General features: G+C 44.2%; 3 protein-coding genes and 1 pseudogene across 6 annotated transcripts in view; 3 read left to right on the top strand and 1 right to left on the bottom strand.

Moving 5' to 3' along the window:
• LOC109763728 (ABC transporter G family member 41-like) overlaps positions 1-3,428 on the top strand; it is a 9,412-nt gene extending 5,984 nt beyond the window's left edge. The window contains exons 14-22 of the mRNA XM_045231576.2: positions 81-151; positions 271-591; positions 750-1,040; positions 1,412-1,495; positions 1,783-1,916; positions 2,214-2,447; positions 2,531-2,702; positions 2,800-3,054; positions 3,159-3,428. Of these exons, the coding sequence (XP_045087511.1) occupies positions 81-151; positions 271-591; positions 750-1,040; positions 1,412-1,495; positions 1,783-1,916; positions 2,214-2,447; positions 2,531-2,702; positions 2,800-3,054; positions 3,159-3,428 (1,832 nt within the window). The remainder of the gene's footprint in view (positions 1-80; positions 152-270; positions 592-749; positions 1,041-1,411; positions 1,496-1,782; positions 1,917-2,213; positions 2,448-2,530; positions 2,703-2,799; positions 3,055-3,158) is intronic.
• Positions 3,429-27,678: 24,250 nt separating this feature from the next.
• Positions 27,679-33,884, top strand: LOC109763729 (putative disease resistance protein RGA4; annotated as a pseudogene).
• A 1,298-nt stretch (positions 33,885-35,182) lies between these two features.
• Positions 35,183-36,490, top strand: LOC109763732 (probable E3 ubiquitin-protein ligase ATL44). Its single transcript, XM_040394880.3, has 3 exons — positions 35,183-35,455; positions 35,529-35,576; positions 35,676-36,490. The coding sequence occupies exon 3, from the start codon at positions 35,717-35,719 to the stop codon at positions 36,218-36,220; it is 504 nt and encodes a 167-aa protein (XP_040250814.1). The 5' UTR covers positions 35,183-35,455; positions 35,529-35,576; positions 35,676-35,716; the 3' UTR covers positions 36,221-36,490.
• Positions 36,491-37,996: 1,506 nt separating this feature from the next.
• LOC109763733 (glyceraldehyde-3-phosphate dehydrogenase GAPCP2, chloroplastic) lies at positions 37,997-47,008 on the bottom strand. 4 transcript variants are annotated; one of them, XM_073505314.1, is made up of 17 exons: positions 46,645-46,991; positions 46,227-46,482; positions 46,074-46,139; positions 43,301-43,652; positions 42,863-42,924; positions 42,322-42,380; positions 42,188-42,226; positions 41,903-42,003; positions 40,919-41,031; positions 40,200-40,299; positions 39,955-40,101; positions 39,786-39,846; positions 39,580-39,677; positions 39,355-39,497; positions 38,677-38,760; positions 38,507-38,596; positions 37,997-38,418 (listed from the first exon to the last, which is right to left on the bottom strand). In XM_073505314.1, the coding sequence occupies exons 4-17, from the start codon at positions 43,376-43,378 to the stop codon at positions 38,373-38,375; spliced, it is 1,221 nt and encodes a 406-aa protein (XP_073361415.1). In that variant the 5' UTR covers positions 43,379-43,652; positions 46,074-46,139; positions 46,227-46,482; positions 46,645-46,991; the 3' UTR covers positions 37,997-38,372. The 4 variants fall into 4 exon arrangements, with proteins under 4 accessions (XP_073361415.1, XP_073361416.1, XP_073361417.1 ...); XM_073505315.1 differs by having other exon boundaries at positions 46,074-46,133; XM_073505316.1 differs by having other exon boundaries at positions 46,227-46,380.
• Positions 47,009-72,089: the final 25,081 nt, after the last annotated feature.

The raw sequence follows: 72,089 nt of genomic DNA, 5'->3' as shown, positions 1-72,089 counted from the left end.
AAACGATGCAACTAAGCACAACTCATATTGTTGATGGAATATAATCAAGATTTGACTTATCAATATTAAATCTTGTGTAGGGAGGATGGTACTGCCTTTCACACCCCTTACAATATCTTTCCAGGATGTCAACTACTACGTAGACACCCCCGCGGTAATTCTCATGTAGCTCAAACATCTATGAACACATGACCAGAGAGCTTAATTAGAGCCATAGCAAGGGCTGATAAGTAATAACTAAGTATTTCCTCATTGCAGGAAATGAGGGAGCATGGTTACATGGAAGGAAAACTGCAACTACTCCATAATATCACAGGAGCATTTCAGCCAGGCGTTCTCTCGGCACTCATGGGGGTTACTGGAGCGGGGAAAACAACACTCCTTGATGTTCTTGCTGGAAGGAAAACAGGCGGTGTTATTGAAGGGGACATAAGAATAGGGGGTTATCCTAAAATTCAGCAAACTTTTGCTAGGATATCAGGCTATTGTGAACAGACTGATGTTCATTCCCCACAAATCACAGTGGGCGAATCAGTTGCATATTCAGCCTGGTTGCGCCTTCCACCAGAAACTGATTCAAAAGCAAGAGATGTGAGCTATATTTGTTTCTGCAACAAAACATAAGCTACAATATGCAAATATATATGGAAAGAAAGTAGTATACAGGGTTTGCATACTAGTATCCTAGCCACCAGAAACAGTTGAGATATGAAACTCTGAGCTCATCCGTATTCCTTTTTCCCTTGCAGGAATTTGTCAATGAAGTTCTTGAAACAATTGAGCTGGATGAAATTAGAGATTCTTTGGTTGGAATACCAGGGGTAAATGGATTGTCGACAGAGCAACGGAAACGGCTCACTATAGCAGTCGAGCTTGTGTCTAACCCTTCAATCATATTCATGGATGAGCCAACATCAGGATTGGATGCAAGGGCAGCTGCTATTGTCATGCGTGCAGTCAAGAACGTTGCAGACACAGGCCGAACAGTCGTGTGCACCATTCACCAACCAAGTATCGATATATTTGAGGCATTTGATGAGGTAATTACTTTACATATAGCCTCCTGGCCTTCTCCAAGATTCTCTCTCTAGGCACCAATATATAGTCTATTAAGTAATAATTTTTAAGGTGTAAAAATCTAATATGGATTTATAAGTTTATATATTGGATAAGTATGTCAAAAATCAGTTTTGATTCGATCAAACATGAATTAACGAAGTGTTGCTACCTCAACCTGAAATTATGAAGCCAGATCATAAAATTAACCATCAGACATGAAACAAATTGCATGTATAATTGTCGTCCAATTCAACTAAACTATAAACCTTATTGATCATAAATTCCTCAACCAAAATAATTCATTTAGAACTAAAGTACCATATTTACTAATTATCTTGTAATATAAATGTAGTTGATGCTCATGAGAAGAGGTGGAGAGTTGATCTATGCTGGGCCAGTTGGACACCATTCTTGTGAGGTCATCCAATATTTCCAGGTAATTAAGTTTAACTCAATGTTGCACAAAAATACTAAATAAATGCATGTATGCTCTGTAATTGTGTATCATCCAGGTGTATGTGATATAGGTCAGTTAAAACCTAGGATTGACAGTAAACAAACCTAAAAATATTTTGTTCCCATCCTTTACTGTATTTTCAGAAGTTATGTTTTTGGACAGAAAATTCAAGAGTTATGCATTATTATGAAACCACCAGTCCACCTCCTGACTTTTAATCCCGGTTGCTGTGCTATACAAACTGGCTATTTTTTATATTCTTCTAGGCAATACCTGCGATACCCAGGATCAAGGACAACTACAACCCATCAACATGGATGCTAGAAGTTACTTCTACATCTATGGAAGCTCAAGTAGGAGCAGATTTTGTACAAATGTACAGTGCATCCTCAATGTGCAAGTAAGTTTCAACGAACTGTCTCAGTTAGCAATAGTGCTTAACATCTGGATTATAATCATTACACAATAGATTATGCAAATAAAAATTGCGCCTCCAGCCTTCCGCAATATCTAAGATACATACAAAAACAGTTTTGATCAGAACAGGACATAGGCATGGTAATCACTATGCAAATTTGGTGATCAGAACAGAACATAGGCATGGTGCCTTTCATGCTTAACAGTGCTCTCGTTCAGTCCTTAAAGTAATCTTAGTAGAATATTTGTGTTAACCACTATGCAAATTTGCTGATCCAAGGGACAAGGACATGCTGGTAAAGCGCTTGAGTGTACCAGTTCCAGGCACGAGTGACCTCCATTTCAGGACACAGTTTCCGCAGAAGTTTTGGGAGCAATTCAAAGCTTGTCTCTGGAAGCAGTGTTTGTCGTATTGGAGAACCCCTTCCTACAACCTGGTGCGATTGGCGTCCATGTTAGGTTTCTGCATTTTCTTCGGTGTGTTGTTCTGGCAGCGAGGCAACATCAATCACATGTATGTAAGCCATCTCTTAATTATGCATGTATATATGGTGGCAGCATATGATTGAAGCTGCTGCGTGTTTTGTTTGAGGGTAGAAACGACCAGCAGGGCCTCTCAACCATATTGGGGTGCATGTATGGAATCACTCTGTTCACCGGCACCAACATTTGTCAGGCAGTGATGCCGTTTGTCTCCATCGAGCGCTCCGTCGTGTACAGGGAGAGGTTTGCAGGGATGTACTCTCCTTGGGCCTATTCTTTTGCGCAGGTCCTATCCTATTAATCACATCAAGATTTTTCAGATAGATTATGCTACTGCTTACATATGTGCAGACATTGACTTACTATGTCCTTTTTGGATTTAGGTTGCCATGGAGATACCTTATGTGCTGGCGCAGGTAGTGATGTTCATGCTGATAGCATATCCGATGATAGGGTACGCATGGACAGCGGCAAAGTTCTTCTGGTTCATGTACACCATGTCGTGCACGCTGCTCTACTTCGTCTACCTGGGAATGATGATCGTGTCGCTCACCCCTAACATCCAAGTTGCATTCGTACTTACGTCTGTGTGCCATGGCCTGCAAAACCTCATCTCCGGCTTCCTCGTGCCCTCGCCGGTAAGTGAAGCCATCTCAATATGCGCACACACACACATACACACATGATTACCATTAGAGATAAAAAGTATGGTGCTTAAAGAGGATTCATGAACATATGGCAGCAAATACCAAGATGGTGGGTATGGCTCTACTACATCTCCCCAATGTCGTGGTCGCTCAATGTCTTCTTGACCACACAGTTCGGGGATTATAACGACAGCATGATAGTCGTGTTTGGAGAGACCAAATCCATCGCAACGTTCGTGAAGGACTACTACGGTTTTCGACGCGACCTGCTGCCGCTGGCAGCCGTGGTTCTGGCGGCGTTCCCCGTCGTTTTTGCTGTCCTCTTCGGTTACAGCATCTCAAAGCTCAATTTCCAACGGAGATAAACACACATGTATTCGAAGTAGGAAAACAGTAGCTGCAACATCCCCCCCCCCCCCCCCCCCCCCCCCCAAAAAAAACAATTTTTTTGAAATGTTAACCAATTAAATAGAATTGCTTGATTTTCTTTGACCTTGTTCCTTTTGAGAGCCTATTTGGATTTTCCAATAGAGGGAATACCATGAGTTTCTTTTCCAAATATTATTATCTGTGTCTTCGAAAAAATTATGCTAATTATTTAAACCCTAAAAAGTATTTTTAGGAAATTATTAATTATACAACCCATAACAGAATTTCCAAAATACAATGATTTTACAAATTTTATTTTGGTTTGGAAATAATTTCCATAGGCTTTAAATAAGTATTTATTTTACTGTATTTTTTGGAACTTTTCGAAATTGATTTGGACTAGTTTTAAGCCACATCAATCAATTCCTGGATTTATTCTAAATAAAAAACCGTATCCTGATCTTTTTTTTTTGAGTTGAAAACCGTATCCTAATCAAACCGATAGAAGCTGGCGTGATAACTTCAAAGACGCCCAAGCGCCCAGCCAGGCTTTCGGCCCATGACCAGTCTGATGGTTTACCTTGGCATCCAACATGAGAGCTTTTCTGTCTTTCTTTTGGCCGGGAAACATGAGAGCTTTTCAACAATAAACTTTTTCATATTTTTGTTCAATATAAACCTTATCATGCATATTCTTTGACGAGATCGACGTTGATAACCTTTTTATTTTCCGAGGAAACTTCCAATCCATTAATCAATTGTTATGACGATATAAAGTGTTGGGGAACGTAGTAATTCAAAAAATTTCCTATGATCACGCAAGATCTATTTAGGAGATGCATAGCAACGAGACGGGAGAGTGTGTCCACGTACCCTCGTAGACCGAAAGCGGAAACGTTTGTTAACACGGTCGATGTAGTCGAACGTCTTCACGATCCAACCGATCCAAGTACCAAACGTACGGCACCTCCGTGTTCAGCACACGTTCAGCTCGATGACGTCCCTCGAGCTCTTGATCCAGTAGAGGGTCGAGTGATAGTTCCGTCAGCATGACGGCGTGGCAACGGTGTTGGTGATGTGATCCGCGCAGGGCTTCGCCTAAGTACTACGACGCTATAACCGGAGGAGTAAACTGTGGAGGGGGGCACCGCACACGGCTAAGAGAACTATTGGTGTGTCTTTGGGGTGCCCCCTGCCCACGTATAGAAAGGAGGGGGGAGGCCGGCGACCAGGAGGGGCGCGCCATGGGGGGAGTCCTACTTGGACTCCTAGTCCAAGTAGGATTCAGCCCCTCCTTTTCCTTTCTTCCACCGGAGGGAACAGGAAGGAGAGGGAGAGGGAAAGGGAAGGGGGGCGCCGCCCCCTCCTCCTTGTCCTATTTGGACTCCCAAGGAGGGGGGCGCGCGGCCACCTCCCGTGGGCTTCCCTCTCTCTCCCTAGGCCCATGTTGGCCCAACACTTCCCCGGGGGTTTCCGGTAACCCCTCGGTACTCCGGTAAAATACCTGAATCACTCGGAACCATTCCGATGTCCGAATATAACCTTCCAATATATGAATATTTACCTCTCGACCATTTTGAGACTCCTCGTCATGTCCGTGATCTCATCCGGGACTCCGAACAAACTTCGGTCACCAAAACACATAACTCATAATGCAAATCGTCATCGAACGTTAAGCGTGCGGACCCTATGGGTTCGAGAACTATGTAGACATGACCGAGACACATCTCAGGTCAATAACCAATAGCGGAACCTAGATGCTCATATTGGCTCCTAGACATTCTACGAAGATCTTTATCGGTCAAACCGCATAACAACATACGTCATTCTCTTTGTCATCGGTATGTTACTTGCCTGAGATTCGATCGTCGGTATCATCATATCTAATTCAATCTCGTTACCGGTAAGTCTCTTTACTTGTTCCGTAATGGATCATCCCGCAACTAACTCATTAGTCACATTGCTTGCAAGGCTTATAGTGATGTGCATTACCGAGAGGGCCCAGAGATACCTCTCCGATACACAGAGTGACAAATCCTAATCTTGATCTATGCCAACCCAACAAACACCTTCGGAGACACCTGTAGAGCATCTTTATAATCACCTAGTTACGTTGTGACGTTTGATAGCACACAAAGTGTTCCTCTGGTATTCGGGAGTTGCATAATCTCATAGTCAGAGGAATATGTATAAGTCATGAAGAAAGCAATAGCAAAAAAACTAAACGATCATTATGCTAAGCTAATAGATGGGTCTTGTCCATCACATCATTCTCCTAATGATGTGATCCCGTTCATCAAATGACAACACATGTCTATGGTCAGGAAACTTAACCATCTTTGATTAACGAGCTAGTCAAGTAGAGGCATACTAGGGACACTCTGTTTTGTCTATGTATTCACACATGTACTAAGTTTCTGGTTAATACAATTCTAGCATGAATACTAAACATTTATCATGATATAAGGAAATATAAATAGCAACTTTATTATTGCCTCTAGGGCATATTTCCTTCAGTCTCCCACTTGCACTAGAGTCAATAATCTAGTTCACATCGTCATGTGATTTAACACCAATAGTTCACATCTTTATGTGATTAGTTCATACCTCCATGTGACTAACACCCAAAGGGTTTACTAGAGTCAATAATCTAGTTCGCATCGCTATGTGATTAACACCCAAAGAGTACTAAGGTGCGATCATGTTTTGCTTGTGAGAAAAGTTTAGTCAACGGGTCTGCCACATTCAGAGCCGTATGCATTTTGCAAATTTTCTATGTCTACAATCCTTTGCACGGAGCTACTCTAGCTAATTGCTCCCACTTTCAATATGTATCCAGATTGAGACTTAGAGTCATTCGGATCAGTGTCAAAACTTGCATCGACATAACCCTTTACGACAAACTTTTTGTCACCTCCATAACCGAGAAACATGTCTTTATTCCGCTAAGGATAATTTTGACAGATGTCCAGTGATCCACTCCTGGATCACTATTGTACCCTCTTGCCAAACTCATGGTGAGGTACGCAATAGGTCTGGTACACAGCATAGCATACTTTATAGAACCTATGACTGAGGCAGAGGGAATGACTTTTCATTCTCTTTCTATTTTTCTGCCGTGGTCGGGTTTTGAGTCTTTACTCAACTTCACACCTTGCAACACAGGCAAGAACTCTTTCTTTGACTGTTCCATTTTGAACTACTTCAAAACACTTGTCAAGGTATGTACTCATTGAGAAAACTTATCAAGCGTCTTGATCTATATTTGTAGATCTTGATGCTCAATATGTAAGCAGCTTCACCGAGGTCTTTCTTTGAAAAACTCTTTTCAAACACTCCTTTATGCTTTCCAGAAAATTCTACATCATTTTCGATCAACAATATGTCATACATATACTTATTAGAAAGGCTGTAGTGCCCCCACTCACTTTCTTGTAAATACAGGCTTCACCGCAAGTCTGTATAAAACTATATGCTTTGATCAACTCATCAAAGCGTATATTCCAACTCCGAGATGCTTGCACCAGTCCATAGATGGATCGCTAGAGCTTGCGCACTTTGTTAGCACCTTTAGGATTGATAAAACCTTCTTGTTGCATCATATACAACCCTTCTTTAAGAAATGCATGAAGGAATGTAGTTTTGACATCCATTTGCCAGATTTTATAAAATGTGGCAATTGCTAACATGATTCGGACAGACTTAAGCATCGCTACGAGTGAGAAAATCTCATCGTAGTCAACACCTTGAATTTGTCGAAAACTTTTTGCGACAATTCGAGCTTTGTAGATAGTAACACTACTATCAGCATCCGTCTTCCTCTTGAAGATCCATTTATTCTCAGTGGCTTGCCGATCATTGGGCAAGTCAACCAAAGTTCACACTTTGTTCTTCATACATGGATCCCATCTCAGATTTCATGGCCTCAAGCCATTTTGCGGAATCTGGGCTCATCATCGCTTCCTCATAGTTCGCACGTTCGTCATGGTTAAGTAACATGACCTCCAGAACAGGATTACCGTACCACTCTGGTGCGGAATGTACTCTGGTTGACCTACGAGGTTCGGTAGTAACTTGATCTGAAGTTTCATGATCATCGTCATTAACTTCCTCACTAATTGGTGTAGGCATCACTGGAACTGATTTCTGTGATGAGCTACTCTCCAACTCGGGAGTAGGTACAACTACCTCATCAAGTTCTACTTTCCTCCCACTCACTTCTTTCGAGAGAAACTCCTTCTCTAGAAAGGATCACTCTTAGCAATAAATATGTTGCCTTCGGATCTGTGATAGAAGGTGTACCCAACAGTTTCTTTTTGGTTATCCTATGAAGACATAATTCTCTGATTTAGGTTCGAGCTTATCGGTTTGAAACTTTTTCACATAAGCATCGCAACCCCAAACTTTTAAGAAACGACAGCTTAGGTTTTCTAGCCAAACCATAGTTCATACGGTGTCGTCTCAACGGATTTAGATGGTGCCCTATTTAACGTGAATGCAGTTGTCTCTAATGCATAACCCCAAAATGATAGTGCTAAATCGGTAAGAGACATCATAGATCGTACCATATCTAAAAAAGTACGGTTATGACGTTCGGACACACCATTACGTTGTGGTGTTCCAGGTGGCGTGAGTTGTGAAACTATTCCACATTGTTTTAAATGAAGCCAAACTCGTAACTCAAATATTCGCCTCTGCGATCAGATCGTAGAAACTTTATTTTCTTGTTACGATGATTTTCTACTTCACTCTGAAATTCTTTGAACTTTTCAAAAGTTTCAGACTTATGTTTCATGAAGTAGATATACCCATATCTGCTCAAATCATCTGTGAAGGTCGAAAAATAACGATACTGCTACCTCTTGAGCACTGCGTTGGTTTTACCTTGAAGAGGAAAGGGTGATGCAGCGAAGTAGCGTAAGTATTTCCCTCAGTTTTTGAGAACCAAGGTATCAATCCAGTAGGAGGCCACGCACGAGTCCCTCGCACCTACACAAACAAATAAATCCTCGCAACCAACGCGATAAGGGGTTGTCAATCCCTACACGGTCACTTACGAGAGTGAGGTCTGATAGATATGATAAGATAATATTTTTGGTATTTTTATGATAAAGATGCAAAGTAAAGAAAGTAAAATAAAAACGGCACCAGAAATAGCTTGTTGTCGGGAGATTAATATGATGAAAAATAGACCCGGGGGCCATTTCACTAGTGGCTTCTCTCAAGAGCATAAGTATTACGGTGGGTGAACAAATTACTGTTGAGCAATTGACAGAATTGAGCATAGTTATGAGAATATCTAGGTATGATCATGTATATAGGCATCACGTCCGAGACAAGTAGACCGACTCCTGCCTGCATCTACTACTATTACTCCACACATCGACCGCTATCCAGCATGCATCTAGAGTATTAAGTTCATAAGAACAGAGTAACGCTTTAAGCAAGATGACATGATGTAGAGGGATAAACTCATGCGATATGATATAAACCCCATCTTGTTATCCTCGATGGCAACAATACAATACGTGCCTTGCTGCCCCTACTGTCACTGGGAAAGGACACCGCAAGATTGAACCCAAAGCTAAGCACTTCTCCCATTGCAAGAAAGATCAATCTAGTAGGCCAAACCAAACTGATAATTCGAAGAGACTTGCAAAGATAACCAATCATACATAAAAGAATTCAGAGAAGATTCAAATATTGTTCATAGATAAACTTGATCATAAACCCACAATTCATCGATCTCAACAAACACACCGCAAAAGAAGATTACATCGGATAGATCTCCACGAGAGAGGGGGAGAACATTGTATTGAGATCCAAAAAGAGAGAAGAAGCAATCTAGCTAATAACTATGGACCCGAAGGTCTGAGGTAAACTACTCACACATCATCGGAGAGGCTATGGTATTGATGTAGAAGCCCTCCGTGATCGATGCCCCCTCCGGCGGAGCTCCGGAATAGGCCCCAAGATGGGATCTCACGGGTACAGAAGGTTGCGGCGGTGGAATTAGGTTTTTGGCTCCGTATCTGGTAGTTTGGGGGTACGTAGGTATATATAGGAGGAAGGAGTACGTCGGTGGAGCAACAGGGGCCCCACGAGGGTGGAGGGTGTGCCCAGGGGGTAGGCGCCCCCCCCCCTACCTCGTGCCCTCCTGGTTGATGTCTTGACGTAGGGTCCAAGTCCTCTGGATCACGTTCATTCCGGAAATCACGTTCCCGAAGGTTTCATTCCGTTTGGACTCCGTTTGATATTCTTTTTCTACAAAACTCTGAAATAGGCAAAAAACAGCAATTCTGGGCTGGGCCTCCTGTTAATAGGTTAGTCCCAAAAGTAATATAAAAGTGTATAATAAAGGCCAATAATGTCCAAAACAGAATATAATATAGCATGGAACAATCAAAAATTATCGATACGTTGGAGACGTATCAAGCATCCCCAAGCTTAATTCCTGCTCGTCCTCGAGTAGGTAAATGATAAAAACAGAATTTTTGATGTGGAATGCTACTTGGCATAATTTCAATGTAATTCTTCTTAATTGTGGTATGAATATTCAGATCCGAAAGATTCAAGATAAAAGTTCAATATTGACATAAAAATAATAATACTTCAAGCATACTAACTAAGCAATTATGTCTTCTCAAAATAACATGGCCAAAGAAAGTTCATCCCTACAAAATCATATAGTTTAGTCATGCTCCATTTTCGTCACACAAGAATGTTGTCATCATGCACAACCCCGATGACAAGCCAAGCAATTGTTTCATACTTTAGTAATCTCAAACTTTTTCAACTTTCACTCAATACATGAGCGTGAGCCATGGATATAGCACTATGGGTGGAATAGAATATAATGATGGGGGTTATGTGGAGAAGACAAAAAAGGAGAAAGTCTCACATCAACGAGGCTAATCAATGAGCTATGGAGATGCCCATCGATTGATGTTAATGCAAGGAGTAGGGATTGCCATGCAACGGATGCACTAGAGCTATAAATATATGAAAGCTCAACAAAAGAAACTAAGTGGGTGTGCATCCAACTTGCTTGCTCACGAAGACCTAGGGCACTTGAGGAGGCCCATTGTTGGAATATACAAGCCAAGTTCTATAATGAAAAATTCCCACTAGTATATGAAAGTGACAAAACAAGAGACTCTCTATCATGAAGATCATGGTGCTACTTTGAAGCACAAGTGTGGAAAAAGGATAGTAGCATTTTCCCTTCTCTCTTTTTCTCTCATTTTTTTGGGCCTTCTTCCTTTTTTTCTATGGCCTTTCTCTTTTTTTTTATTCCTCACTTGGGACAATGCTCTAGAAAATGATGATCATCACACTTCTGATTATTTACAACTCAATGATTACAACTCGATACTAGAACAAAGTATGACTCTATATGAATGCCTCCGGCGGTGTACCGGGATATGCAATGAACCAAGAGTGACATGTATGAAAGAATTATGAACGGTGGCTTTGCCACAAATATTATGTCAACTATATGATCATGCAAAGCAACATGACAATGATGAACGTGTCATGATAAATAGAACGGTGGAAAGTTGCATGGCAATATATCTTGGAATGGCTATGGAAATGCCATAATAGGTAGGTATGGTGGCTGTTTTGAGAAAGATATAAGGAGGTTTATGTGTGAAAGAGCGTATCATATCACGGGGTTTGGATGCACCGGCGAAGTTTGCACCAACTCTCAATGTGAGAAAGGGCAATGCACGGTACCGACGAGGCTAGCAATGATGGAAAGGTGAGAGTGCGTATAATCCATGGACTCAACATTAGTCATAAAGAACTCACATACTTATTGCAAAAATCTACAAGTCATCAAAAACCAAGCACTACGTGCATGCTCCTAGGGGGATAGATTGGTAGGAAAAGACCATCGCTCGTCCCCGACCACCACTCATAAGGAAGACACTCAAAGAACACCTCATGTTTCAAATTTGTTACATAACGTTTACCATACGTGCATGCTACGGGACTTGCAAGCTTCAACACAAGTATTTCTCAAATTCACAACTACTCAACTAGCACAAATTTGATATCACTACCTCCATGTCTCAAAACAATCATCAAGCATCAAACTTCTCTTAGTATTCAACACACTCATAAGAAAGTTTTTACTAGTCTTGAATACCTAGCATATTAGGATTATTTAAGAAAATTACCATGCTGTTTAAGGCTCTCAAAATAATCTAAGTGAAGCATGAGAGATCAATAGTTTCTATAAAACAAATCCACCACCGTGCTCTAAAAGATATAAGTGAAGTACTAGAGCAAAAACTATATAACTCAGAAGATATAAGTGAAGCACATAGAGTATTCTAACAATTTCTGAATCATGTGTGTCTCTCTCAAAAGGTGTGTACAGCAAAGATGATTGTGGTAAACTAAAAAAATAAAGACTCAAAGCATACAAGACGCTCCAAGCAAAACACATATCATGTGGTGAATAAAAATATAGCTCCAAGTAAAGTTACCGATGGAAGTAGACGAAAGAGGGGATGCCTTCCGGGGCATCCCCAAGCTTTGGCTTTTAGGTGTCCTTAGATTATCCTGGGGGTGCCATGGTCATCCCCAATCTTAGGCTCTTTCCACTCCTTGTTCCATAATCCATCAATCTTTCACCCAAAACTTGAAAACTTCACAACACAAAACTCAGCAGAAAATTTCGTGAGCTCCGTTAGCGAAAGAAAACAAAAGACCACTTCAAGGTACTGTCATGAACTCATTCTTTATTTATATTGGTGTTAAACCTACTGTATTCCAACTTCTATATGGTTTATAAACTATTTTACTAGCCAGAGATTCATCAAAATAAGCAAACAACACACGAAAAACAGAATCTGTCAAAAACAGAATAGTCTGTAGTAATCTGTAACTAACGCAAACTTCTGGAACTCCACAAATTCAGAAAAAATAGGAAGACCTAGACAATTTGTTTATTGATCAGCAGCAATTGGAATCAATATTTTATCACGTTCTGGTGATTTTTAACAATTGTTTTCGTGAACAGAAAGTTTCTGGAATTTACAACAAGATCAAATAACTATCATCCAAGAAGATCCTATAGGTTTAACTTGGCACAAACACTAATTAAAACATAAAAAGAAATCTAACCAGAGGCTAGAACAAATATTTATTCCTAAACATAAGCAAATAGCAAAAACTAAAAATAAAATCGGGTTGCCTCCCAACAAGCGCTATCGTTTAACGCCCCTAGCTAGGCATAATTGCAAGGATAGATCTAGGTATTGCCATCTTTGGTAGGCAATCCATAAGTGGCTCTCATAATAGATTCATAAGGTAATTTCATTTTCTTTCTAGGGAAGTGTTCCATGCCTTTCTTTAATGGAAATTGGAATCTAATATTCCCTTCCTTCATATCAATAATTGCACCAATCGTTCTAAGGAAAGGTCTACCAAGAATAATAGGACATGAAGGATTGCAATCTATGTCAAGAACAATAAAGTCTACGGGCACATAGTTCCTATTTGCAACAATAAGAACATCATTAATTCTTCCCATAGGTTTCTTAATAGTGGAATCCGCAAGGTGCAAGTTTAAAGAGCAATCATCAAATTCATGGAAACCTACCAAATCGCACAAAGTTTTTGGAATCGTGGAAACACTAGCACCCAAATCACACAAAGCATAGCATTCATGATCTTTAATTTTAATTTTAATAGTAGGTTCCCATTCATCATAAAGTTTTCTAGGGATAGAAACTTCCAACTCAAGTTTTTCTTCATAAGATTGCATCAAAGCATCAACGATATGTTTCGTAAAGGATTTATTTTGACTATAAGCATGAGGAGAATTTAGCACGGATTGCAACAAGGAAATACAATCTATCAAAGAGCAATTATCATAATTAAATTCCTTGAAATCCAAAATAGTGGGTTCATTAATATCTAATGTTTTGATCTCTTCAATCCCACTTTTATCAATTTTAGCATCAAGATCTAAAAACTCCGAATTACTGGAACGTCTTCTAGGTAAAGGTGGATCATATTCAGTCTCATCATTATTAAGATTTATATTGCAAAACAAAGATTTAATAGGGGACACATCAATAACTTTTAGATCTTCATCTTTATTTTCATAGAAATTTGAAGAACACGCTTTCACAAAGAAATCCTTCTTAGCACACATCCTAGCGGTTCTTTCTTTGCACTCATCAATGGAAATTCTCATGGCTTTGAGAGACTCATTGATATCATGCTTAGGAGGAATAGATCTAATTTTTAAAGAATCAACATCAAGAGAAATTCTATCAACGTTCCTAGCCAATTCATCAACTTTAAGCAATTTTTCTTCGAGCAAAGCATTGAAATTCTTTTGTGAATTCATAAATTCCTTAACACTAGTCTCAAATTCAGAAGGCATCTTCTTAAAGTTTCCATAAGAATTGTTGTAGGAATTACCATAATTATTAGAGGAATTACTAGGATAAGGCCTAGGATTGAAGTTTCCTCTATATGCGTTGTTACCAAAATTATTCCTACCAACAAAATTCACATCCATAGGTTCATTATTATTCTCAATCAAAGTAGACAAAGGCATATCATTAGGATCAGAAGAAACACTCTTAGTAGCAAATAATTTCATAAGTTCAGCCATCTTCCCACTCAAAACATTAATTTCTTCTATCGCATGCACTTTTTTATTAGTAGATCTTTTAGTGTGCCATTGAGAATAATTAACCATAATATTATCTAGGAGTTTAGTAACTTCTCCTAAAGTGATTTCCATAAAAGTGCCTCCCGCGGCCGAATCTAAAAGATTTCTAGAAGCAAAATTCAATCTGGCATAAATTTTTTGTATAATCATCCACAAATTCAAACCATGCGTAGGGCAATTCGTATCATTAATTTCATCCTCTCCCAAGATTGTGCAACATGTTCATGATCAAGTTGCTTTAAATTCATAATATCGTTTCTAAGAGAGATGATCTTAGCGGGAGGAAAATACTTAGAGATAAAAGCATCTTTGCACTTATTCCAAGAATCAATACTATTTTTAGGCAAAGACGAAAACCAAGCTTTAGCACGATCTCTAAGTGAAAAGGGAAATAGCTTCAATTTAACAATATCATTGTCCACATCTTTCTTCTTTTGCATATCACACAAATCAACGAAGCTATTTAGATGGGTAGCGGCATCTTCACTAGGAAGGCCGGCGAATTGATATTTCATGACAAGATTTAACAAAGCAGTATTGATTTCACAAGATTCAGTATTGGTAAGAGGAGTAATCGGAGTGCTAAGGAAATCATTTTTGTTGGTATTGGTAAAGTCACACAATTTGGTATTATCTTGAGCCATCGTGACAAGCAAGCAATCCAACACACGAGCAAACAAGAAGCGAACAAAAAGAGGTGAACGGAAAAGAGAGGGCGAATAAAACGGCAAGGGTGAAGTGGGGGAGAGGAAAACGAGAGGCAAATGGCAAATAATGTAATGCGGGAGATAAGGGTTTGGGATGGGTACTTGGTATGTTGACTTTTGCGTAGACTCCCCGGCAACGGCGCCAGAAATCCTTCTTGCTACCTCTTGAGCACTGCGTTGGTTTTTCCTTGAAGAGGAAAGGATGATGCAGCAAAAGTAGCGTAAGTATTTCCCTCAGTTTTTGAGAACCAAGGTATCAATCCAGTAGGAGGCCACGCACGAGTCCCTCGCACCTACACAAACAAATAAATCCTCGCAACCAACGCGATAAGGGGTTGTCAATCCCTACACGGTCACTTACGAGAGTGAGATCTGATAGATATGATAAGATAATATTTTTGGTATTTTTATGATAAAGATGCAAAGTAAAGAAAGTAAAATAAAAACGGCACCAGAAATAGCTTGTTGTCGGGAGATTAATATGATGGAAAATAGACCCGGGGGCCATTTCACTAGTGGCTTCTCTCAAGAGCATAAGTATTACGGTGGGTGAACAAATTACTGTTGAGCAATTGACAGAATTGAGCATAGTTATGAGAATATCTAGGTATGATCATGTATATAGGCATCACGTCCGAGACAAGTAGACCGACTCCTGCCTGCATCTACTACTATTACTCCACACATCGACCGCTATCCAGCATGCATCTAGAGTATTAAGTTCATAAGAACAGAGTAACGCTTTAAGCAAGATGACATGATGTAGAGGGATAAACTCATGCAATATTATATAAACCCCATCTTGTTATCCTCGATGGCAACAATACAATACGTGCCTTGCTGCCCCTACTGTCACTGGGAAAGGACACCGCAAGATTGAACCCAAAGCTAAGCACTTCTCCCATTGCAAGAAAGATCAATCTAGTAGGCCAAACCAAACTGATAATTCGAAGAGACTTGCAAAGATAACCAATCATACATAAAAGAATTCAGAGAAGATTCAAATATTGTTCATAGATAAACTTGATCATAAACCCACAATTCATCGATCTCAACAAACACACCGCAAAAGAAGATTACATCGAATAGATCTCCACGAGAGAGGGGGAGAACATTGTATTGAGATCCAAAAGAGAGAAGAAGCCATCTAGCTAATAACTATGGACCCAAAGGTCTGAGGTAAATTACTCACACATCATCAGAGAGGCTATGGTGTTGATGTAGAAGCCCTCCGTGATCGATGCCCCCTCCGGCGGAGCTCCGGAACAGGACCCAAGATGGGATCTCACGGGTACAGAAGGTTGCGGCGGTGGAATTAGGTTTTTGGCTCCGTATCTGGTAGTTTGGGGGTACGTAGGTATATATAGGAGGAAGGAGTACATCGGTAGAGCAACAGGGGGCCCACGAGGGTGGAGGGCGCGCCCAGGGGGGTAGGCGCGCCCCCTACCTTGTGCCCTCCTGGTTGATGTCTTGACGTAGGGTCCAAGTCCTCTGGATCACGTTCGTTCCGAAAATCACGTTCTCGAAGGTTTCATTCCGTTTGGACTTCGTTTGATATTCTTTTTCTGCAAAACTCTGAAATAGGCAAAAAAAGCAATTCTGGGCTGGGCCTCCGGTTAATAGGTTAGTCCCAAAAATAATATAAAGTGTATAATAAAGGCCAATAATGTCCAAAACAGAATATAATATAGCATGGAGCAATCAAAAATTATAGATACGTTGGAGACGTATCAGATACCCGCCACGAGCCTCAACACTCATCGGACCGCATACATCGGTATGTATTATTTCCAATAAGTCAGTGGCTCGCTCCATTGTTCCGGAGAACGGAGTCTTAGTCATCTTGCCCATGAGGCATGGTTTGCAAGCATCAAGTGATTCCAAAAGTCCATCCGTATGGAGTTTTTTCATGCGCTTTACACCAATATGACCTAAACGGCAGTGCCACTAGTATGTTGCACTATCATTATCAACTTTGCTTCTTTTGGCATCAATATTATGAATATGTGTATCACTACGATCGAGATTCAATAAACCATTCACCTTGGGTGTATGACCACAGAAGGTTTTATTCATGTAAACAGAATAACAATTATTCTTTGACTTAAATGAATAACTGTATTGCAATAAACATGATCCAATCATATTATGCTCAACGAAAACACCAAATAACATTTATTTTAGGTTCAACACTAATCCTGAAGGTAAAGGGAGTGTGCGATGGTGATCTTATCAACCTTGGAATCACTTCCAACACACATCGATCGTCACCTCGCCCTCAACTAGTATCTGTTCATTTTGCAACTCCTCTTTCGAGTTACAAGTCTTTGCAACTTGAACCGGTATCAAATACCGAGGGGCTACTATGAACACTAGTAAAGTACACATCAATAACATGTATATCAAATATACCATTGTTCACTTTGTCATCCTTCTTATCCGCCAAGTATTTGGGGCAGTTCCGCTTCCAGTGACCATTTCCTTTGCAGTAGAATCACTCAGTATCAGGCTTGGGTCTAGCTTTGGGCTTCTTCATGTGAGTGACAACTTGCTTGCCATTTTATAAGTTCCCTTTCTTTCCCTTGCCCTTTTTCTTGAAACTAGTGGTCTTGTTAACCATCAACACTTGATGCTATTTCTTGATTTCTACCTTCGCTGATTTCAGCATCGCGAAGAGCTTGGGAATCGTTTTCATCATCCCTTGCATATTATAGTTCATCACAAAGTTCTAGTAACTTGGTGATAGTGACTAGAGAACTCTGTCAATCACTATCTTATCTGGAAGATTAACTCCCACTTGATTCAAGCGATTGTAGTACCCAGACATTCTGAGCACATGCTCACTGGTTGAGCTATTCTCCTCCATCTTGTAGGAAAAGTACTTGTCTGAGGTCTCATACCTCTTAACACGGGCATGAGTCTGAAATACCAATTTCAACTCTTGGAACATCTCATATGCTCCATGGCGTTCAAAACATTTTTGAAGTCCTGGTTCTAAGCCGTAAAGCATGGTGCACTAAACTATCAAGTAGTCATCATACCGAGCTTGTCAAATGTTCATAACGTCTGCATCTGCTCCTGCAATAGGTCTGTCACCTAGCAGTGCATCAAGGACATAATTCTTCTGTGCATTAATGAGGATAATCCTCAGATCACGGACCCAGTCCGCATCATTGCTACTATCATCTTTCAACTTAGTTTTCTCTAGGAACATATCAAAAATAAAACAAGGGAGCTATACGCGAGCTATTGATCTACAACATAGATATGCAAATACTATCAGGACTAAGTTCATGATAAATTTAAGTTCAATTAATCATATTACTTAAGAACTCCCACTTAGATAGACATCCCTCTAGTCATCTAAATGATCGCGTGATCCATATCAACTAAACCATGTCCGATCATCACGTGAGATGGAGTAGTTTTCAATGGTGAACATCTTTATGTTCATCATATCTACTATATGATTCACGTTCGACCTTTCGGTCTCAGTGTTCCGAGGCCATATCTGCATATGCTAGGCTCGTCAAGTTTAACCCGAGTATTCTGCACGTGCAAAACTGGCTTGTACCCGTTGTATGTGAACGTAGAGCTTATCACACCCAGTCATCACATGGTGTCTCGGCACGACGAACTGTAGCAACGGTGCATACTCAGGAAGAACACTTATACTTTGAAATTTAGTGAGGGATCATCTTATAATGCTACCGCCGTACTAAGCAAAATAAGATGCATAAAAGATAAACATCACATGCAATCAAAATATGTGACATGATATGGCCATCATCATCTTGTGCCTTTGATCTCCATCTCCAAAGCACCGTCATGATCTCTATCGTCACCGGCTTGACACCTTGATCTCCATCGTAGCATCGTTGTCGTCTCGCCAACTATTGCTTCTACGACTATCGCTCCCGCTTAGTGATAAAGTAAAGCAATTACATGGCGATTGCATTTCATACAATAAAGCGACAACCATAAGGCTCCTGCCAGTTGCCGATAACTTTTACAAAACATGATCATCTCATACAACAATTTATATCTCATCACGTCTTCACCATATCACATCACAACATGCCTTGCAAAAACAAGTTAGACGTCCTCTAATTTGTTGTTGCAAGTTTTATGTGGCTGCTACGGGCTTCTACCAAGAACCGTTCTTACCTACGCATCAAAACCACAACGATTTTTTTGTCAAGTGTGCTGTTTTAACCTTCAACAAGGACCGGCCGTAGTCAAACTCGATTCAACTAAAGTTGGAGAAACAGACACCCACCAGCCACCTGTGTGCGAAGCACGTCGGTAGAACTAGTCTCATGAATGCGGTCATGTAATGTCGGTCCGGGCCGCTTCATCCAACAATACCGCCGAATCATAGTAAGACGTTGATGGTAAGCAGTATGACTATTATCGCCCACAATCTTTGTGTTCTACTCATGCATATCATCTACGCATAGACCTGGCTCTAATACCACTGTTGGAAAACGTAGTAATTCAAAAAAATTCCTACGATCACGCAAGATCTATCTAGGAGATGCATAGCAACGAGACGGGAGAGTGTGTCCACATACCATCGTAGACCGAAATCGTAAGTGTTTGTTAACGCGGCTGATGTAGTCGAACGTCTTCACGATCCAACCGATCCAAGTACCGAACGTACGGCACCTCCGTGTTCAGCACACGTTCAGCTCGATGACGTCCCTCGAGCTCTTGATCCAGTAGAGGGTCGAGGGAGAGTTCCGTCAGCACAACGGCGTGGCGACGGTGTTGGTATGTGATCCGCGCAGGGCTTCGCCTAAGCACTATGACGCTATGACCGGAGGAGTAAACTGTGGAGGGGGGCACCGCACACGGCTAAGAGAACTATTGGTGTGTCTTTGGGGTGCCCCCTGCCCACGTATATAAAGGAGGGGGGAGAGAGGCCGGCGGCCAGGAGGGGCATGCCATGGGGGGAGTCCTACTTGGACTCCTAGTCCAAGTAGGATTTGCCCCCCACCTTTCCTTTCTTCCACCGGAGGGAATAGGAAGGAGAGGGAGAGGGAAAGGGAGGGGGCTCCGCCCCCTCCTCCTTGTCCTATTCGGACTCCCAAGGAGGGGGGCGTGCGGCCACCTCCCGTGGGCTTCCCTCTCTCTCCCTTAGGCCCATGTTGGCCCAACACTTCCCCGGGGGTTTCCGGTAACACCTCGGTACTCCGGTAAAATACCCGAATCACTTGGAACCATTCCGATGTCCGAATATAACCTTCCAATATATGAATCTTTACCTCTCGACCACTTCAAGACTCCTCTTCATGTCCGTGATCTCATCCGGGACTCCGAACAAACTTCGGTCACCAAAACATATAACTCATAATGCAAATCGTCATCGAACGTTAAGCGTGTGGACCCTACGGGTTCGAGCACTATGTAGACATGACCGAGACAAATCTCAGGTCAATAACCAACAGCGGAACCTGGATGCTCATATTGGCTCCTAGACATTCTACGAAGATCTTTATCGGTCAAACCGCATAACAACATACGTCATTCTCTTTGTCATCGGTATGTTACTTGCCTGAGATTCGATCGTCGGTATCATCATATCTAATTCAATCTCGTTACCGGTAAGTCTCTTTACTCGTTCCGTAATGGATCATCCCGCAACTAACTCATTAGTCACATTGCTTGCAAGGCTTATAGTGATGTGCATTACCGAGAGGGCCCAGAGATACCTCTCCGATACACAGAGTGACAAATCCTAATTTTGATCTATGCCAACCCAACAAACACCTTCGGAGACACCTGTAGAGCATCTTTATAATCACCTAGTTACGTTGTGACGTTTGATAGCACACAAAGTGTTCCTCTGGTATTCGGGAGTTGCATAATCTCATAGTCAGAGGAATATGTATAAGTCATGAAGAAAGCAATAGCAAAAAAACTAAACGATCATTATGCTAAGCTAACAGATGGGTCTTGTCCTAATGATGTGATCCCGTTCATCAAATGACAACACATGTCTATGGTCAGGAAACTTAACCATCTTTGATTAACGAGCTAGTCAAGTAGAGGCATACTAGGGACACTCTGTTTTGTCTATGTATTCACACATGTACTAAGTTTCTGGTTAATACAATTCTAGCATGAATAATAAACATTTATCATGATATAAGGAAATATAAATAGCAACTTTATTATTGCCTCTAGGGCATATTTCCTTCATAAAGAACGCCAGAAGTAACGAAATCATCCAGATCCGTAGACCACCTAGGTGACTACAAGCACTAGAACGATACGAAGGCGCGCCATCGCCCCTCGCTCACCGGAGTAGGGCAAACCTTGTTGTAGTAGATAGTCGGGAAGTCTTCGCCAGCTGATTCTTCTTCCTTCTTAATTGTCAATTATCCATTCTATGCAAGTTAAGATGTCTGATATCCATTCTATAGAAGTTAAGAAGTCTTCGCCAGCGTGATCCTTCTTCCTTCTTAATTGTCAATTATCCTCTCTTCTTTCTCCATTCCTAATCTTCATTGTATTTCTCTTTTCCTTTGATTCATGCTTGGATCAAGCACATCTCACGACAAGCAAGCGTCGTTTGATAGGATTAACGAGCAATCATTCTCCTACATATTAAATTTCTCAATGTGAATTTACTCACAAGACTTTATTTTCATTATTAACATTTGTTTAGAATCTCCATATCAATACACTTGGATGGCACATAGCACAATCTGAATGAGAAGAAGTCTCCCACTATTTGGCAGTATTGCAACCCTCCAGTTTTGGCTAACAACTCGCTAGCTGATCCCTGAGCCCCCTGGAAGCCAATGGCTTGCAAGTGCATAAGGGCAGCCCAAGGTATTTACATGGAAACAAACCAATCGAGCAGCCAAGCAGATTATTAACCATCACCATCTTACATTCCGAGCATCTAATAGGCATAGTTGTGCTTTTAGTCAAGTTCACCCGCAGGCCACTCCAAAGACCTCTAGCATACGCAAGCAGGCTCTTAGCTCCATCTCCTTTGGCTTCAGGAAGATATCACGTCATCCCCAAGCATAGAGAGTCTTTGGCTCACACTCGTTCGTGCTAGAGGAGAGAGAATTCAACATGATGATGCAAGCTGAAACATGTGCTGGACTTGTTCCATGATCAATATGAACAACATGGGTAACAGAGGGTCTCCTTGGCGGAGGCTCCGTCTCCAGGCGCGCCATTGACCATAACCCTTGCGAAAAAACTTGCCAGTAATCCACATATCCACGAGATCCACCTTGGGCCAAATCCCAATTTCCTCACTACTTCAATTAAGAACGAACCATGAACTGAATTGAATGCTTTTGAGATGTCCATGAGCATAACCGCTGGTCCTTGAGCGCATGCAATCGGTGCACCGTGCATTGAACGAGCATACAATTCTCATGTAGAGGACGTCCTCGCACAGAATGTTTTTTTTGGGTTGAAATGACACTCTGTTATGCTCTGATTGTTTATTTTTTGTTTCGGCCCAAGAATAAAACTCAATTCTTCAGATTAAATTCTTGGCACATAGATGGGCCGGCTTATGGGCCGTGGGCAGTTAAAAAAAACATTTCTCATGGGTTGTATGTCCCGAGATCCATCCCCTCCAGGATCAATATAAACAACACGAGTAACAGAGGGTCTCCTTGACGGAGGCCCCATCAACTATAGATCGGTGCTTCAGGCACGCCATTGACCATAACCCTTGTGAAAGAACTTGCCAGTAATCCACATATCCACGAGATCCACCTTGGGTCAAATCCCAATTTCCTCACTACTTCAATTAAGAACGAACCATGAACTGAATTGAATGCTTTTGAGATGTCCATGAGCATAACCGCTGGTCCTTGAGCGCATGCAATCGGTGCACCGTGCATTGAACGAGCATACAATTCTCATGTAGAGGACGTCCTCGCACAGAATGTTTTTTTTTGGGTTGAAATGACACTCTGTTATGCTCTGATTGTTTATTTTTTGTTTCGGCCCAAGAATAAAACTCAATTCTTCAGATTAAATTCTTGGCACATAGATGGGCCGGCTTATGGGCCGTGGGCAGTTAAAAAAAACATTTCTCATGGGTTGTATGTCCCGAGATCCATCCCCTCCCTGATCAATATAAACAACACGGGTAACAGAGGGTCTCCTTGACGGAGGCCCCGTCAACTAAAGATCGGTGCTTCAGGCACGCCATTGACCATAACCCTTGTGAAAGAACTTGCCAGTAATCCACATATCCACGAGATCCACCTTGAGCTAAATCTCAATTTCCTCATCACTTCAATTAAGAACGGCCTCTGAACTGAATTGAATGCTTTTGAGATATCCATGAGCATAACCGTGGGGTCCTTGAGCGCATGCAATCGGCGCATGCATTGTTTGCAAAAAAATTCGTTGCTAGCTTACCAAGCCGGCCACCTGGGATCCGGGCATGGATTGAACGAGGCAACGAGCATAATTTCCATGAGCATAACCGTGGTCCGTGGGGTTGAAATGACACTCTGCTCTTTTTTTTTGAGAATCGACACTCTGCTCTGCTCTGATTGTTTTCCTTTTTTCTTCCAAAATCACTAATTAATGAGTACTCGTTGTAAAGAACACTCCACCTTCCCAGGTCGTGACAAGTGACACACATGCAGCGCGCCACTTGTCGCAACCTAGGAGTTTTCAAAACGTTTTATCTCTTAAACCGTACATCCAAATCTCGAACCGTTTTCACCGTGTTGGATTTCTCGCGTCGAGATCTTCAAAACTAGATCCCATGTTGATAGGTTTTGACGAACTTTTTTTTCACGAAAAATACCGGACGAAAAAACCGAACCGGGAGCACGGGTTTTTTTCCTTTACAAAAGAGGCACGCCCGTGCCTCTCACGAAATCACAACCGTGCCTCTCGTGGAAGCAAAACCGTGACTCTCGTGAAAGAAAAAAACAGAAAACGCGTTTTTTTTCCGTTTTCGAGAGGCACGGCCGTGACTCTCGCGAAAGCACAACCGTGCCTCTCGCGAAAGCAAAACCGTGACTCTCGTGAAAGAAAAAAAACAGACAACGCGTATTTTTTTCCCTTTTCGAGAGCCACGGCCGTGACTCTCGCGAAAGCACAACCGTACCTCTCGCGGAAGCAAAACCGTGACTCTTGCGAAAGAAAAAAAAACAGAAAACGCGTTTTGTTTCTCCCTTTCGGAGAGGCACGGCCGTGACTCTCGCGAAAGCACAACCGTGCCTCTCGCGGAAGCAAAACCGTGACTCTCGCGAAAGAAAAAAAATATTAAACGTGTTTTTTTCCGTTTCCGAAAGGCACGGCCGTGACTCTCGCTAAAGCACAACCGTGCCTCTCGCGGAAGAAAAATCGTGACTCTCACGAAAGAAAAAACACACGTTTTTTCGTGCAAAATTTTTTTTTTCAACTTTTTTTATCTAAAAGCTAAGGAAGACCGGGGGAAACCAAAACGTCAAAAAAAAAGAAAAAACATTTAAAAAGCCAAAAACGCGTGCGGTATAATAAAAAATATAAATCTGAAGGGAGCATCCAGAGCGCGACACGTGGCGAATGGCTGAGAGCGCGACAAGTGGCGCTGATAGTTGCGAGCCTCCCGAAGGACGAAATCACTAATTAAGGAGTACTCGTTGCAAAGAACACTCCACCTTCGCAGGTCGTGACAAGTGGCGCACATGCAGCGTGCCAATTGTCGCGACCTGGAAGTTTTCCCTTTTTTCATAGATCCGTTTATTCAAAACGTTTTATCTCTTAAACCGTGCGTCCAAATCTCGAACCATTTTCATCGTTGGATTCCTCGTGTTGAGATCTTCAAAAATAGATCCCATGTTGATAGGTTTTGACAAACTTTTTTCACGAAAAAACCAGATGAAAAAAACCAGACGAAAAAACGAACCGGGAGCACGAGTTTTTTCCCTTTTCCCTCGCGAAATCACAACCGTGCCTCTCATGGAAGCAAAACCGTGACTTTCGTGGAAGAAAAAAAAAACAGAAAACGCGTTTTTTCCCGTTTCCGAGAGGCACGACCGTGACTCTCGCGAAAGCACACCCGTGTCTCTCGCAGAAGCAAAACCGTGACTCTCACGAAAGAAAAAAAAAACAAAAAACGCGTATTTTTTCCCTTTCCGAGAGGCACGGCCGTGACTCTCGCGAAAGCATAACCGTGCCTCTCGCGGAAGCAAAACCGTGACTCATGCGAAAGAAAAAAATAGAAAACGCATTTTGTTTTTCCCTTTCTGAGAGGCACGGCCGTAACTCTCGCGAAAGCACAACCGTGCCTCTCGCGGAAGCAAAACTGTGACTCTCGCGAAAGAAAAACAGAAAATGCGTTTTTTCGTTTCCGAAAGGCACGGCCGTGACTTTCGCTAAAGCACAAACGTGCCTCTCACGGAAGAAAAACCGTGACTCTCGCGAAAGAAAAAAAAAGAAACTTGTTTTTTGCGCAAAAAAAATTCAATTTTTTTTTATCGAAAAGCTAAAGAAGACCGGGGGAAAACCAAAACGTCGGAAAAAAACAAAAAAAGTTTAAAAAGCCAAAAACGCGTGCGAAAAAAAAACCAAAATCCGGAGGGAGCGTCCAGAGCGTGACACGTGGCGAATGGTTGAGAGCGCGCCAAATGACGCTGATCGTTGCGAGACTCCCAAAGAAGCGCTCCTTGACTTGTTGCTCTCCACGAAGGAACGCTCGTTAACTAGTTGCTTTCTTTTTCTTTGGCCCAAGAATAAAACTCAAATGAGCTTATCGGCCGTTTGCGGTTGAAAAAAGAAGCGTCTCTCGTGGGCTTTCTGTCCCCGGATCTATCCCCTTTCAGCTCCCCTAAAAAAAATTGCTCGGAAAAAAAAACCTACCTAAAAAAAAACTCTTCTTTCAGCTTCCTCGCCGACGGCCAAATCCAAATCCAAAGCTCCACCACTTCCTCGCCGTCTCCGGCGAGTTCCGGCGACCCAGCCTCCGCTCGCCACCATATTATGGCAGCAGGATTTCCCCGCCCCCGTCCCCATCCTCCGCAGCCAAGGAGCGCGCGTGGAATGGCGGCGGCGGCGGCGGCCAAGTACGCACGGTCAGTAGCCGTTTTCCCCTTACATCACTGTTTGTTAGATTCTTTACCTTTTTTCGCCATACCTTTCCTTAGGAGCAGTCAATATTTTGTGTTGATTTTGATAGCATCGATCAACACAGACCATAGCATGAATCTAATCTGAAGAAATTTTCTTGGGCCGAAGAAAAACTAGTAGACCTATAGTTAGCAAATCTCAATTAAGAAAGGCACATTGCATTCTCACCAGTACTATAGCTGCCTGCCTAACTAATCACTTTATTAGTTAAACCCATGCCATCCTCTCGGATAGATGCCGCGGTTTGGCACTAGTTACCTAGCTAGTAGCTACTAATGCACCCAACAACTACTTAAGCAGCCCACACAGAATAATAATAGATAGTTACTTAAGCAATCTGGGTTTCCACGGAGTGCTGTGTCGGATTATGTTTTATCTTCACGGACGATGAACCAGATCCACAGTTACCACTGCGTTAGTCCCACGTCAGTAGTTTAAATGCTATTCCACCGCTTTATTAAGCTCGGCCTCGGCTATCACTAAGTGGAATAACAAGGGACATGTACGGTAATGCGGTAGAGCTATATCATAGTTCTATAGGGTTGCAAGCGTATTAGATGAGTCACCTTTTGTACTTAACAGAGGAGTAACATATGTATTGCAAGCTGAGAACAGGGATTACAGAGTTTCAACTATAAATCATACTGTATATTTTTACTAATAACTACAAAAGGTTATTGCTGAACTGACCAATGATCATTATGATATTTCTTGCACAGTTTACACCTGAGATGTGCGTGGATTGTCCAGGGAATAATGAACCATCTCCTGGCTCGGAGGGGCTTCAGATACGTCCAACATCATTTGAGATCCATTATCACAGTTTGGAGAATGTTTGATGCCTAGGGAGCAGCATATAGAGGGTGCCATCGCTGTTCCTTTTGTTTCTCATCGCATCCCTGCTGTCGCAAAGTTGAAGAGGTATGACCATTTCGTCATTGACGATTAGTTAGCCTTAAACCCCACTGGTCTCAGTTTTTTTTGGGTCTGCCGGCGCACCTAGATCCACCCCACTGCTACTGATATCTTTCACCTAGATTAGCTTCTTCAAACCGCCAGATCGATCTACTTTTCTTTGGCACACTGCCTCAATCTGGTCCCTTGAAGCTACAAGCCCTATAAGAAAGATGCTCCTTGAGTTTTATTATTGAAAGATAGTTGGAATACGAGAACAGAGTAAACTGTTTGGCTAGCTAGCGTACAATTTCGCGCAGATCTAGAGAAAGTTTGCATGTGCTTGCTAACAAAATGTCCATAAACATAACATAGGGGTCATGATACAGCTAATAACTGCCAATGTGAATATGAGCAATGTTTTTACGACGTGCCATAACATGTTCGTAACCATGACGAGGTTCATGAGATGGCTAAATTGTAGATATGTATAACCATAAAGAACCGGAAACTGCCAAGAGAAATTTTTGTGGAGAGATAAGCCCAACTGCCAATGAAGAACCACAAACTGCATTTTTAAATACATAAACTGTTCACAAATTGAAGTATTTTGTTCTGTTTATTGTTCGGCTTCACTATCTGTGGAGTATTTTCTCTCTATGAAAGGAAGAAAGGAAAGGCTAGGGCCTCCTTAAATTTGCTCTGGCTTAGAGACAAAACTCTGTTCTTTTTGTTTGCATGCTACAGACCTTAATGTGTACCTTACCATGTCGACAGCTAGCTGGGTTAGAGGAGGAAGTTCTCCTATGTGCTTTTCTTTTCTTGCCTAAGTTTGAGATCCAAATAGTTCTGGATGCTAGCAAGAATATATGGGGAATATTTTGTCGAAACCTGCCACAATTCAATAGTTGCTGACTTCAAACTCTGTTTATGTACCGTGTTGACGAGGCGAGCATGCATTATGTGCCTCATGGTTTTGTAATTATAGTTCATGATTTTTTTACTCTTGTTGATGTGAATTTTGGTTCTCATGGATGACCGTGTAAAACATGAGTTGAGTTATGTTTATATGTCGGCTTATGTAATGTTTGTGCACCTATTCTAGCCCGGTGCACATACAGATTTGCCCAAAATTTCAGTCCCAAATACGGAGCCATAGAGTATAAAGCCGTACGTGATAACTTGTTTTAAAAATTGTTTTCCAACCTGAAATAAATACCCCCTGTATTCGACCTTTTTTGTAGGGTGGGGGCTTAGTAAAATACATGTAATCTGCTTACACCTGTAAAGTTCCACTAAGCCCCCAAACCTCAAAGGAACTTTGCGTGATAAAAATACTACATTCTTTATTATACCTTTGAGGCTTTGATGTTTTAGCAAGTACCTTTCGGCGGATGAATCTGACAAATACTTCACCATCCATCATGCCAGCTATCTTTTTGTTTGAACTAACGATATGGATGTAAATTAAACTTATGACTAAAAAGATTAAACAAGGTTATCAACCTGACAACAGCCCACGTTATGTAATTAGTTAGTTAGCTCTGTCCTAACCAGCTGTGTGACACTGTTACTGCGTTCAAGTGTAGATACGGACAAGATGTGATGTGGTCATGGCAGTATGTTATAGAGTCTGCCAGAATGCTCTGATTTATTTATTTAAAGACAATGCTATGATGAGAACCCCAATGCTATGATAGAGTTAAATAAATAGTTAGGTAGCTTTCTTTCGTTCATATACAACGAAGCCCCATCTTCCTCTTCAACATGATTGAGGTGCATACTGTCCAGTCTCCAGAGCTGAATGAGCAGGAGGACATCCATCCATCCATCTCAAAGGTATGTTGGTGAGGCAGTTCAAGTGTACTCCTGCTTAAATTTGACCTCAGTTTTACTATTGCAGCAAAATCTAGCAAGTACAATGACGATGGTGCTGGATGCATTTGCATCCTACCTGGGGGACTTGCTCAAGCAGGTGGTAGAGGAAGAGCTGGGAACGATGTTGGGTGTCTCCGGCGAGATTGACGAGTTGGGCGACAAGTTCCAGGACCTCAAGAACTTCCTCGCTGACGCTGATAGGAGGAACATCAACGACGAGACTGTGCAAGAGTGGGTGGGGCAGCTCAAGCGGGCCATGTATGAAGCTGCTGACATCCTCGATCTTTGCCAGCTCAAGGCCATGGAGCATGGACCATCCACCGTAAATGCAGGGTGTTTTAATCCCTTGCTTTTCTGCATGCGCAATCCCTTCCATGCTCATGAGATCGGCACCCGTATCAAGGCTCTCAACCAGAGGCTTGACTCCATCAAGGAGCGCAGTGCTGCTTTCAACTTTATCAACCTCAGGTCCTATGAGGATCATAGCAGTCATGGTAATCTTAGCCGGGAGACGATAGGAGACTTTGACCAGTCGGCTGTAGTTGGGGACAAGATTGAAGAAGACACGAGAGCACTAGTGGCCCAGATCATGCAAACTGGAAAGAAGGTCAATGATGACATCATGGTGGTCGCCATTGTAGGTGCCGGCGGGATTGGCAAGACCACCCTCGCACAGAAGGTTTTCAATGATGAGACCATCCAAGGTGAGTTCAGTAAAAAGTTATGGTTGAGCGTCAACCAAAACTTCAGTGATGTTGAGCTGTTGAGAAGAGCCATCATCGAAGCCAGAGGAGACCACTCGTCAGCTGGGAATGTAAAGGCCATGCTTCACCAAACCCTCAAGGACACCTTGATTGGCCAAAAGACTTTACTTGTAATGGATGATGTGTGGGACCATGGAGCATGGGAGAATGTGCTCAAAATACCCTTTATTAATGCTGTGGCTTCCGGAAGTAGAGTTCTCATCACCACTAGAGATGAAGGTGTAGCTCGACAAATGATAGCCATATGGCCCTACCACCATGTCGACACATTATTGCCTGAAGATGCTTGGTTATTGCTCAAGAGGCAGGTCCGTACTTAATTAAACACTACTCTCTAAATCAAGTGAATACTCTATCTACATCTATTTATTAACATTCCTATGTTAATTAAGGGAAATTCTAGGATGCTTCCAAATTAGTTTCATGTAATTCAATGGCTTATACTCCCTCCGTTTCAAAATATAAGTCTTTTAAGAGATTCCACTATAGACTACATACGAAGCAAAATTAGTGAACTTATACTTAAAAGGCGTCTATATACATCCGAATGTAGTCTTTATAGTGAAATATCTAAAAAGACTTATATTTAGGAATGGAGGGAGTATGTGCTATTACCTCTTGGAAGGTAAGAGTTGTCATAATCTTACAGGGCAGTGTTACTTTGATAGTGTCAACAAAGCATGGCGCTAAATAAGGAAATGCATCACAACACCAATTGGGTTTTCCATATTTTATTATACCCACATTACACACGTTCAAGACACATGTGTCGGTTTTTACTAGTTAAGATTTATCGGTCATATTCATGTAGTGGATAAAGCTTTTCTAATATTCAATCTCGTTTTCCAACTTTCGGGTGAAGATCTAAGTGTTCATCTACTCAACAATGTCATAGGACATAATATAAATGAAAAGTTGTTTTAAGATGGAAAACATAACAATTTGGTGAACCTCTGATGCTAAAATAATTAATATAACACAAAAATTAACTAGACTAGAAGTTGGTATTAGTTTTGCTAGAGACATTGCACGTAAATTTAACCCAGCAATGTTGGGGCTAGTACGTATTAAGCATTTTAGGCGACTGTGAGAAAATAATTTCACGTGAATGTAAACTATAAGAAAATCAATAAACGATATGATTTCTGCTAAATTTGGATACAAGTTTCTATAGCAGCGACTACAAGTTTCTATAGCAGCAATGAGAGAGCAGTATTAAGTGTATGCATGCGTGACATTACTTTCCATAATTTGAATGCATTTCTGTAAGTTGAATATTTACAAAGTTAACTATGTGGAATCAATTGCATAAATCTTGGTATATAGGAGCAAGATAAGTAAATATATTTAAAAAAATTCTTTACGCCATTTACATTTTGTAATTTGAATATTTACAGTCAAACCTATCTTGATAAATGGACAGATACATCAAGTAGTACTCTCGCCTCTTATAAGAAGTAAATTTGAGTGCCTTATTCGGAGGAGCTTGGTACATAGTTAATTAACTATATTTGTCCCTTGTACCATGTTCGTAGGTACTCTCAAGTGAGATAGATGAAGATTACACAGATACGCTAAAGGATATCGGATTGAAAATTATAGAAAAATGTGGTTATTTACCACTTGCCGTTAAAGTAATGGGAGGATTATTGCGTGAAAGAGGAGGGCTACGTCGTGATTGGGAGCATGTTTTGGATGATTCTAAATGGTCAGTAACTAAAATGCCCCCAGAGATCAACTATACAGTATACTTAAGCTATGAATATATGCCTTCATATTTGAAGCAGTGCTTTCTATACTACACTCTTCTTCCTAAAAGTAAACCTTATAATATGGATCAAGTAGTTGCAATGTGGATGAGCGAAGGTTTTCTTCATGGAAACTCGAGTGATTTAGAAGAATTGGGAAGAAATTACTACAAGGAGTTGCTATCCAGGAACCTTATAGAGCCAGATAAATTGTATGTTGCTCCATGGATTTCGAGCATGCATGATATTGTTCGCTCATTTGCTCATTACATGACTAAGATGAAGCACTCATAGCTCAAGATGGAGACAATGATATTCTTACTAAACTTAGTTCACAAAAGTTTCTTCGGTTGACCATAGAAACCAATCAACTGCAATCAGGTGAAGTTGACTGGAAATCTCTACAGGAGCAACAATCGTTGAGAACATTAATCTCAACCATCCAGATCAAGATGAAACCTGGTGATTCATTGATTATGTTTTCTAGTCTGCGGACTCTACATATAGAATTTGCTAATGTGGTTTCATTGGTTGAATCGTTGCATCAACTCAAGCACCTGAGGTATTTGAAGCTAGTAAATACCTATATATCTGTACTTCCAGGGAACATTGGTAAGATGAAACTATTGCAATTCCTTGACCTTCATGGATGTGAAAATTTGGTGAATCTTCCTGGTAGCATTGTGAAACTTGGCCAGCTGAGGTTACTTGAGCTTCCCAGCATAAGTGTGATACCTAGAGGGTTCCACACCCTAACAAATATGAGGAAACTAAATTGGTTTCGAGCCCACATGGATGGTGAATGGTGCAGTTTGGACGAGTTAGAGTCTCTTTCCCAACTCAGGTTCCTTACTTTATATGAATTGGAGAATGTATCTGCTGCCTCGTGTGCTGCTAATGCTAGGCTTGGTGATAAAAAGCATCTTATCAGACTGTCTTTATTCTGCACCAGCAGACTGGAAAATGATGGGTTGATAAAAGAGAAAGGATGTATCCCTGAGGAAGAGCAGCGACGAATCGAGAAGGTGTTCAATGAGCTCTCCCCTCCGCCCAGTATAGATAATATTATAATCGGTGGTTATTTTGGCAAGCAGCTCCCAACTTGGATGATGTCTGCGTCCATGGTGCCCCTCAATAACTTGACATATATTATGTTTGTTGACCTGGCTTGCTGCACACAACTTCCCGATGGGTTGTGTCAGCTCCCGAACCTGCAGTTCTTTAAGGTAGACCGTGCTCCATGCATCAGGCGTGTTGGGGCTGAATTCTTGCAGGTGGCGGCAACTCCATTTCCGAGGTTAAATGAGATGTACTTACTAGGAATGGTGCAATGGGAAGAGTGGGAGTGGGAGGAGCAAGTACAAGCCATGCCTAGGTTGGAGAAGCTTATGCTCAGGAAATGCAAACTGAGGCATATTCCTACAGGCGTTGCCACCAATGCAAGGGCTTTGAAGGAATTATTCCTACAGGACATCCAACACCTCAACTACCTTGATGGCTTTCCTACTGTTGTTGAGCTTACAATGCTTCGAATCCCCGACATGGAGAGGATCACTAATCTCCCCAATCTGCAGAAGCTCACGATCACCGATTGCCCAAAGCTGAAGGTTCTTGAAAGTATGCCTGGACTTGACAGGTTGATCCTGCAAGATTATGTCATGGAAGAACTCCCAGAATACATGCGGGATATCAAGCCAAGGCATTTGCAGCTATTTTGCAGGATATGGCTGCTATCTTCATTAGCCGCGGGACAATCTGGTCCTGAGTGGGATAAGTTAAGCCATGTGGAGCATGTCAAGGCATATGCATGTGATGGAAACAACCCAAGAAAATGGTACGTTCTATACACAAGAAGAGACAACTGCAAGCTGGATTCTAATATTAGCAGCTCTACCGTATTTGAAGGTACAGAAAATCAAACATACAAGCTTTGTCTTAATTTGTTTGAACACTCTGATTCTGCCAGTTTATAAGGTCGTTTGATTTTATTTCCTGCCTTTTGTCCATGTGTACTTCATGATGACCGGATATATTTTACCTTTGTTTGTTTAGGCGATACAATGGCTGCAGAGGAGGAACGACAAGCAGCAGCAGCAGTTGCATCCGGTCCAGGAGATGGAAACAAGGAACAAGAAGCATACCGACTACAAACAGCGATCTAGGAAAGGAGAAAGTGCGTGATAGCTAGCTAAGGAGATCAGACCAGACCGCCCTCTCCAGTGAATTAATCTGGTATTCTTTTTTGTCCGCTGTTATTAACTGTGCTTCAAGTCACAGTTCCGTTCTTAGTTGCCATATTAGCAGATCGATACTTGCACCTATTTAAAATAGCAGTGTGCTAAGCAGAACATTGCCTATTAAAGCTGGCTCTTACACATTTCCCTTTCTGTGCAGGCAGGCAATCCCTGGCTGGTAATGGAGCCAGAGTCTGCACTAGTGCATCCCCATATTCCAAATATGTCAGTTGATCGTGAAGGTGTTTTTTTTTAATTTTTCTGTTTAAACTTTGTATGCGTGTTATATACTCCCTCCGTCCCATAACATAAGAGCGTTTTTTACACTAATATTATGGGACAGAGGGAGTACTTGTCATGCTGTCCTGAAAAGGATTAAATCTTGACTATCAAAAGGAGATTCTTTCACAGCATGACTTCCAGTGAATTTTCCACATGCCTCTTTCAAGATTCCCTGAAATAATGTGGAAGTTTGACTGATCCATCCGGTATTCTTTGGAAAAATGAACACAGATGTAATATGTTTTAGGTCAGGGAGTACATGAGACATAATCATGAGGATAGAAGTGGCCGCATGATCACGTATTGGAGAGCAATTTTAATAGACAGAAGTGGGAGAATTTTTTTGCACGTGCACTGGGAATACGGTAGAAGCAGTATTGTTTGCTTCAAAACAGAATAGTACACTGGCTAACTGGACTGGAGAACAATGAAAAATACGACTAACTAAGAGGCATCACTTACCACAACATTGTTACCTATATATTCCATAGCTATCTGAATATTGCATCCTCCTATATTCCTACGCATAACATTTCCTGTGCAAGTGCTCTTAGCATGTCAAGTTGCTTTCCTCCTTTACATCGTAGATAGTTTAGTTTCCCTGTAGCCGCCCACCATTTTATTTACAAGTAAGTTAATTAGCAACCAGATGTGTACTATCAACTTTCTTGCATATGTTCCTTCTTTAGCGATTAAACGTTGTGTCAATCATTGGTTGATCATCAAGTACAGGCCTATTTAGCTATGAGTCATTTTCCTCTTTTTGCAAGAAAAGAAAGAACAGATGCCTGCCTAGCGAACCGATGATGAGTTGCTTTGATTCTCTTGCTTTACTACAACCATTTGCCACCAGTTACGCATGCACTCTTCATTGCTTATCATCATCCTAATTATGATTTTTCTGTTCTTTTGCGAAAGAAATACATTTTACACTCCATGACATGATAATTAACTACCTCAAAAACATCTTCGAGTGTAATTCTCTTTTGATTTCATTTACAAGAGCATTTTACACTCAAGTTGCTTTCCACCTTCTGCTGTCCATTTCTCCTGTAAGCTTCCACCATCTTCACAACTGATGTCTGCATCCCTAATTGTAGTAGTATCATTTAGCGCGTGCGTGCATGTGTTTGTGTTCCATGCATCTTTAGGGGTTCAACTTGAAGGAAAAATCCACATAGTTGTGTCGGTCACTGGTTTGATCTTCGGCAAGCGAGTGCCGCCATGATGTCACTGTCAGTCCATTTCCTTCTTTTTTGCAAGAAAAGAAAGAATAGATGCGCGTTCAACTAATAAGTTGCTTTGATTCCATCGTTGAATTATTACTACGACCACTAACCGATCCGTCTTCGTCACCTATCATGCTCCTAAATTAGGCTCCGCTTGCTACTGCATTAGCTTTTTCCAGAAAGCAAATATGAAGTACGTTCTTGTACATTCTGCTTGATATAATACTAGTATCTATACTTCAACAAACATCTTTTGTACAGAACTATCAGTAGCAAAAACATTACTGTAACTGTGTAACGCTAGTAATGCTACACTTTTACGGATTGGAAGTTACGGACTGACGTGGCATCATCTGATTGAAAAGCACGGGGCCCACCCAGTTCGGGGTGGTGAGTGGGGAGAGGACACATGTTTCCTGTAGGCAATATGACAATCACCAAGCTGATTGTCAGTCTATTTTGAGGAGTACATCACTGTAAGTCATGGTAGGATTTCGTTATTACTACAGCATTGCAAATACACTGACACGAAGATTCTGCACTGACTAGGTACTGGTGCTATATAGCGGAGGATTTCGCCGAGCTTATTTGGACATGGTCAGGAGCACACCACAGTCCTGCTGTCTTCAGTTGTGTCATCTCTTGCTCTCTTCTTCTACTTTTATTCTCGCTGGCCTGATATACCGTCGTGTCCAGCTTCGATCCTCGGCAATCCTAGAGTTGGAGCATCTATCACCATGTCCAACTGCATGGACGTCTCGGCCACGCCGTCCCCGGAGCCGCCCCCGCCGACAGCGGCGCTGGACTACGACGTCGTGGTGATCCTGGCGGCGATGTTGTGTGCTCTGGTGTGCGCGCTGGGGCTCAACTCCGTGCTCCAGCAGTGCGTGGCGCGGTGCACCCGCCGCGCCGTGGCCGACCCCGTCGGATGGGTGGCGCACCGCCGCGCCAACGGCGGGCTCAAGCGCGAGGCCCTCGTCGCACTGCCCGTCGCCACCTACGCCGGCGAGAAGCAGCACGCGTCGGCCGGTGCCGGGTGCGCCATCTGCCTGTCGGACTTCAAGGACGGGGAGACCATCCGCGTGCTCCCAGTGTGCGGCCACCGGTTCCACGTGCCCTGCGTCGACAGGTGGCTCACCTCGCGCTGCTCGTGCCCGACGTGCCGGCGCCGCCTCTCGGCCGACCGCGCCGGCGCCGGAGAAGGGCACCGCCGAGACCTGCAAGTTCTGAACGCCGTGTGATATGATCGATTGGTTCGCCTCTTTTTGCTTCGCTTCAGAGTTCAGATCATTGTTCCGGCGTACTACTTTGTATGTCAGGTTCCGGCCATAGCGTGTTTGATGGTTTACTTTGCCAGCCATCCTGAGAGCTTTTTCATTTTATACAATAAACTGTTGACGTATAAATGTATTGCCTAGTCTCTTCCGTCAGATCGGTCTTTTGGTTGCATTGGCTAGAGCATGGACTTCTACATAAATGATCATTATGAGTTTTAACATTACTGTGTATTCTTTGACAACTCATCAATTTTAATTCCACATTTGCTATTCATCGCTTGCGTGAAATTCCAATCCACACCGTTCGATTTTGAGTGAAGCACCGAGGCAGAGACGGAGACGCCGGCTAGGCCGAGCCAGGAGTGACCCGGGGGGCTATTGGGGAGGCGGCGACGCGACGAAAGGGGCGGGGCGGCGAGCCGTGCGCAGCAGTGCCACCATTCGTGGGTGGTGGTGGTGGTGGGGTTGTTAGGCCGGCGGTCGTGGGAGGGTTCAAAACGAACACGAAAAACGGGGCAGGAGATGGTTAGGAGCCGTCAGATGTGAATAGTGCGGACCAGGAAATCTATTAAAACTTGCAACTGACAAACAGGTGACCTCTTATTACTTTGATTTTCAAATAGCACGCCAACAAGTAACAAGCCCTTGCCGACACCACCGTTGGTCCGCCCCACTTCCGGTGGCCATATGGGACTTGGAGGTGCAGCGGACACTGGTCCCCGCCCGTCGGGAGGAATCCTATGCTTCCTTTACTTAGTTTTAGTGTTTTGGCCGGGGTGGCGAGGCGGCCACAACGTTACAGAGTTACAATAATGTCATGTCGGGAGGAATACTATACTTCCTTTACTTAGTTTTAGTGCTTTGGTCAGGGTGGCGAGGCGACCCCAACGTTACAGAGTTACAATAATGTCCTCCCTGTCTATCCCTGCTTGGATCTTCTTGGATCAAGGCATTGGTGTCGGTAGATCTGCTTAGATCCGTCAGTGTTCGTCTCCGACGAATCCATCTGGATCCAACCGGCCCTTGTTTTCGCTCATGTATTTGAAGGTATGGCCCTTTTAATTTACTCTTCTCATCGTCGACAGCGCTTGCTATTCTGGTGTGCCGGTGCTTTGGAGCCTTAGCATGACGTTTTCTCACATGTCTACATAAAAGTTTTTTTGGCTCCGATGAGGGAAGGACGACGGCAGCGGCATACCTTCGGCTTGCTCGTGTATATAGTCGTCAATAGATGATTCATGGACCTAGTAATAATTTTTGTTATGCATGCAAATCTTTGCACTGCTGTTTGCATATTGTTAATAGATTAGAGGACTTCTTCGGAAGAAATTAACTTTAGTTCTTAGCCATGCATCCATTGTGTGAGTGCACGGGGAATGCGACATTGAATAACTAGCCGTGGAGATAGGAACAGGACAGGCAGTGAAGTCAGGGTCAGAACAGATGACACGGTAAAGTAGGAGAATTTGGATGTGATTCGCAGGGTTATCTTGTGGGCCGCCGTACGTGATGCCCCTCCACCGGAGAGCCCACTTGACGGCAAGGCAGGAATGGGATGTGACGAGGACGGCGACCCTGCCGGTCGCCGGAGTCGCTCAATCCGCATCCGAATTTGAAATCCAGAACACCTTTCCTGAATTGCTATCATAGCATTCGGATTAGAAATTCAGATACCTTTCCCGAGACATTGATCCTGCGTCCCCTCAACTACGTGTCGAAGTGCAACACAACAACTGCATGTCAAGAAGCGCAACACAACATTGTTGCAAAAACTTTAGACTGCAAACAAAAGTCATCATCATCATCATCAATTCCTATCTTCTCTGAAGGTGGAAACAAAACACGGATGCCACCACAGGGCCAAAGTAACAGCACTATGACTCGACGACGAGTCGGAGATTGGGTTTATTGTCCACCCACAACAGTTCAATTATGGGGTTTTACAGACCATCATGATCGTTCTGCAGCTTCAAGTCGACGCCGATTGATTTGATTGTTTTCATCGTACAGAATTATTATTATTCCAGGATACGAAAATGGCCATCAAAATTGCAGCCTTCACTTCCTACACTACGCGAGGAGACCTTCTGTGCTAAATCATATTGTGGCATCATCGTTAGGCGACAAGAACCATGTGCCCGATCAGATCCAGGACACGGTTGCTGGATCAAGAAAACATAACAGCATACTCAGGTAAACTGAAGATTCATGAGAAACTGTAGGCTTTGAGCTGGTTAAGTGGACATTTACCTATAGCCCCACTCGTTGTCGTACCAGGAGACGAGCTTCATGAAAGATGAACTTAGACCCATACCAGCATTGGCATCAAATATGCTTGACCTGCGGTATAGAGAGATTTAGCAACTCCTGAGTTCCCAGCAGCTCGTTACAATTTCATGGGAACAGATACAAATACTTACCTTGTGTCACCAACAAAGTCGTTTGAAACAACATCCTCATCTGTGTAGCCTAAAATACCTTTAAGCGGACCTTCTGATGCTTCCCTGAAAAAATGATTAAGCATTTTTTTCAGCGTTGGGTAAACATATTGTTGGACTGAGATTTTTTCACAGGATAACGCTAATACAAAGTTCAAGAAACAGCTGTGGCATATTTACACTCATTTATTTAGGAAAACAAATTGGCCTTAATTCACATCAAAATTTCAGCCAACGAACACTTGCCCTGTTTCTCTGTTTTTGTAAGCTGTGAGACCTACTTCTCCGTTACCATGATCAAACGGCACATATAGTATGTACATGGATTCAGTTGGTACCAGTGGAGGCACACCATTATATATTTCTTCCCAGGTGCTATTTCAATATTAACCTTCAACATCATGACAATTATTGTACCCTTAAGAAAAAGCATATTGTATCAACTTTGGTTTATAGAGTAACAAGCTACAGGAGTAATCCTATAAACAGTTACAACCAAAAGATCACATACTATACCAACAAAGAGAACTTGGAATAATAAAATTGACGAGAAGTGACTTGGTCAGAAAGAACAGAGCAAGGCACTGATGGAAAAGGGGGTGCAACCAGCAATCAGGAGCTAACAAATTGCGAGAATAACTGTTAGATTGGTGTACATACTTGATAGCTGCTTTCACATCTTCGTAGGAAGCGTCTTTCTCAAGTCGGCAGGTCAGATCAACAACGGATACGTTAGGTGTAGGAACCCGGAAGGCCATGCCAGTGAGCTTTCCATTTAAAGCTGGAAGGACCTTTCCAACAGCCTGATATCAAAGCAAGAAGTTCAACATAAGAAACCTGCAAAAACAAAAGATTTTGCTCTTTCTCATTGAGCAAATTATAAACCTTTGCTGCACCCGTAGAGCTAGGGATGATGTTTTGACCAGCACCACGTCCTCCCCTCCAGTCCTTCATCGAAGGACCATCAACAGTCTTTTGAGTGGCTGGACACATCAAATAAAATTATTACGTTACAGACAAATTACAACTTGGTATGTGAGCATTAGTGAACCTCTCAGCCCATGACAAGTATTAACAGGGAGAAAGAAAACCTGTTGTGGCATGGACAGTTGTCATTAGGCCTTCAAGAATGCCAAACTCCTCGTGGACAACCTGCAAACAATAAACATAAGAATCATCAAGAAGGCAGCTGGTGGCACTATTTTGCAAGAAATAAGACGGTATTATTATGTATATAATATGAAGTGATAAAGCGTATACCTTGGCAACAGGAGCAAGACAGTTGGTGGTACAACTAGCATTAGAGACGACATCCATGCTAGGGTTGTAATTCTTCTCATTTACTCCAACAACAAACATGGGAGCATCCGCTGACGGAGCCGATATCACCACTTTCTTTGCACCCCCCTGTTTAAGTGACACAATGGAATCTCAACATTTTTGTTGTATGTAAATGGAAATTTTCCAGGATATTACATATATAGTCCAAAAAATGAGAAGGTGACCTTCAAATGTGCTGAAGCTTTCTCAACTGTTGTAAAAACACCAGATGATTCAACAACATATTCAGCTCCAAAGTTACCCCAAGGGATATCTGAGGGGTCCCTGAAATTAAAAGTGAAAGCACATAAAACAAAGTTAGCAAACCAACAATGCGTTAGGGGAGATGGGACAAGCAACATTGCCACAAGATAAGAATACCAAAAGCAACGAGTTGATGAAAAACGCTTGCAAATTTCTAGGAACAACATGTACGCCATAATTTTACCCAAGTGAGCATTAATCAAATAATATATTGCCTTTTAATTTTTCAATGCTTATTATATGTACATCCATGTATGCAATACTACCAAACTGCAGATGAGCACTCAGCCACTTCCATAATAGGTGCCAAGCAACGCATATCCCTATTTCCAATTCATAAAGGTTTGATGATACATGAAAAGTATACTGAGAGTGTCCATGTATTCACAGTGAAAAGAACACTTGATATCTGAATCTGACACTTGCCAGCATTGGAGTTGATAAGAAAAGAGATATGTGACACCACCTAAGATAAAATTACAGGTAAGTAAATTAAGAAGATTTTTGTCCTGACTTGCTAGTGAAACTGTAAGGACAAAATGAATCATTGAGGAATCATTCATATAGAGAGCAATACTTACTAGAATACATAATTATATATTCAGCTAAACCTGGAGCATTCCTATAATCCTACTGTTACCTTTTGCTTGTAACTGAGACTTTCTTCCCATTAATCTCCAAGGTTGACTCGTCCAGAACTGCTATGGTTCCTTTGAATGGACCGTGTGTGGAATCATACTTAAACATGTAGGCCTAGAAAAGGACGAATACAGTGAATGAATCAAACGGGATCTTCAGATGAAATATGATGCACCTGATACAGCTTGAGATTTAAATCTGCTGAATGAAAGGAAATAACAAAGGTACAACAAGAACAGTAAACATGACAGTTTTCTAACTGAGGACTGCACCTAACAGATTATACGAGCATGAATGACACAAGCTGAGCTCCTATTTTTAGGCAAGATACATCCAACATATAATATACTCCCTCCGTCCCATAATATAAGACGTTTTTTGACACTACACTAGTATCAAAAAACGTCTTACATTATGGGACGGAGGGAGTAGCTCACACCATGGCTTGTGCAGTCCAAGTTTCCGTACAAATGAGCAACTAGGGCAACAAATAGAATATGGATGCAATCTTTTCAAGTTCCAGCATGTAATGAAGATCAAAAGATGGATGCTCGGTTCAAGCTTCATATATATGCAAGTCAGATAAGATCAAACAAAGCATCTCTCACTAAAGCAAGAAGCGTATAAAATTACAATGATGCATAATAGTTGTGTGTGTCGGTTCGTCCTGTTTCAAGAAATATCTCTACAGGAAACATATGGTGGTGGAATTGTGAATAGTTATTCAGAAGTACATTGAAGATCAGCACGTTCTCATCTAACAGCTCACTAAAAATATCATATGGAAGATCTGAAAAAGGGATCATTACTTCCTCATGTTTGAATATGCATATTGTTTCATGAAGAATCAAACGGTAAATCAAAAACAATAGTCCGGTCACTCATTATCTAACACAAGTAGGACACTGCCGGTATCGGGCATTTCAAAGCATTCCAGCAGATGTTCTGCAGCCTAAAAATGAATAATTTTGTGCTGATTTCTTACCATGTATTTAGCATCGATAAACGGATCATTGACGGCCACAACTTCAATATCATCTCTATCGATTGCAATTCGCAGAACTAACCTCCCAATCCGCCCAAAACCTGAAACAAAACACAAGTGTACCATTGTACTTTAAAGATAACCTACAACAAGAAAAAAACTGAACAAAGATTACAAAGTATAGCCCAACTATCCAAATGCACCTGACAAACATCTTAATGTGTCTTGACTAAATTAGAATAGTTTGGCAACGCCATTTCTTTTCCTATCTATTAAGGAACTCACCATTGATGCCGACCTTTGTCTTCTCCCCACTAGAAGATTCTATGGAAATTGAAAAGATAAAACTGTGTCAGACACAACTGCAGGCTGCACTGATCTCTACAGAGTACAGATGTTTCGTGCATTGAAGAACTTACGAGAGGAGGCAGGGGGCGCCTGTGTGGCGGTGGCTCTTACCGGCTCAATGCTTCTAGCACTGCAGTCGAAGAAACAAACACGGTGTTACAGGTAATATACAGAAGAAAAATGTTGTTTTACAGATAATATGCAATAACCATGACCATCAACTGTGGGTGCTTTAATGTGGTCAAACCACAAAGCAAGCTGAGAAGTAGTACAATAGAAGATGCAAAAGACACAAGAACAAAATAAAATTTATTATATACTTAACACTAAATATCCACCAAGTTGTTGCTGTTTTCAGACTATTTGTTGGGATTATGCAGACTATTTGTTGAGATTATGATGATGTTTGGTGTGAACTTTGCACCGTGGCACCCCCAAGCCTGCGGTTCTAGGCCCGCAACTGCTGAGAATACCAGGAACCGATGTCACATTCCTCACAGGAAATTCGCAGGTTCCTCCAACTATCATGATCTTGGTCGTCCAATTTGCGCGATCCGGAAAACCACAGGCCAACAGCTATCTGAACACGCTGAATGAAAGAAGACGACTCACGGTGAGGAGGTAGCTCCGACGGAAGGGAAGCTGCAGGCAACCTTGCTCCTCACGCACGATGCCTGCGCCATAAGTATATCAGAAATTAGATCAACAGGGTAAACATTGACGGTGAACGAGTTTAAGTTGCACAGCTGAGCAGGTCTGTATTTGGACAAAAAAGCTGCTAAATCAAGATGAACCAATCTAGACCTGGATTCAGGGTAGCATGGATACATTCAGGAACTGAGGCTGCTAGAATGGGAGGATACGAATATAACCGATTGTACCAGGAAAAAGTTGGCGCAACAGAAGAAAAAAAATGCAGGCGGCCAACTTTCGCCGCACAAACTTGTACTTGCGCCATGGGTTCCATCAAACAGGACGAGGAAAGAGCCCTCGGAACAATCTACAGGTAACACGGGGGAGATCCGGGACGGAGGGGTCGTGGGACGATACCTTGATTGGGGCGGCGGCGCGGGATCCGGAGGCGGCCGGGGAGGCGGAGGCGCGGAGGGAGAGGGAGAGCGACGCCATGAGGTGCCGCCGGCGCCGGGAGAGCGGGCTGTGGTTGGACGGACGGAGGCGGAGAGGGAGAGGGGACGGCGGCGTGGGCGGGCGTTGTGCAGCGGGCGATCTCCCTCTTCTTCGCGTCTCGGTCTCGGTCTCGGTCCCGAGGGCGGAGTTGTTTATGAGCTTTTATTATTCGAGTCCTTTTCTCGAGGGACCTCCTCTGCTTCTCTCTCTCTTTGCTTTTTTTGTCCCGAGGATCCTCCCCTCCTCTGCTTCTGCCTCTCGCCCGCTTCGCCACCTTCCAACGCAGATTATGACAAACATCATCAAACATTCAAAGTGTCATCCAGTAGAACAATGGTTCTTTTGGAAACTCCCTGAAAAAAAGAGGATCTGATATAAATTCTACGGAAAGTTTTGTTTGGTTTGAAGTTTCTTTATGCGCGAGTACTCGAATCGGTATCTATATTTGGATGTCGTTTTGAGGCGCCATTTGACTTGATCAACATAACCCCCCAGCTCCTAACCGTCGAACCATGGTTTGTTCTCATCAGTCGATATCTTCAAAATTCTCAGTTCTAAAATAGCATTCATCGTGAATTAAACAATCGGAAGAATTTAACCACAAGCTAGCATTAGCTCGAGTTCTAGAAAGTAAAAAAAGGAAAAGGAAGCGAGTCACGAGAGCAACCGGGAGAAGGCGGGAAGGAGCTGATGATGTCGGTGACACCGGTTTTCCTCACCTTTGGCGAACGGTTTGGCACCAAACATTGGAGGAAACCAAGGATAAGTGTTTGAGGAGCGTGGCTTATGTTCTTTCTATGTGTCATTGGCAGCGATGTCTTGACGATGCATATCGCGTCACACAATATAAAGAGTCCCATTGTTCTATCCCTTTTGACGTTGTGGCGTTTTGCTCAAACTGATCATCGGCTCTCGTCTCGACGAATGATACTTCAGTCTTTCCTAAGAGTGGTGGCAGTGCTAGGTTATCCAGCTAATTGATCGTTAGTTCTACTCTTTTTATGCTTGTGGTCTTTCTTCTACGGTAGCAGGGGAACCAAGCAGCAATTTGTACAACCTGCATCGCAAGTAAACCTGAGCATAGCCTGGGTCGGGCCAAGCTTACTAAAGCCATGAAATAATGGAGCGGAAGAATAGTTTTCATACTTGTAATTTAGTTTTTGAACGTAGGAACTTTAATTTTGAAGCACATATCTCGCCGAGTTTGCTTGTAATTTGGCTACAGATTGTCATGTTTGGCTGCGAGCTCCCCATGACCCAAACCTTGTACCTATAAACATTGTTTTGAATCAATAAAGAGTTAGAGATTTCTCAAAAAAAAAAGTTGATTTTTTAGCCACGAAAAAGAATTGGTGCATTGAAATCTATTATTGCACTTAATTTCTGAATAAACTACTCGCTCGGGCTTTGAGGGCGGATGGGGGCAAATGGGTGTCTGGGCAATTCTGAAATATATGGAGAGAGAGACAAATCAAAAAACAGTTTTTTTGCAAGGAGAATCCCGTCCTTTTAGTTTTATCACCATGGGTCCTATTATTCATGTCTGTATTAGTTTCTTCGATTTGATGTGTGTCCAATCAATTAATAAAATCAGCTTGTTTACTCGGAGACAATGACCAAAAGAGGGCTGCTATATGTACGATCAAATTTCATACGATTATGCGTACGAGCAGACTGTTCTGGTGTAGTGGGCCCAAACGTTAGGAACGGGCCTGTGTCTTGTCGTACAAAATCGTATGAGAAAAATATCGTACGCAAGGCAGTTTCGTGACAAAAAACCGTCAAGGCAATTTCGTGATAAAAACCGTCCATTGAAGGGCACCAGAGACAGGACCAGTGGACCAATGCGTGGCACATCAAGTTCTTATGACCGATTTTGCCCAACAGTACAAATATGGCTGGAATAACAAGTGTAGCATTGGGGAAGAACAGCAAAAGGGTTGGCGCTCTTTTTGTTTGTTTATCAAAAAATGTTGGCAATGTGAAACGATCGATTGGTGCTGATGAACTGTGGCGTGCGTATCTGCGGTTGGTTTGTCGGGTTACGGGCAGATGGAGTGACGCTGCGTTCGGTGCGTCCGCCGGGAAGCAAGCTGGCCCCAGGGTCTCGGAGGAGGCGCGCTCGGCCCTGCGAATATGCCAACTCGCGTGCAGACAACTCCACCCCAGGATTCCAGGAATCGGATCCGTTTGGGGTAGGCAGATGGACAGGAGTCGGTCTCGGTCTCTCGGATGCATTTTTGGGTTCCATGCGCCCTCACCAACCCCCGTGCACCTGTACCCCATCAAATGCAAATCGGTGTGCGCAGTGTGCGTGTCCGCTGCTTTGCTTTGCTACAGCATCTATGTCCGGGGGTCAAATTTCGTGTTTTGACCCTTTTTACAAACAAAATCGGGATCTGACCCCACTTTCAAAAAAATTTGACATCTGATCCTTTTGCTACCGCCAAAGGTTTGGGCGGTAGGTTCACGCAGGCAGTGGCGGAGCCAGGATTTGCTGACGCCCCAGGCGAGAAACCAAGGGCTAAAAACTACCCAAAAAAATCCAGTTCTTCAGCATACAAAAGTCAATCTATGTTGCATAACTAAAAAGAAACCAAACATGATATTCAATGGCAGCATTTGTTGCATGATAATAAAGCAAGACAAATCAAAAGACAATATGTAGCATATATAGACGACAAAAGATTTATACCAAATCAAATGATAGGTTGATCTGAGCCTCCCATGACTACATCTTCAATAGCAGAAGAACCTATACCTTCAATGATAAATTTAAAAATGCAAATCCGTGCATAGTATAACCGGTAAAACTAGTTAATAATAGATGCAAAATTTGAAAACTTACGTCTAGGACGAGGCAAAACGCCTTTGCGATTACGATAACCTTGAAATCGCTCGATGATCTTTGATTCTTCAATGCTAACAAATACATCTCGCTCAATGTAACATACCCTTCTACGATTCATCCAATCATCACGCATTTTGTTCCTCAATCCAGTCTTGATAATATAGAAACAAAATTACTAAATGTTCCCGTGGTTCCAACTTGGAAAAAAGAATTCAATGTCATGTTCCTTTTACTCATCTTGCCCTCCTAATTCCTATAACATAGTATAGAAACAAAATTACTAAATGTCAATTTTTGTTTCCCATCTAAGTATCTAACGAACAGTGGCATCTAGCAACTGACAAAAATCATCATCTAGCAACAGTGGCATCTACAAACAAAAATTGGGGTTTGGAAATTGGAAGAGCTACGATACCTTTGCGCTTTCCTCTTGCTGGCTTGCTGCTGTCCAATTTCTCTGTGTTGCGGCTGCTGAGAAAAAGGCGTCTCCTGGGAAGGGCCACCTCGCCGACACTTCGCCGGGGTCGCCGCCTCGCCGGACAGGGCAGCAGCCCACAGCGGCGCAGAAGGGGGCTGGGGGCGGGCGGTTGCATAGGTGTCTAGGCAGAGGCGCAGAAGGGGACTGGGGCGGCTGGATGGATAGCACGACGATGGCAAGCGATGGCGGCGGGCGGCGCCGACGGGCAGGGACGCGGCCACCGGCCTCGCCTAGGGTTCGTCAAAGTTGGGGAAAGGGGCCGCGGACAGGTTCGTCCAAATCCTGGTCGTTCGTAGCGCACACACGCGCAGGGAAAGGCACCGAACTGGGTGGATGGGCCAGTTGGCCTGGGCTGCCTGGGCTTAGAAGTGGGCTGCGCCCCAGGCCGAAAAGTGTTTATTTGTATATATGGGCCGAGAAAATTTCTCACGCCCCAGGCAATGGCCTGGGCTGCCTGGGGCCCAGCTCCGCCCATGCACGCAGGCTACCGCCAGAGCTTCCGGCGGTGGCATGGACGACCCACTGTTGTTAGCTAACGGCCAGCGCAACACCCTACCGCCGCAGGTCTTGGCGGTAGGTTGAGTTACCCTACCGCCGTATGTCTTGGCGGTAGGCTCTTGTGGGTTCAGGTTTTTACAAGTTTAATTGATTGTTTGTTTTGTCACAAGTTTCACATAGTTTTTACAAGGAGGCAAAATATGAGCTCACATATTAATAAAGTTCCACATAGCAAATATCAAATAGTTTACACATAGATTCCACATATCAACATAGCAAATATGAGCTCACATAAGTAGGAAATAGCAAACTTGTCCACATAGTTTGACAACCCCTACGAACACATAGATGCATATGCAATAGACATGTTTATAGGGCGGGTAAACCTCCCCACTCGTATGTTAGGCCTGGCCGTGGAGACAGATATGGCAGCGGATCCACCGGTTCAGGCGGAGGCGAAACGCTGGTCGGCATCCTACCGTTCAAGCACTCCCACCCTGCCTTGCCAGCTGGAGTTTTCGCCTCCGCCCTTCCCCAGCTGATGATATCGAACGCCGATGCAGTTGGGGGCGGCATCCTGGCTCTCTCCTCCGCGTTGCTCTCGAAGTAGATCCTCCGGCCCAAATTGCGCAGCTCCCAATTGGAGTGCTGCTTGGCAACTTCAATGGCCGCTTCCCGGCGTTCACGGGAGATAGTTGGATCTCCCTCCATCTCTGCAGTCATTCTGTTCAACTCCTTCACACTCAGTGACCAAGACTTCACATCGTCGGCGATCCGTTCTGCCCTCTCGTGCCACCGCACTGCCCTCGTCGCCTGTAGGAACTCGTTTGAAAAAGCGCTCACCGGATGCAGAAGCTCGGGGAAGGACTCATACATGTACGGAAGTGGCAAGCCGGACGGGTCGTGTTGGAGATGAATGGGTGATGGTTGCGCCACTGTTGCAGACCTAAACATATGGATGAATAACAAAAGTTCATCATTAACTAAATAAAATACATATATCAAGATGGGTCAAATGCAATATCATATCATATCATATTTACTCCACTACTTGCATCATATAAATTTTGCTTACTCCAAAATTCATCATATCATAAATTTTGTTAACAAAAAAACTGAGAAGTTGATGGTTCAACATTTGTTTAAAAAAAATCTAAGCCTAAACCTAGGGTTCATCAACTAGGGAGGGTTCCTCATATGGTCAAAAAAAAACTAAACCTAGGGTTCATCAACTAGGTTCATCACATTGCAATCATCTAGGTTCTAGGGTTCATCATATCAACTAGGGAGGGTTCCTCATATGGTCAAAAAAAACTAAAGCTAGGGTTCATCAACTAGGTTCATCACATTGCAATCATCTAGGTTCATCATATTAACTAGGGTTCATCATATCAACTAGGGATTCTCATGATTTTGAACATGAACATGAACCTTTTTAGGCTATAAGAAAGCGGATTGATTTGACTCAAGCTAATTGGGGGATGGGAGGAGCTTACCTTCCTCTTTCCGAAGCCATCTCGATCTGCAAAATTCGTGAATCAACGAAGAAGATCGGAGGGGGGAAGTGGAGGAGATGAGAAAATGGGCGAGAGGAAGAAGAAGGCGGCTGGGTGGGTGGGGATAAGGGTTGGGGTGGGGTGGGCGGGGCGGTTGGGTTTATAAATGCCCAAACCCAACCGCCATAGGGCGCGGCGGTAGGAGACCACAACCTACCGCCATAGGGAGCGACGGTAGGGCGGGAGCATGTGCTAAGTTTCTGTGACCAAAAAATCGAACGACTCAATGGTAGGGTTGCACACCCTACCGCCGGGGCGCTCGGCGGTAGCATCCTACCGCCATGGGGGTTGCACACCCTACCGCCAGGGCGCTCGGCGGTAGCATCCTACCTCCAAGAGCCATGGCGGTAGGGTGTGCAACCCTACCGCTGAGCTGTTCGATTTTTTGGTCACAGGAGGGGGGCGTGGGAGGGAGGCACCCTACCGCCGGGTGTCATGGCGGTAGGCTGTATAGACCTACCGCCGCAGTGTCTGGCGGTAGGGTGGCCCAGTGTGCATTTTTTGCACCTCTTAACTTCTTTTGTCTTCAATTTTTGGCGGACAACATTTAAACAGCATATGTATGATATATGAAGCACACAATGTAGGGTATATGAAGCACACACCACAAATCTATAAATAAGATAGGTTGGATACATAGCAAATAGACATCCATAAAGGTTTTCACCAAGTTATACATAGCAAATTAACGAAACAGTTTCACGAGCACATCCATATGGTTCACGAAGCAAATATGCAAGTTTTTAGTTCAACGACACGGCAGCAACTTCAGTCCTTCCTTCCCCTCTTCGACGTTCGGTCCTCGTTATCCTTGGATCGCTTCTCGGCCGCCGTCTTCTTGCGAGCGGTAGGACGTGCTTTCTGAAACGGGGATGGACTCTTCCAATCCTTCTTCGGCACATTCCTCTTCTCACACTGGGTTGGATGAGTTGCTGGACGTCCGTCGTCATCACCGTACTCCTCCTCCTCCTCCTCATCGTCCTCTTCCTCTTCCTCCTCACCATGTTCTTCTTCTGCGCCCTCTTCTTCATCTTCATCTTCCTCTTCATCATCATCGTCCTCGCTCTCCTCCTCGTCATCTTGAACCGCCCTAGACGACGAGGGTGCATGGCTCGATGAAGCGAGGCTACACATCGATGCAGGAGGAAAAACATCCTCGGTGTTTGTAGCGCACCCAAGCAGGCCCACAAGTCGACGTGCTTTGTTGACGTATTTCTGCAATGATAATGAAACAATATGAACTTCTTGAATGTCCAATGATAACAAAAAAGAACTCCGTATTACCTTCACCGTTTCCCTCAACTTGTTCTCACTAGCTCGAGTTCCAGGGATAGCACTAAGCGCATCAGAGGCATGAAAAATGCTTTTGTTCAGCTCCGAAGACTGCAAAGTAATAAATGAGTTAGTAGCACTAAAAGCTGATTTCATCCAACCGTCGGTTCAAAAGAGGTAAAAACAACATACCACTCTGTTCATGAGGGGTGCGTACTCCCTAAACCCGCCTTGAAGCTCTCTGATGCTCTCGTTGTAGGCTTCATTCTCGGAGGCGTCATCGAACAGGTCTTCGGCATCTGCTGTCGTCCAGTGGGGCCTCAGACGCAGACGATGCTTGATGCCATAGTCGTACCACAGCATGTGATCCTCGTACTCGTCCCAGTCAATCACTCTCCTCTCTGTTCTTTGCGTCCTTTCCACTCGTTCCATTCCTTCACGTATCTCGCATGTTCGGCTTCCCAATCTGTGATTGATTGATTCTTCTGCCTGCTCATCCTGCAATGCATAAGAAAGAATGTAAAACACCCTTCTTGTATGAATGTAAAACATCAAAACAAGAACTTAGAATCGATGAGGACGGCTTGTGGTACTCACTGGTGTAGGTCGTAGCCACAGGTATCGTGGCCGGCTGGTGGTGTATGTTGCGCCTTACCAAATTGTGCGGCAACGCGCTGTGGCAAGTGGTACTCCACGGCATAGACACAAATCATGGGCACGATGCACCGGAAGAGAAGCCGGTCCTGCTTGCACATGCTGTTCAGCTTGAACCCCCACTCTCGATCATCACTATATGGCCGCCAAGTAACCTATAACCAAACAATGGTAAGTTCAAGTGAAAAGTGTTATCAAAACTATTCAAAATGTAGTTCTTATACCTGGAAAGGCGTGAGAGCATCAAGCTCGTTGCTGAAGACCTTGTACAAGGCCTTCGATTCGCCCGTGTAGACACGCACCACGTCCCAAGCGTATGCGACGGTCGGGTTCCGATCATCTTCGTCATCTCCGCCGTAGTCCGTCCATGCACGCGAGCGCAGCTTCTCTGGATGTCCCACAGGGATTCGCTCCCACATCCAAATGGAGAGGCCCCATACACATCCACACATACCGGACGTGACTTCCACTCTTTGGGTCGCGTCGTCAAGCTACAAACCAAGTATAGATGATAAGATGTCAAAATCTAAAGCAGCACACGTCCATGATATTTGAAAGAAAGTGATATTCACTTACCGAATGGTATAGGTAGGCAAGTCCGGCGGCCCCCCAGCTGTACCCCGCATCCCAGTCCTTTAGGAAGTCGAGATACATCCATAGGGCAGAGTTCCTGGAGCAGTCCGGAAACACCACCTCCGTGAGAATGTACCACAGGTAGGCCCTGGCGTACTGCTCCACCACCTAGGGCTCGGCATCTTCCGGGCACTTGCTTCGGTGCTTGAGGAGCCATGGCAGCGGTATGCCGGAAGTTCGGTTGCTCTTAGCGGGGGGGGGGGGGTCACCGATGAGGCTGACAACCCTATCGTGCCAGTTCGCCCTCTCCACTCTTCCTGTGAGAGCACGACCCTCGAGCGGTAGGGCCGTAATCATCGCCCAATCCTCGAGGGTCACGGTCATCTCCCCACATGGAAGATGAAAGCTGTGCGTCTCTGGCCGCCACCGGTCGATCAAAGCCTTGAGAGCTGAGTGGACGAGCGTCGGCGGCTTACGCTTGAACTGCAGGACGAAACCCAATAGTCGGGCTCTCCTGAAGAACGGTGCGTACCGCTCGTCGTACTCCATCTTAACCATCGTCTTGTGAGCCCTCATCCGTAGTGGCGGCAGCATATGTGAAAATCAATAACCAAAGCATAATTAGCATAGACATAATAGTTAGCAACTTGTTTTCATCAATTCGAAAGATTTGGTTTAAAATGGTAATTACCACTCCATTCTCAATGAAACAAGCACGGTGACGCTTGTCGAACCTAGGGTCAAGCATGGTGTACTTCGTTCCGATGTCGTCCACAAGAGGTGGCCTCCTAAAAGAATTGCATAAGCATATCAAAAGATTTTTCAACATGAACTAGGGTTCATCATTAACTACGAAACATATCGATGCATAACAAAGGTTAATCACATCCAACAGAACCTATGAGTTCAATCTTTGAATAATCATATATCAAGATTATCATGAACATGAACTAAATACAATACATATGTCAAGAACTAAATAAAATACATATATCAAGATGCAATCACCATGGTTCAAATGCATCATATCACATATTTCTCCAACAAAATCCAACATGCATCATCTCATATTTTGTTAAAAAACAAAAAACATGAACTAGGGTTCATCTTGAGGATTCATACATTACATATAACAAATATATCCAATATTCATCTCCAATATTCATCATACACTACATCCAATACTTGCATCATAGCATAGGAACATGCATCATCTATCATAACAAATGCCTCCAACATCCATCATATCAAAAAAAACATTCAAATCAAATATGAACTAGGGTTCATCTTAACTCAACCATACCAACTAGGCAATAGAGTTCATATCTAACACAATATAAGTTCTAGAATCAACCTAAATAAATCCTAGGGTTAAAAAAATATTCACTCTAGTTCAAAAAAGGAGTGATTTGAATCGAATAATGCGACGAATCGAAAGGTCTTTGATTAAAACTAATTGGAGGGATTGAAAGAGCTTACTTTTCTTTCTTCGGGGCCATCTCGATCCGCAAAATCCATGAAAAACGAAGAAGATCGAAGGGGGGAGTGGAGGGGATGAGAGAGGGCGAGTTGGAGGAACTGCTCTGTTCTTCGTGGTGGTGGTGGGGGGGGGGGAATGGGGGTGGGGGCGGCCGGCCCACGGTTTATATATGTCCACACCCTACCGCCAGAGGCTTCGGCGGTAGGTTCAGACATCCTACCGCCGGGCGGAGCGGCGGTAGGGTGTGACGGAGGGGCACGGAGGCCGTTATCGCTGCTGACGTGGATAAGTTTGCTACCACCGCAGGTGTTGGCGGTAGGCTATAGGATCCTACCGTCGTGCCTCGTGGTGGTAGGTGAAAGGGTCAAATGTCGAAAAAATTTCAAACTGGGGTCAGATCTCGATTTTGTTTGACAAAAGGGTCAAAACACGAAATTTTGCCATGTCCGGGCGCCTCAGACACTCCCTCGTACGCCCGGGCGGGGGTTGAGATCCTCTGCAATACCGTATGGTGTTGTAGTGTGGGTGACATGTGGGGCCAGGTCCCACATGGCAGTGACTGTACAACACCGTACAGTACTGCAGAGGATCCTAACCCCCCGGGCGGACGGCCCAGTGATTGACCGGTAAAAAAACTGACTCAGATGAATGCCTTAAACTGGCCTCAAATGTTCGGGATGACCGGCACCCCTCATATCCAGCCTAAATATGGGAACGCTAGGCGCGTCCACCACGTCGGACCGGGCCCATACTAGTCCACCCGACCCCACATATATTCGTCCTCATCCGTTCTCCGGACCAAACCTTACCCACTTCACTACACTTCGCTACCCAAGCTCCCGTCCGGCGATCTCCAGCCTTCTCTGGCATGGCGGGCAACGGGTCTAAGTCCTACATCTCTAGATCTGTCGACCCCAAACCATCCCTCGCGGCCTTTGATATGTCTCCAACGTATCTATAATTTTTTATCGTTCCATGCAGTTATATTATCATTCTTGGATGTTTTATAATCATTTTATATCATTTTTTGGTACTAACCTATTGACATAGTGCCAAGTGCGAGTTGCTGTTTTCTGCATGTTTTTTTACATCGCAGGAAATCAATGCCAAACGTAGCGAAACTTTTTGTGGATTTTTTGGACCAGAAGACATCCAGTGGGCCAAAGAAGTACCGAAGAGGGAGCCCGAGGTGAGCACAAGACACCAGGGCGCGCCCTGGTGGGTTGTGCCCACCGCGGTGGCCTCCCGAACTGCCTCTTTGCTCTATAAATACCCCAATATTCCAGAAACCCTAGGGGAGTCGACGAAAATCAATTTCAGCTGCCGCAAGTTCCAGAACCACCAAATCCAATCTAGACACCATCACGGAGGGGTTCATCATGTCCCTTGGTGCCTGTCCGGTGATGCTTGAGTAGTCTTTTGTAGACCTACGGGTCCGTAGTTAGTAGCTAGATGGCTTCCTCTCTCTCTTCTGATTCTCAATACAATGGTTTCTTGGAGATCCATATGATGTAACTTTTTTGCGGTGTGTTTGTTGGGATCCGATGAACTATGAGTTTATGATCAGATCTATCTTTTTATCCATGAAAGTTATTTGAGTCTTCTTTGATCTCTTATATGCATGATTGCTTATAGCCTCGTATTTCTTCTTCGATATTTGGGTTTTGTTTGGCCAACTTGATCTATTTATCTTGCAATGGGAAGATGTGCTTTGTGATGGGTTCGGTCTTACGGTGCTTGATCCTAGTGACAGAAGGGGAACCGACACGTATGTATCGTTGCCATTAAGGATAACAAGATGGGGTCTATTTCTACATAAATAGATCTTGTCTACATCATGTCATCGTTATTATTGCATTACTCCGTTTCTCCATGAACTTAACACACTAGATGCATGCTGGATACACTAAAAAATACACTTCCGTGATGATACGTGTTTGTCACAGCAGGTCGCGTTTTTTGTCATGCATGTACATCCATGACAAATTTATGACAGAATCAAGATAGTCATACCTGTGCTGTCGTAGAAGTATTCCATGACATTACCAAAATTATCGTCACGGAAGTGTCCACTTCCACGACGATAAATCGCGCGTCACAGAAGTGCTTTTGTCAAGGGTGACCGACACATGGCATCCACCGTAACGGAACGCCTTTAAGCTATCGGGTCGGGTTTTTGATCCGATAACCCATTAACAGCCCCGACCAATGGGGATTTTCCACGTGTAAAATCATCATTGGCTAGAGGAAACACGTGTCGGCTCATCGTTGGGACAGATGTCATCCACTCACTGGACAGAAGGTGCCTATGATACGTCGACACATGGCACGGCCCAACAGTGGCCCATTCCTGTGAAAAGGCCGGCCCGTTTGACTTGGTCAAAAGCTGGCGGGCCGGCCCATGGAAAACATGTTAACGGCCTGTTCGCATATAGCCCATTTACAGCCCGCTAACCCAAGGCCCGTTACGCCCTATCCGAATTAGGCCCATTAGCGTCATCTGGGCCATCCAATTGATTCTAGCCCGTTTTCACTTCTGGCCCATGTATAGCCCATGACGTCTTTTGGCCCATATGAGGCCCTTTGTAACTCTTGGCCCATTAGCGGCCCATGCTGAAACTGGCCTGTAATGAACAGTGTATTACTTTACACCCATTAACGGCCCATGGTGAAACTGGCCCGTAATGAACAGTGTATCACTTTATACCCATTAACGGCCCGTTATTCTGTTGGGCCGTTTCCAGCCCAAGTTAACTTTCGGCCTTCTGAGGGCCCATTTATTCTCGGGCTCATTTGCAACATTCGGTTACTTATGGCCCGTTACTGTCATTTTTTGCTTGTGGGCCAAATTCAGCCCGTCGTTACAGTTGGCCCGTTTGTGGACTGTTAGTCTGTTGGGCCATTTTCATAGCATCACCAGATACGTCCTATTAACGGCCCGTTATGGTCAGCCCATAAAACGTACGATTTCCATTAAAGGCCCGTCTACGGCCCATTAAAGGCCCGTACAAGACCATAAATGAGTCGGCGGCCCATGGATCCTACGAGACGTAGAAGGCCCATGGATCCTACGAGACGTACAAGGCCCATGGATCCTACGAGACGTACAAGGCCCATGGATCCTACAAGACGTACAAGGCCCATGGATCCTACGAGACGTAGAAGCCCATGGATCCTACGAGACGTAGAAGGCCCATGGATCCGACGGCCCGTGAAGGGCCATGGTCGGGCGAGTTGGCCCTCGTTTGAACGATATAACATATTCAAAGAATTATCCTACTCAATACTATCACCTCTAAAAAGCATACACTATACAACAAAGAGATCAAGCATAGAAAGGTAGAATAATCCTACACTATACAATAAAGAAATTACAGCCGATTATACCTACTGGGCATTATGGTTCGGCACATGTGAATAATAAAGCATACACAAACAGCAAATTACATACACTGGGCAAATACAGCTCATACATCATGGACGCGCATCAACTTAAATCCATTTGAACTATAATCTTTTCAGAAAATAGGATTGGCCGGATTCAGATAGCACAAATTTCAGTCTGCAAAATCTCCAATTCCTTCATGGTTACCTGAGTGTCTTGTTTCATTTTTTTGACTCCTGCATCTAATACCTGCATGTCCAGTCTCAACTTGTTGATTATACGTTGACAATCATGTACACGTTGTCTTGCCACCTCTAGTTGATGCTCGAGAACATCAACACATTCCAATTCCAATCCATAATCATTCGGTAATGACCATGCCGCACTGCTCGCAGATCTTTGTGTTGATGTCACTTCATCCTGAAATGTTTCTGTAAGTACACATGACTAGGGCAAAAATATAGTTACAACAGTGAAGCGAACAAGACACTATTTTGTACTACATGGCAAAACAGGACTAACAATAATGTTACACGTCACTTTCAAAAAAAATGTTACATGTCATGAAGCATAAGCAGGTGATATTTTAAAAATTATAAAAAAGATAGTCTGTGCAGCCTGCATACAGAAATCCCTCTTAGCTCACCAGAGGAGCATGATGTTGGGGCCCAATCGAAAACACAGACAAGTTACAAATTTAGACAGCACGTTGCGTATAAGTAAGCAAGCAATTGGCCATTCTGTGCCTCAATTAAAGTCTTAGGGAGCATAATGAACAGTAGAGAGTTTCATACAAACATACTACAGCAGGCAAAACTATGCAATCATTAGCGTAGTATAAACTAGATTGTGAGCCTCATGCAATAATAGTTGGTTAATAGACTTCAAAGCTTCGGGCACACTTCGGCAGAGTAACTAAATGGTAAGGCCTTTAATTATGTCAACTAATAGTGATACAAGTACCGAACATCAGGCATGATTATTTGGGCATCTCATTAACTGAGGACAAATAAAGCAATTGAAAAGAGAAAATTAACTATGCCTGAAACAAACAAGGAATTGAACTGTTGAGTTGCATACAGTGACTTACCTTAGCAGGTTGAAGAGGCTCAGCGCAGCTCCTACTTCTCTTGCAAGGCTCCTTCCTAACATCTTGTACTTGGAAATCCTCAATCTTATCTTAATTGCACCCCCTCTACAAGGTGACACAAACTAGTTACTCGTCTCCTTGGAAGATAAATATGCATACTTTCCAGTCTGTGAACACAAAAGGATGAGATTATAACAAAACAACACCACATAATGAAACATGCCGCATCTCTTGCACTTGCACACAATGAAATGAGCATTTACTATGTCTGCACTATGTAAAAACTAGGCATACCTTCGAACTGGATCTCCAGGTACTCTTGGAGAGCCTACTGTAGTGTACAACCAAACCTTTATGTCACCTATGAGTTAGACAAGGCCCCACTACAGCATCCCTTAGTGTTTAAATCGTTGACAAGCTCTGTTAGAGTGTTAGGTCAAGAACAACAAGTAATCAAAGCAAACAGTCCTAGTATGGCTGGCTGATGCAAACAAGCAATTGAACAGATGTGTGAGCAAATCTTACATATCAAGAAAAGAAGCAAAGAAGGAGGCTTAAAGACCATCACTTGACTGACCAGATTTAAGGGGCATTTAAACATCATGTGCAACGTATGAACTAACATAAACATTGCATATTCCAGATTCTACAATGGAATGCACATGTATTAGGTTATGCCATGTATGATGATGCCTAAATGTACAGATAGCAGGCAGGAGTGATTCATCATTGCACGCACAATTGAATTGCAGGTTAAGGGCCAGTTCGATTCCGCCTTTTCAGGGCATATTGTCAAAATAAGCCATAAAAGATGTAAAGAAGTCATTTTTGAGTTATGGGCTTGGGCTTAACTAATTTCGCTTTGGAGGGGGGTGTTTCGGGTAGAACCTCACTAAAAATTGAAGGGAAGGGGAATAGTGAAATGACTCTGTTGTCTGCCTATATTACACTCAAAATGCAACTGCTGACGCCCGTGTCACACCTGACCCTCAAGTAAAAACAAACACGCAAGCATTCATTGCCCTGCCCACTTGCATCTCCTCTCCCCTTTCCCTCTACCTCGATCCCCTGTCTGCAGCACTAGGGTTCCTCCAGCGAGCCGTCGCCACTGGTCCCATCTGGCCTGGTCCTCGACGATGCTATGTCCAGCTAGGCTACATGGCCGGCGGGTAGGGGCAAATCTCCCTGGCTGCTCCTCCCTCTGGCGCCGCCCCTCATTCTCATGGTCTCCAGCAGCTGCTCCACTGTGGTTCGTCCAACGCACTACACCGGCGGGTGCTGCACAACTACGGCTGATGCCACACTGCGGCAGAAGGCACCTTATTCCCCCTCCCCTCCTCCCAGGCCATGGCCTTGAGGTGCTGTTGAAGGATGAGCTCATCCAACAAGGTGAGGATCTCCTCTGATTTTTTGCCAAATTTTCATTCTGATCCACTATACGATGAATTGCTATGAGCTGCTTCTACTGCTGCTATATGATGCATTGCTATGAGCTACTCTTGCTGCTGCTATATGATGAATTGCTATGAGCTGCTGCTGCTGTATGATGAGTTGCTATGAGCTGCTGCTGCTATATGATGAATTGCTATGAGCTGCTGCTGCTGCTATATGATGAGTTGCTACAAGCTGCTCCTGCTGCTGCTATATGATGAATTGCTATGAGCTGCTCCTGCTGCTGCTATATGATGAATTGCTATGAGTTGCTCCTGCTGCTGCTATATGATGAATTGCTATGAGTTGCTTCTGCTGCTGTTATATGATGAATTGCTATGAGCTGCTGCTGGTATATGATGAATTGCAGACTGCTGCTGCTGTATGATGAGTTGCTATGAGCTGCTGCTGCTATATGATGCTTTCAGGTGGTGCTGCTATATGATAATAACCAGCCACTTGGACCATCGAATTTCAATAAATAATTGTTCTTCATTTAAATGTGGGTCATGCGTTCTTCGTTTAAATTAGGCAATGGGATCTCTATGGAAAACATTGACCAAAGTAGATTGTGCCAAGTAGATGGTATCTTTGTATTTGCATTTTGAGCAAATAGTGATGGTCTGTTTTCCTATCATATTAATTACTGCACTGGGTTCAATTTGTGATGTTTGCAAGTCAAATTAATTTCCATATGGGCAGCAAAATGAAAAAAATATAATGCAATCTAGACTTTCCACTGATCATACCAAAGATAAGCTGAAAACACAATGAAAAGAACTGGTTGCCTTATTACATGGAGCTTATATTCACAGGTGCTTATTTTCTTAGGATAACTCATAATAACTGTCCCTAAGAAACTTAGCTAATAGAACTGGCATACAAATAACATGTCACGATGATTGCAATGGAGGAGTGACGTACCATAGCACACTGTATAGACTCACCGCTGCCTCTCCTTTTTTTGCGATGTTCCATGAAATTGCCACATACATCTTGTACTTTTTCATTGTGTAACCCTATCTGCAAGTTGACACGGCTAATTTCAGACATCTCTACATGATACTACATTGCATATCCCTTGCGCTTATTTAAACCACCAATTAACGATTGTGTGCGTACCATAAACTAGCCATGACTCTGTATGCTGGACTAGCAGGCACTCTAAGGGAGCCTAATGTAGTGCACTGGAATTCCTACATGCCACCTACGATTTTGTGTAATGTACTGCCCCTGTTCCTAAATATATGTCTTCGTAGAGATTCCAGTATGGACCACATATAGATGTATATAGATGCATTTTCGAGTGTAGATTCACTCATTTTGCTCCGTATGTAGCCTATAGTGGAATCTCTAGAAAGACTTATATTTAGGAACGGAGGTACGCGGTAGTATCATGTATGACATCTACATATCTAATTTAGCAGCCAGTAGTAGGAATCATTGTCTGCACAAAGGGATTACTGGTCGAAAATCCTAGCAAAGCACGCTGGCAGGCACAGAACAATACAAGAGAGAGAGAGATGCGCTTACAAGATCATAGCAATGCCTCAGTCCAGGATCTTGGTTGGCCAAGCTGTTAGATCTAGAAGAAACATCATCCTTGTAGTTTTTGCCAGCTGCATAACAGGTAATAGCGATCGGTTAGTATATTTGAAGTACATCGGGCAGGTGATGCTGGACGGGTTTAAAGGTGACAAGTACCTAGGCCGTGGCGGGTGCTTGGCATCTCTCCAGACGGTGGGAATCAGGTTAGAAACGTCGAGGGTGATGATGCTGCGCTGGCTGTCGGGGTCCGGTAAGGAGATCTAGAACCGTCGAGTAGGGTGTTTGTGGAGTGGCTCCGGTAGGGTGGACTATGGTGTGGGCGAAGCGGATCTGTGGCCGTGGACGAGGGCGTAGGTGAAGCTGCTCCGGTGGTTGGGTTAAGGATGGTGTCGACGACACGAATCTGCGGCCGTGGACGGGGCGTCAGAAGCTGCTCCGGTGGTTGGGTTATGGATGGTGTCGACGATGCGGATCTGCGGCCGTGGACAGGGCGTTAGAAGCTGCTCCGGTGGTTGGGTTAAGGATGGTGTCGACGATGCGGATCTGCGGCCATGGACGGGGCGTCAGAAACTGCTCCGGTGGTTGGGTTAAGGGTGGTGTCGACGATGCGGATCTGCGGCCGTGGACGGGGCGTCAGAAGCTGCTCCGGTAGGTTGGATGAGGGTGCGAGGAAGCGGATCTGAGGCCGTGGACTTGTGAGTTGGCAAAGCGGCCCCGGTAGGGTTGAGAATGGTATAGGCGAAGCTACTCCGGTAGGGTTGACGATGGTGTCGGCGAAGCGGCTCCGGTAGGGTTGAGGAAGGTGTCGGCGAAGCGGCTCCGGTAGGGTTGAGGAAGGTGTCGGCGAAGAGGATCAGAGGCCATCGACGGGGGCATCGGTGGGGCGGCTCCGGGAGGTGTGGACGAAGCGTCTCCGGTGGGGAGTACGAATGAGCCGTTGCAGATGCACGGCGGTTGACGAGAGTACCGGCCAAGCAGATCCGGCACCGTGGACAAGGCCGACACTGAATGGGTTGTGGTACAGTGGTGGATGAGCAGTCTACTTGTTTCTAGGGGAGGTGGGAGGGGTAGATGCGGCCGCAGAAGCAGATCCGGCGAGGTGGACGCCACTGGCAGTGAATGGGCTATGGTACGCTGGTGGATGAGCTGTCTAGGGTTTCGAGAGGGGAGGGGAGAAAGGGCGATGAAGTACGGACGGCGTGATGTAAGATGCTCTGGTGCTGTGGAGTTAGTCGTTTTTGCGGGAGGGGGAGAGGAAATGGGGGTGCCGTGTAGTGGGGGAACCGGAAGTTACCAAAGCAGCCCCGACCTATCATGTAGATGAGGGCGGTATTGTAACTGTTGGTCTCCGTGCACCAAGGACAAAAGGGGGATTTCGCATGCTAAAGACTAAGGTGGCGGAAATTTTAGAAGGAGGCGGGAGATTTTGCCGCCCGCGGGATCGTTCGTATCCAGTTTCAACTAATTTTGGACCGTGCTAGTGGGAAGGTCATGCTAGACTGTGTACACGGGGCACGCGTCAGCAGTTAATAACTGGTGTGAAGTCCACCCCAGAAAAAAGACAATAACTCGCGATGATGCGCCGATAACTTGGACGTTCACACGGGCGCGGCCAATCGTACGGGTGTAGTGGCCCGTTCACAAAAAAAGGGATCAAACGCTCAGCCTATGTATTTCTCATGTAAATAGATAATTTAGTGCCATTGGTTATTTACTTTAAACATAATGCATTGACCTGTTAGTGTAGAGGCGCACAAAAAGAAATGGATATTGTAGTCAGCTACTTAAAAGTGTTACCTCATATGATTACATAGCCTCCATTTCATAAATTGCGTACCCGTTGAATTCATATATGAATATTACATATATTATTTCAAAATAGAAACTTAAATCATCCAAGACTAATGAATTTGAATGCAAGAGTAACAGTGGTGCATATACATGATAGCTACATTGGTTGTTTGAAGAAACATCACTGTAACTTTGGCATGCACAACTGAAAAGGTTTATTTAAATAGAAAAAATGTGATATGTGAGTGTCCAATCTTTATAGCGTTGAATCGATATTGTACCTTTGGCCACGATACGAAGTAGATATTGACTTATGTTCAAGCGATGCACGTCCACAATCGCTAGATAGTGATACGTGAATGAATTGTGCAATCTCTCTCACACGCATACATATCTCATTTCCCTGTGGGCATCGGAATCACACACGCGCACTTCGTGTATTTCTCTCCCTCCGTCAGGGTTAAATTCGTCTTTCTACCCCGTCCTACAAGTCTCTCACACAAAAACACACACGCTCTCTATGTCTAACACGCCCACCCCTTTAATTCCGCCCACCCACAGCCACTAATGTCTCAAAGTATAATAATGTCTCTCACACATATGCTATCTACCTATCCCTTAATATAGCTAGATATGTGTCACACAAACTCCTTCTCCCTACTAGCAAGATGCCCATGCGTTGCATGGAACATCAAGATGCATTTGTATGAGAAGTTTATCTTGTGGGAGAAAAGGATGAACGAGGGAATGCCTTATTTGCAAATGCGGAGAGGGGTGTGGGTATCTTTTTGCAAAATTGCCATAGTTTCCTTCCTGTCCGTCGGATATAAATCGGATGGCCTATATTGCAGGATGGCAGGAACACCATCATCACCAACTCTGTTTTTTATAAGAGTAGAGATATGTGAGTGTCACTGCCCCCCCACACACACCCAAACTTCCCAACACCGAAGGAGTAGGGTGACACCTCGATCTTGATACTAATCTATCGACTGGCTTCTCTCTCAAACATACACACATACACACACACACACTACCCGGCACCGAAGGAGTAGGGTGGCACATCGATCTTGATAATAATCTATCTACTCCTCTTTCAAACACACACACACACACACACACACTCGCTAGTTGTGCCTCTGTGCCTACCGCGCACACTCTCGATACGTCTTTCTCTCCCTCCCCCCCAACAATGACAGCAGAAGGGGACAACTCGAGCTGATCATAATCTGTCAATTGGTTTCTCTCTCAAACATTGTGTCTCGGTGCCTCGCTCGGTAGCCCCCTCGATATGTAGACTTCTCGCGCGCGCACAGCTGTAGTGACGATGACGCTGAACCCAGTGTGCCTTGTTTTTACCGGCCTCATGTGATAGTTTTCACCCTATTTTCTGTTAATTAACAAGGCAACCTTTTCTTTGTTACTACTAGTGAATCCGAAATCATTCGGGGCAGACATAAAATATATCACTTCAACCCAATTATTGCAGCAACTATTTTAAAAGAAATTAGCTAGCTGCCCGTGCGTTGCACGGAACATCAAGATGCATTTGTATGAGTAGTTTATCTTGTGAGAGAAAAGGTTGAACGAGGGAAGGCCTTATTTGCGAACGTGGAGAGACGTGTGGGTATATTTTTGCAAAATTGCCATAGTTTCTTTCCTATCCGTTAGATATAAATCCGACGGCCTATATTGCAGGATGGCACGCACACCATCATCACCAACTCTGTTTTCTACTCCCTCCGTCCGAAAATACTTGTCATCAAAATGGATAAAAAGAGATGTATCTAAAACTAAAATACGTCTAGATACATTTTCTTTTATCCATTTTGATGACAAGTATTTCCGGATGGAGGGAGTATTTGTCTTTTTAGAGATTTCAACAAGTGACTATGACCGGACCTTACCAACATACTCAAAAAAGTAGTCCATAATTTTGATGTTACCCTCTTTTCTTGGCGGTGCAGTGCCATCTAGATACCTCATAAATAAATGAAGGACAAATCTGACCCCGTCCTCAAAAGACATACGGAGCAAAATGAGTGAATCTACACTCTAAAATATGTCTACATACACATCCGTATGTGGTAGTCCATTTGAAATCTGAAAAAGACAAATATTTAGGAACGAATGGAGTATATATAAGAGTAGACATGGAGATATATCTCCAGCATGGTCTACAACAAAAATGTGCTGGGCTGGTTAGCGCCGGATGGTCGCAACGTGATGACATGAGTTCGAATTCTGTCTTTTAACTTTATATTTTTATATTTTATATTACTCTACTTATTTAATATATACTTCTTTCGCTACTGTACTGACAGTGGAACCCACAGAGTACTTAGAATACAAGATTAAGGATGGACTTGTTTCTTTTCAACTTTCTGTACGAAGCTGTAGCCACCCTGCAAGTCACGTGTACACTATACATGCAATTAACTTTTTATAGAGGGACAATCATACAGGCAATTAACTCAAATGGATTGGATGTCACTGTATTATTTCCAGCATAAAGAGCATCTCCAATGGCAGCCGGCAAATTTCCTCCCGCTTCCTTAAGCGGAGGACGACATCAAACGCCAGCGGCATACATTTTTACAACTCTAACCAACCAGATGAAATTCGTGCAAACACGGACTGATTTCATATAAGCATGAAGGATTTCGTATAAAAAAGCCAGATCTTCATATAAACATGATGGATTTCATTACATTTACATGAACTAAGAGGTGCCAATCCGGCTCTCTTGTATAATTAATACTCCCTCCGTCCGGAAATACTTGTCCTAGAAATGGATGTATCTAGAGTTATTTTAGTTCTAAATGGCCACCCGCAGATCCCTTTGTCTTCCTCATGTCCGTCAGACACTTGCGGGGTCGACGAAGGTCCTCGGAAGAGACGAAGCAGCAAAGAAACCACCTGAATCCGCGGTCGTCGCCTCGGCGGTGGCCTTCGTGGGTCCCAAGTGGCGGCGGCCTCCCGTGTTCTACTTCTCCTCAGTGATGGCGGCGGACACGGAGAAGCTGGCCACCGACTTGTCACTCTCCACGCACCCGGCTTCTGTCTCTGCCTGCATGGCGCTGCCGCAGGCACGGGAGGCGCGCCCACAGACACGGGAGGCGCGACCACCGCAGACCTGGTGGCGCGGTACGACGCGGCAGCGACGGCGCCCGTACCGGTGTGCTAGCCGCCGTGCCGGCGTGGAGCAACTCTCAACTCCTTATCGAGCTGAACTGGAGCGGCGAGTTGCTGAACCACGCGCCTGCTTGGGGCGGCAACTGGCTTGGTCGGGCCAAGCGAGGTTGGTGAAGCACCGAGCGGCCTCGCCCGTATCCGGAGGGCTGGGCGGGCCACCCAGCCGGGTAATATGCCGGAGAACGGCTCATCGGAAGCCATCGGAACAGTGGAGAAAATGGTGAAGGAGGAGATGGAGGAGCGGCGGAGGGGTGCGATTCTTGCCCGCTGTCTGTCTGGCCTCGTGTAAATAGAGGGCGGACGGTAGGAGCTTGGCTGGCGTCTGGCCTCGTTTAAACTAAGGGCGGACGGGAGGAGCTCGGCCGGTGTTGCGTTTAATTCCAGCCCACTCATGAACGGACGTGTGGCAGGAGTAGGATTCTCGATTTGCATGCGGGTTTAATGGAGGCGCTGGGCGTGCAGCGGGCGGTGCAGTACTATTCGATTTGACAGCAGTAATGAGCCGTCAAATCACAAAGGCCCTCGCCTCTCGTGAAACCGACCGAGCTAGACTGCCCCGCCCTATAGCCTTTTAAAAAATGTATATACTCCACTTTTGTATAGTAGTAGTATCGATGGATTGTGCCATGGAGCAAAACTTGAAATTAAAAAAAAGGTGGTACATATAGAGAGCGCTCGTCGCCAAATTATGCATATAGTACTATTAAAAAGGCTTGTCACAATAATGGTGTCCAGCACAAGTGCACAACCCACCCCTCAAATAAAACTAAGCACCCTGGAATTCTTTGACAACTAAACTGCTGGCTATATGATGTTGGCCATATATATTGTATGTATATAATGTGAAGAAACGAGTGGTAGTACTATACCAACTAAAAGATGAAATGTAAGAAATACTAGTATGTACGTACTGAGGAGTTAAAGTAACAAGAAGAAACATAACATAGTTCTGCTGGGGGCTCAGCACAACACACCCCTCAAATTAAATTAAGCACACCTGAAATTAAACTTTGCAACTATTCCGGTAGACACTGCATTAGAACCACCATGAGCAACGACACTGCCACCTTACTCGGAGTCCTCGTCCACGTCCTCGACTTCGTCCTTGTCCCTCTTCCTCTTGGCCGATACTTCTGTGCTTGAACCACACACTTGGCTGTTGCTCTTCATCCAACCCTTGTAGATATTGAAGCAAAGGTAGCCATCCATTGCAGCGTAGTGGATGTGGTCTATATCTAGTACATTCTGCTGCCATGCATGATGATGAAACGTGTATGGAGGTTTCTCAAGTTTACCGTACGAAGGATGAACCATGGCTCCTGCAAGGGTCAGCATTGAAGGCTGACGAGAGGACACCAGCCGATTCTTCTGGAGGTCGAAGGTGTTGCCTACAACGAGGCCTATCCGACGCGGGACTTCTTTGTCGTTACCAAAGTCTACAGTAACGAATTTGACTAGGTTGCTCTCGAGGAAGTCCTTAAAATCCTGGCACTCAACGTCGGCATGGCATATGTGGTAGACCAAGCATAAGTCATGCACGCAAACTTGGATCATGGCGGGCTTCTTCCTCTCTTCGTCCTTTAGATCCTTCTCTCGTCCCAAGACTGTGGTGTACTCAACATCTAGCCCAGCGACCCACTCATCATCTGAGTCTTCGAACATGCGTCTGAAGCGAGAAAGGCATCCTTTCACCGTCGCGGAAGAACGGGTGTAGATGACGTCGAACTCATCGCCGGTGATGGTTCTAACCTTGTACTCACCGCCGATCGGGGAGATTTGGGACACCATGGATTTGGGAGGAGGGTTAGGATTAGTGGAACTGCCGTAATGTGAATGGACGGGACGACTAGGAGCGAACCGCCGTAGTATTGAAGGACGTGCGGGGACGAGTAGGAGCGAACTGCCAGCATGCGAACGGCAGGGTAGTGGCTTTCCATTCTCCCATGATACGGGCTTCCGAGAGCCCTTGGATCTGAGATCGAACGGTTGCATGGCATGATTCTAGACCTATGGGTGAATATCCTATCCTGGAGGGTTATTCTGCAAATTTTTAGCAACTTAGCATGCGACCGTTTGATCTCAGATCCAAGGGCTGCCAGCAGCTCGTATCGTGGTTGCGCCTACCACGACCGTCGCGTCGCTCATGCGGTCGCGCCCTTGGAGATTTAACACGGTGCGTTAGGCTATCTGATGTTGGCATGTCATACATAGTCATCACTTAGTCACTCATACTACAACAAGGTTTTGGCTATAAGGTTGGCTATAAGTGTATTTTTTTACTTCTCTCTATCTCTTTCTTTGTACTCCCTCCGTCCCATAATATAAGAACATTTTTGACACTAGTGTAGTGCCAAAAAGTTCTTATATTATGGGACACAGGGAGTACTAGTATTTATTGCATTTGCCAAGGAGTGACCTCTTCCAATGAAATGGTATTGCTAAGTTTGCTTCATTTAATTAGCTATAGACTCAAAATTGTCTTTTCACCTAGGTACACGCGCTTAGCACCGTTTCTTCCTTGGGTCACCAAACTAGTCTCTCTCTTCTTGATTAACTTGCCACATCAGACTTTATGCCTATGTGGCAAGCTTAAGCACCTGTAGGAGCAAGTAAGTACAATAGTGTGCTTTACATGGCATTTTTGCATATGTGGAGGAAAGAGAGGCAAGGAAAAAGTGGAAAAGTGGGCTCTCATGCAAGAGCCAGCCTCTACTACATGGTGGAGCATTGGGAGAGGTACCTGTATGGAGGTGGTCAGGAATCGGGAGACTCACGCCGGTCGTAGCGCCGCAGTTAAAATGATAATGGCAAGTCAAATCACGGGGCCCCACCTGTCCAGCAGTAACTCGCTGTCAAATCACACAACCCTACGTTTGCAGCAGCCTACTCCCTCGTCTTCTCGCGTCTCTATCGAACCGACTAGGCGGAACTGCCCCGCCTACCGCGCAGGAAAAGCCCGCGCAGTATACTCCCTCCGTCTAGGTGACCAAGGTGGAGAGGAAAACGAGAGAACTTAATGTTTAGTATTTGCTAAGGCTGGTTGTAATGGTACTAGCCTTAGCAATTTTGATGAGGTGTCATAGAATTAAATGAAGAAAGAGAGAGAGAGAGTTGAGTACTATGTGTCATACATGGCAATAAATAAAGTACTACATGATACTAATATATGATACACGGCGCAGGAGTACTAAGTATTATTAATACAGTTTTGCTAGAACTCATCTAGATGAGATATAATTTGGTCTCATTCATCTCTTATAGCCATTGGATGTGATGCTATATAAGATGCGTGTGTGCTGACGTGGGTTGTATTTGTTCTTGTGCAACGAACTGACCACTGCATGTCATGTTTGATAGTCTCAAGTCATTAAAAGCATACAAGCCCCACATCTCTTCTTGGTTGATTCCTCTATTTATGTCAAAAAATAAGAAACAACGTGAGAGTTAATGCACCACGCCTATGTGTTTACTATTTGGTTTTCGTAAGAGGACTTAATACTCACCTAGACGGAGGGAGTATTCGATTTGACAGCGGGCGGCGCAGTTCCCGATACGGCTTTAATGCAGACGAGGGAGGGAGTAGTTGTTCTCAATATGTTGAACGACCAATGCATCCTCCTTCAATTAATGCATGAGGGAAGTAATGGGAGGAGGTCCGGGAAAAGAGGCTCCACGATGTGAATGCAACGCAGTTTGCCCTCATTGCCCTCATATAAAGGCGCCCCTCCATTCTAATGCGTCTACCACATCGTACGCACCTAAGCATTTGCCTAAGCACCTACACTAAGCGCAAAAGAGCTCACTCCAGACCCATGGCGGCGATGCGTGTGAGCGGCCAGCGGCTGCGCCAGATGGTCCACGACGCCGGCCTACGGCATGGCGCCGAGGATCGTCTCCAGACGGTGTTGGAGACCGGCTGGTGGATGGCCGCCGTCGATGCCAACCACGACTCTCAGTTGGACCAGATGATCGTTGCCACCAGCAACAAGTTCACCGTCCTCAAGAAGCTCGCGGACGACATCGCCGTACTCCTCCAGCCCGCGTGCCCGGGCTTCTCATTGCCTGCCACCCTAATCGGCCTACATGGCCGGAACCTCTTTCAAGCACTGGTGGCCCTGCGACTGCCCCGCCGACGCCACGAAGAATGTCCACCTGGAGGTCGCGCTCGCCGCGAGGCGCCTCACCCTGCAAGAATTCGTCGACCTACACATCCACGTGTACGAGCAAATCGTGTACATAGGTATCTACAAGGCCAGTGAGGACGCTACAACATTGGCCTTCCTCAACCGGCTGGAAGCCTTGGATGCCTTTGCTGAGAAGCACCTCGACCTCGCCACAAAAGCCGCCGCTCCTTAGCCGCCGGTCGGTGGCCCGGCGCACTAAGTTGAGGAGGAGGAGGTCGTACGTTCCTGGATCCATCTTTCTTCTTGCCTTCTGTAACCACCACTGCGATCGCATCATCGTGGCCTTAATTCTTATTGTGCTGTTGCATTCTCGTTCCAGTGAATACCGACAAGTGCGATCCCTTTGCTTAATTATATGCATCACTGTAACTAGTACTCCATCCGTCAATTTATAAGTTGTGCTTACCTTTTCCATCAACTTCGTGCAACGCGCGGGCATCTTGCTAGAAACACTAGAATATGTCTATATAATCCGTATGTGATAGTCCATTTGAAATCTCAAAAAGACAAATATTTAGGTACGGAGGGAGTAATATATTAGGAGTATATCAAAACAATAGTGATTTCTTTCAAGTTTGTGAACAAATACTACTATTCTACTACTTTGGATCCGTCGCAACGCACGGGCACATTGCTGGTAAAAGGAAAAGGCCTGCCGCGTTCGCGTCGCACACCCACACTCCCGGGAATCGGGAGTACAACACAGCCCGTCCGCACGACACATAGCTTAGGGAAGGCGTGTTGCCTAGCATTTTCACTTTCATGTGGGACCGCCGTTGAGCAAACCGGCACCCCGCCCGCCGCCGGGTTGGAAAACAGAAACGAGGGGAAGATCTGGCTGTAGCACGGAAGCCAAGAAATTTGGTGTCAGACGGGGCTCGTTGATAGAGTAGGAGCATTCCGTACTAGTACTACTCGTACTAGTGCTAAGTTTGTACTCCTAATACTATATTACTAGTACTGCCACTATACAAATAGTAGGTACGTGCACGGCACAACATCGTAGGAACAAAAAACGGGAAGATCTTGTTTTGGGTTATTTATCTTTTTTTCAATCAACGTAGTACGAATAATATGATGTGGGGGGCACCCATGAAGCTTATGTGGCTTGGTTGCATGGCTACGGAAGGTTAGAGAAAAATAAATAGATAATGTGTTTAGAGTGCACTCCACTAAATAGATATACTTTGGATCCATTGCAACGGACCGACACATGTATATCTATACCCCCTATATAGTGTGTGAAAAACTTTGAAAGTTGGCCGTTGGATGAAGCCAATCCGACGGTACAAAGATGGCAAATCCGAGCACTACTGGCCGTTGGATATCATCCACCAGATTCTGCCACATGTATAATCTAGAAGACTCCATGGTTGAACTTAATTCATGACTAACTTTGCCACAACTAAGCTTAGGCAAAGTTATTAGTTCTTCAAAATGAGAGCCACAAGTTGGCAAGCCTAAGGCAATCTTGCCACATTTTTTGTGTGTATGTCATGTGGGGCCTTAGTGTGGCTTGCCTAAGGTGTGGCTTGAACCAAGCACTCACCTAAGTTAATCAAACTTGCCTAACCTTACATTCCACCAGATTTTGCCACATGTTAGAATCCAGAAAGCTCCACATGTAGAAGCATAATGCACAAACCACCAGAATCTCATGCGTGCAATGCACGTGTACCTTACTAGTACTAGTTGGTAGTAGTAAGAAACAAATTCCAGTTTTGGCATGAGCTCGTACTGCGGGAGCACCACAAGGCCTGCCGCAGGAGTTACATTTCCCTCTCGGGGCCCATGGGACCGAACTTCAGTGGCTTAGTGCCCGGCCTATGAGTCAATGACATGCGGACCTTAAATGCGGCTGGCCCACATGTCATTCTCATGGTGGTGGCGTGGTTCGCGACTCACTCGTTCGAGATGAACCGGCCGGTGGTGGCGTGGCCGTGGCGAGGGTGCCACAGCTGCGCGTCGGGGCGTTACGAGGCGTAGATGGCCACACCGGCGGGTACTACCTGTAGTACATAAGTACTCCAGCCGAGGATTGATGCCCGGGATGAAATGTGTCACAGCCGCTGGATGAAAATTCGATGGTGCGGGAGTACGGATCGGAGCACAGCAGCGGAGCAGGCAAACCGCGTCCAATCGGGTGTGTCTGTGGTAGAAAGTTGATGGTCGCCGCAGTTCAGCTGGCCCGCATGTCATGCACACAAAGGCAGAGGAGCGGTGGGGCCGAGAGGGATGATGGGCACGTCGGGGGGATGAGGATCCCCTGGCGCGAACAATCCTACCATTCTGTCACTGACACGTGGGACCCATAAGCGTGGGTCCCACCTGTCAGCGAAGGAAAGGCAAGGCAAGGCAGTGATAGCCACGTCAGAGGATCCATGTCTACGTCGGGGGACGTCGTGCTGTGGGTTGGAGCGGCGTCGTGGGAATCGCGTGTGGGTGTGGCAGTGGTAGAAACAAGAAACGTGATGGTCGCCGTGGTTCAACTTCCATTGACAAGCTGTCATGTCTGCTGACACATGTATATCAAAACTAGAGTGTTTATATTTCAAGCACGTGAACAAGTATTATTCTACTACTTTGGATCCATTGCAACGCACGGGCCAGCACATTGGTAGTAGTAGTGTCCATCTCTATCTCTAGAGGCCTTCCCTCGTTCATCCTTTTCTATCACAAGATAAACTACTCATACAAATGCATCTTGATGTTCCATGGAACGCAC

The sequence above is a fragment of the Aegilops tauschii genome, chromosome 7 (assembly GCF_002575655.3).
Source record: "Aegilops tauschii subsp. strangulata cultivar AL8/78 chromosome 7, Aet v6.0, whole genome shotgun sequence".
Taxonomy (NCBI): domain Eukaryota; kingdom Viridiplantae; phylum Streptophyta; class Magnoliopsida; order Poales; family Poaceae; genus Aegilops; species Aegilops tauschii.
This window is presented reverse-complemented; position numbering and strand designations above follow the sequence as displayed.

What these genes read in the sequence shown, in the direction of transcription:
- LOC109763733 (XM_020322595.4), bottom strand. Translation starts at nt 43,378, where the DNA reads ATGGCGTCGCTCTCCCTCTCCCTCCGCGCCTCCGCCTCCCCGGCCGCC. An exon ending in GACAAAGGTCGGCATCAATG is followed by an intron (nt 42,004 to 42,187) that starts GTGAGTTCCTTA and finishes GTTTTGTTTCAG; the next exon opens with GTTTTGGGCGGATTGGGAGG. An exon ending in GTCTTGCTCCTGTTGCCAAG is followed by an intron (nt 39,847 to 39,954) that starts GTATACGCTTTA and finishes TATTGTTTGCAG; the next exon opens with GTTGTCCACGAGGAGTTTGG.
- LOC109763732 (XM_040394880.3), top strand. Translation starts at nt 35,717, where the DNA reads ATGTCCAACTGCATGGACGTCTCGGCCACGCCGTCCCCGGAGCCGCCC.